The sequence below is a fragment of the Nycticebus coucang genome, chromosome X, assembly GCF_027406575.1.
Source record: "Nycticebus coucang isolate mNycCou1 chromosome X, mNycCou1.pri, whole genome shotgun sequence".
Classification (NCBI taxonomy): domain Eukaryota; kingdom Metazoa; phylum Chordata; class Mammalia; order Primates; family Lorisidae; genus Nycticebus; species Nycticebus coucang.
In genome coordinates this window covers 47,958,616-48,030,704 of record NC_069804.1, presented here as the reverse complement: position 1 = coordinate 48,030,704, position 72,089 = coordinate 47,958,616, and the positions used below count along the sequence as shown (strand labels likewise).

Here is a 72,089-nt window from a genome sequence, read left to right as displayed (position 1 = left end):
AGTCTTCTCCATTTGTGTCTAGATTCCAAGGCTGGATCAGTCTGCATTGGACTTTTTTTTTTGACAGAGTCTCATTTTGTTGCCCAGACTAGAATGCTGCGGCGTCAGCCTAGCTCACTGTAACCTCAAACTACTGGGCTTAAGTGATCCTCCTGCCTCAGCCTCCCCAGTAGCTGGGACTGTAGGCACCCACCGCAATATCCAGCTGATTTTTCTATTTTTAGTAGACATGGGGTCTCGCTCTTGCTCAGGCTGGTCTCCAACTCCTGAGCTCAAGAGATCCTCCTATCTCAGCCTCCCAGAGTACTAGGATTACAGGTATCCACTGAGCTCCATCATGAATGGAACTTTTCTTTTCTTTTTTTTTTTTGACAGCAGAATTCAACTTTTTATTGAACACCTTACAAAAAAGATTTAGTGAAAAAGACCAAACCCCATGTCATCATCAGATTCCTCAGATTCTTCTTTCTTTGTTTCCACTTTCTTCTCAGCTGGGGCAGCAGCAGTGGAGGGGGCAGGACCTCTTGCTGTTGCAGCACCAGCCCCTACATTGCAGATGAGGCTCCCAATGTTGACATTGGCCAGGGCCTTTGCAAACAAGCCGGGCACGGTGCTAGTCGCCGGATGAAGTGAGGGCCTCACCCCAACGCGGCCTTAGCTTCCTCAGAAGAACCAAGCACCTTGAAGGCAGCTGAGGAAAGCATGAATGGAACTTTTCTTTTTTTTTTTTTTTAATTTATTTGTTTTTATTGTTAAATCATAGCTGTGTACATTAGTGCAATCAAGGGGTAATGAATGGAACTTTTCTAACTTGAATTTCTGGTAAGTCTTTGGGGATCTTTCAACATACAGAGAGTGGGAAGGGACTGAGGAACTGTATCTGTTCCACCTGCCATAACAACATACCACAGGCAGTTGGGTTAAACAACAGAAACTTATGCCCTCATGGTTCTAGAGGCTGGAAGTCTGAGATCAGGGTGCCATCAGGGTTGGTTTCTGGTGAATCTACTTATCCTGGCTTGCAGAGGGCTACCTTCTCACTGTGTCCTAACATGACATTTCCTCTGTGCACACATGGAGAGAGGGAGATCTCTTGTGTCTCTTCTTCTTCTAAAGGCATCAGTCCTATCAAATCAGAGCCCCGGCCTTATGACCTCACTTAATTACCTCCTTGAAGGACCTATCTCTAAATATAGTCATATTGGGAATTAGGGCTTCAAGATATAAATTTGTTGCACTTAGTGGGTAGGGCGCTGGCCCCATATACCAAGGGTAGCAGGTTTGAACCTGGCTCTGGCCAAACTGCAACAAAAAAATAGCCAGGAGTTCTGGCAGGTGCCTGTAGTCCCAGCTACTCAGGAGGCTGAGGCAAGAGAATCACCTAAGCCCACGAGTTGGAGGTTGCTGTGAACTGTGTGATGCCATGGCACTCTACCGATGGCAATAAAGTGACACTCTGTCTCTAAAAAAAAAAAAAAGAAAAAAAGAAAAGATATGAATTTGTAGGGTGGAATACAATTCATAATAGTATGAAATTAAATCATATAAACTTAAAATAATTCAAACATAAAGCTGTTGGTGAAAGACTTGGGGCAGAACCCCCCACTCAGCCCAGAGCTCTGACCACCCCAATCAACCGCAAGAGTCGTCTCTTGATGCAAAAACGCAAGAGGATTTTTATTCCTGTATACGGGGACTTGATTCACAACTCTTTTAGGAGCCGAGAAATCAAGTCCCCCACAGCAGTTTTTTACAAGCTTATAAAGGCAAAAACTACAAAGTAGGCGGGAATAGCAGACATGCCAGGGACTCTGATAAAGGAGAAAGAGAGAATACACACACCTGGGATTCTAACTAGATAAGGAGAACTCTACTTCACTATTCAACTGTCTTAAGACAAGACTAACAGTCAAATATTTACTTAAGCTCCTGGGGCTATCTCCTGGAACAGTTACAAAAGGTCACATTCCTATGGTAGGGAGTGAGAAGTGGTCACATTCTCATGGTAATATTTTCTTTCATTGGAACCTTAAACTATTGTGAGCCTTTTGCTGAAGGTGTTTGCTAAAAGAAAAAAGAAAGAAAAGAAAAAGAACTATTCTGAGCCTTGAGAGAAGTAATAATCCTCTTTGGAATGTGGCGATCTGTAACCAATCACTTTACTATAAAGTATGCCCTAGTCTCCTATGGAAAATATAATCCTGCTAAAATTTCTGTACTTCTGCCTATATAAGTGAAACTTATTTCTTTTTTTTTTTTTTTGCAGTTTTTGACTGGGGCTGGGCTTGAACCCACCACCTCCGGCATATGGGGCCAATGCCCTACTCCTTTGAGCCACAGGCACCGCCCATAAGTGAAGCTTAGAACTCTGACCCCATTTGTTTGGAGTCAGTGTCCCTTGGGTGGCTATCCCTAAGCTTTGCTCTCACATAAACACTATACTTAATCATATTTTCTAAATTTCATTTAAGATTGACAATAGGATCCTTTGGAAGGTAGCCTGGATCTCTAGAGTTCTTGCTATCATTGGCAGTTTGGGCAGGACACCAGAGATTACCAAAATTGATGTGGAATATCACACATAGAGTTTGGAGCGAGTTTAGAAATCTAATCCTCATGTTGTAGTTAAGGGAGGCTCAAAGAGTTGAAAAGATTAGTCTAAGTTAAGTGTGGTACTTAATTCATTTTACTCCAACTAGATTATTGATTATATATGTTAGAGCCTTATGCCCTCCACATTTCTTTCTCAGCACTAATTACAATCTGCATTTACCTGTTTCACTTTGTTGCTATAACATCCGGGAAGACCAAAACCTTACCCATACTGTTTACTGATATATCACTGACAGTAACTAGCACATGGCCTAACTCTTTGGAAGTGCTCGATAAATTTTAGGGAAATGAATAAATGACTGAATAATAAAATCTAACCATTAATGAACCATGCTTAAAACTCTTACTGGCTTGGAGCCTGTAGCTCTGTGGTTAGGGCGCCGGCCATATAAACCGGGGCTAGTGGGTTCGAACCCGGCCCGGACCTGCAAAAGAACAATGACAACAACAACAACAACAAAACCCTCTTACATACTTGATTTTACTACCTATTTTTAACCCATCTTTCTAAATTTTGAGAGAAGAAACCTGAAGCTCAGGAAGGCTAATACCTTTTTCAAAGACAAAGTTAGGAAGAATAGAGCTGGAATTAGAATTCAGGTATGGATGACTCTAAATGCTTAATCAAAATGCTAAATTAACCTGCTTCAAATTCAACATGAGAAAGAGGTCTTTGGGGAAAATAGGGAAAAACCATTTTTTTTCTTTTTTTTTTAGAGACAGAGTCTCATGTCATCACCCTTGGTAGAGTGCCATGACGTCACAGCTCACAGCAACCTCCAGCTCTTGAGCTTTGGTGATTCTCTAGCCTCAGCCTCCCAGTAGCTGGGACTACAGACGTCCCCCATAACGCCTGGCTATTTTCTGTTGAAGTTTGGCCGGGGGCCAGGTTTGAACCTGCCACCCTCGGTATATGGGGACTGCGCCCTACTTACTGAGCCACAGGTGCCGCCCTTCAGACTCTGTATTAAAAAATAATAATAATAAATAAATAAATAAATACCTCATAAGTCAGCTTCTTTAGGTTGCCCCATTTGGAAGGTTTAAAAAAATTAAAAAAATAAAATAAAAATAAAAAAACTGACGCAAGGGGATCGCATAAGCCTGAGTTGGAAGTTGCTGTGGTGTGAGCTATGACATTATGGCACTCTATCCAGGGCGACAGCTTGAGACTCTGTCTCAAAACAAAACAAAACACAACACAACAAAAAAACCCCCAAAGAACCTAACAGAATAGGTTGGCTTCATAGGCAGAAAGGACTGAGGAAAGGAGAACCAGAGAACAAATATGTATTAGTAGTTTCAAAGTCACTTTTCTCGTACAGATTAAAGAGGAGACTTCCTTATCCTGCCTGCTAAAACTGGAATGTTTAGGTATTTGGCTATTACTTTTCTCTCTCCTCTGATTCTTCCAAAGATCAGATAAACAACTTATTTTTAGCTGGGTAGAATAGAACTTCATCATGAGTAACTCCATTTTGGTTTGGTCTGTTGGGTATAGGGCATGAGCTCAGTCCAAATCAATAGCCTCCTATAAATTTTATTTAACAGCATTTCAAGGGTAGTGTTATTTTCAATTCTCTCCCTCATTTCTCCATAACCATTTGATTCTAAATACTGAAGGAACGAAGAGGGCGGCGCCTGTGGCTCAAGGAGTAGGGCGTCCGTCCCATATGCCGGAGGTGGCGGGTTCAAACCCAGCCCCCGCCAAAAACCACACACACACACACAAAAAAAGGAACCAAGAAAATTTCACCCCAAAATATAATTCCTTAGTATAGAGATTATTTTGAAAGAAAAAAAGATTATTTTGAATTAAAGGCTATTCATAATCAGGAAACTGAACAAAGACTTTCCTCTGTCTACCTAAAATCTTAAAGGGCTGCTGGACTCCTTATCACATGCTAATAGCCCTGGCCCTAAGGCCATTTGAAGCACAATACCTGTCTCTCAGGTTAATTTACAAATCAATCTGTTTCCCTCCATCTACCCATCCCCCCTTAGCAACCACTTGCTACTTGTATACTTTCCAGTTTCTCTCCCCCCTCCCTTCTAAAAGGCATCTTTAAAAGCCACCATCACTGAGACTTTGGGAAATCATTTTTGTGGTTTCCCCCATGTGCATAGCATTTGGAAATAAACCTTTCTCTTATTAATTTACTATAACTGTGAGTTGATCTTTTCTTTTCTTTTTTTTTGTAGAGACAGAGTCTCACTTTATGGCCCTCCGTAGAGTGCCATGGCCTCACACAGCTCACAGCAACCTCCAACTCCTGGGCTTAAGCGATTCTCTTGCCTCAGCCTCCCGAGTAGCTGGGACTACAGGCGCCCGCCACAACGCCCGGCTATTTTTTGGTTGCAGTTTGGCCGGGCCGGGTTTGAACCCGCCACCCTCACCCTTACCGACTGAGCCACAGGCGAGTCTCACTTTATGGCCCTCCGTAGAGTGCCATGGCCTCACACAGCTCACAGCAACCTCCAACTCCTGGGCTTAAGCGATTCTCTTGCCTCAACCTCCCGAGTAGCTGGGACTACAGGCGCCCGCCACAACGCCCGGCTATTTTTTGGTTGCAGTTTGGCCGGGGCCGGGTTTGAACCCGCCACCCTCACCCTTACTGACTGAGCCACAGGCGCCATCCGTGAGTTGATCTTTTCATCGAACCAACCTAGGGGAAAAGGGCAAGTTTCCCTGAGACTCCCCTTCAATACCATTTCCTTGATAGGTAAGAGGCTTCTGTCTGTAGTTGGCAGACATTGCTAAAAATATGTCATTGTCATTCGGATGTCATTGGCCCCGTCAACCCGTCCAATTTGCTCTTTCAATTTAGAATTTTCCTTTTTTTTTTTGCTTTCTCTTCTTTCAGTAGCCTATCATTTGCCATTTCTCTATTGTTGGCACCTCATTAAAAATGGGCTAGCCATAGAGAAGAAGGAGTGTATGAACCCAAATCTGTAACTTTTCGAAAAATATTTGAGTGAGGAGATCTGAAGTTATGTCTCCTAAAGTCATTTTGTTTCTGAAAAGTGTAGTCTTACACAAAGTAACTGCCCTTTGAGTTTTAAATGAACACCAACATCTCCAGGCAGTCTTTGAATTGCTTTTGGGGGCTACAGACTGAGAAATTTGGAGAGCCAACCCTTGAATTTAAAGTGTCAGGATTTCCTTAAACCACATGCACCTTAACGGCTATTTCCTTGATTCACAAAATTAGCAAACATATTGAAATAATCACTTTAGTTATTCTAAGGGTATGATTTAAAATCTTTTTTTTTTTTTTTTAGAGACAGAGTCTCCCTTTGTTGCCCTCAGTGGAGTCCTCTGTTGTCACAGCTCACAGCAACCTCTAGCTCTTGGGCTTAGGCGATTCTCTTGCCTCAGCCTCCCAAGTAGCTGGGACTACAGGCACCTGCCAGAATGCCCGGCAATTTTTTTGTTGCAGTTTGGCCAGGGCTGGGTTCAAACCCACCAACCTCAGTATACGGGGCCATCATCCTACTCACTGAGCCACAGGCGCCACCCCTGGTTTAAAATCTTGAACAAGGCATCTTTCTTAATCCCATTCTCAATTTAGGTATGAGTTTGGGGAGGTATAGGATGAATGTAGGTTCAGTTATATTAATATTTTTAAAATGTTATCTAGTCATGTGTGGATAAAATGCCATTTCGTCGAGTCAGCAACAAAATTAACTTTAGCCTTAGAACGGGCACATTATTTCAGTGTTTCTGTATTTATTAGACCACACTGTTTTATATCAATGTCCAAATTTTCTATGAATTTCAGCTTCTTTGAATCACTCTCTCATCCTTTTTCTTCTTCTTCTTTTTTTTTTTTTTTTTTGAGGCAGAGCCTCAAGCTTTGCCCTGGGTAGAGTGCTGTGACATCACAGCTCACAGCAACCTCAAACTCCTGGGCTTAAGCGATTCTCTTGCCTCAGCCTCCCAAGTAGCTAGGACTACAGGCACCCGCCACAATGCCCAGCTATTTTTGGTTGCAGCCGTCATTGTTGTTTGGCGAGCCTGAGCTAGATTTGAACCTGCCAGCTCAGGTGTATGTGGCTGGCACCTTAGCCGCTTGAATCACAGGCGCTGAGCCCCTTTTAAAAATTCATAAAAGGCCACAAGGTGGGAATTGTTGTAGGGGCCTGAACTCTGCAAAGGTATAAGCATAGTAAAATATATTTATAAATAGGTGTCTGTAGCACAGTGGTTACGGCATCAGCCACATACACCGAAGTTAGTGGGTTCAAACCTCGCCTGGGTCAGCTAAACAACAATGACAACTGCAACAAAAAAATAGCCAGTGTTGTGGTGGGCGCCTGTAGTCCCAGATACTTGGGAGGCTGAGGCAAGAGAATCGCTTAAGCCCAAGAGTTTGAGGTTGCTATAAGCTGTGACACCATGGCACTCTACCAAGGATGGCATAGTGAGACTCTGTCTCAAAAAGAAAAAAATATATATATATTATATATATGTATATATATTTATAAATATAACCAGCCATTGTTCTCTAGTTTGCTTTCTTATAATTGCTCACTACTCAGGAGTCATGTAGATGATGATGGTCATAAAGATTCTTAGCTTTCTTCATTGTCATCATAAATAACATCAATCTTGTGAAACATAATGATATAGGGTTCCCCTGCTTAGGGCTGGACAGGAACCCTCCATTTTTCTAGGCCTGACTGAGCTTAGAAATCATTCTCATCACAGATCCCATCTCTAGGCATCAGGCCCTTTCCAGGCTGCATTCTCTGGACCCAAAACAAAGCCACAAAAAAACAGCTTGACTGATATCTCATCTGGAGCAGGGAACACACCCACTGCCTCTCCCAGATGCGCCCCAGGCAGGACCGTATTTCCACACAGGAGCAGTTTTGAAATTAATTTCTGCCCATAAGCCCCTGGTGGGCTTCCCATTTGGCTTCCCCTCCTTTGCCAACATGGAGATTTCCTTATCTATTTTTCTATCGGTAAACTCTGTCCTTTCACTTACTCACGTGGTCAGTGGATTCATTCTTGAACCCCAAGGCTAAGGACTCCCCAGAGAGAGAAATTCCAGCACCACTAAGGTTAGTTTCTGAGATACCTTCCAGGCCCTGCATTCCAGTGGAATGGCTGACTCACCCAGACCAGTGGCCCATACCATGGAACTGATTCAATTGGTCTTGCAAGCCTGACCCAAGAACTGACTCAACACAGGAAGACAATTTCTACACCCCTATGACTCCACCCTGAACCCAGCCAATTAGCAGATTCAATTGGCTAGCCCTTTGCCCACCAAACTATCTTTTATTTGTTTATTTATTTTTTTGAGACACAGTCTCACTTTATCACCCTTGGTAGAGTGCCATGGCATTACGGCTCACAGAAATCTCAAACTCTTGGGCTCAAGTAATCCTCTTGTCTCAGTGTCCCGAGTAGCTGGGGCTACAGTAACCTGCCACAAAGCCTGTCTGTTTTCTTTTTCCAGAGACGGCGTCTTGCTCTTGCTTAGGCTGGTCTGAGCTCAAGCAGTCAACATGCCCCGGCTTCCCAGAGTGCTAGGATTATAGGTCAAACTCTCTTTAAAAATCCATTCTTCCAACTTCTCACAGAGAGGGATTTGAAAAGTTCCCTTCATCGCCTCACATGGCTCTTTTCACATGGCACCTGCAATATTAAACTCTCTGTTATAACCCCTGCTGGCTTGTGTATTGGCTTCCTCTTGAGCAGATGCTATGAACCTGGTTGAGCTGTAACAGCTCCTCTACCCCCAACCATACTGTCCATGATCACTAATTTAAATAAAGTGCCAGGATCGTCCTCATGTTCATACTAGGCTTTACAGATTAGTGAAATTATATTGGGTTGTGGCAAAAGAGAATTGGCTTTTTCCAATCAATTTTAAATTAAAAGAAAACACATAGTTGAAGCTAATAGGCTAATTCTTTGTATGGATATTGTAAGAAATAAAGAAACACAAGTTATAATAGTTACTAGAAATTAGTATCATAATACAAATGATAATGAAGGTAAGCCATTCAATTTATAGGGATATTACATGCTCAGGAAAATTACTTTTTCAGCTAACAAAAGACTGAAACATAAACTTGCAAGCTGCATAAATAAGGATATTAAAACATATTAACACTGTAAAAAAAAAAGTGCCAGGGCAAGTCAATATTTTAAATAATCTAATTTATACTAGAATTCCTTGTATTTCCATTAAAACTAATACTTAGAGGATTGTTTTGTTTAATTGCAGAGCAAATGTGGATGCAGTTAAAGTTCAAAACAAGTTTGGGGACTGGTTTATGTAAACTTGTGTTAATTGCTTGTTGTTGTTGTGGGGGTGAAGGAAACTTCCCCTTCACCCTGGAAGAGGTGCTGAAAGAGCAACTCACAATAAGGTGAATAAAAGAAAGAGATTTATTTACCTGTTTTCTATGTGCACAGAGAGAATCACAGAGTGCCTACCCAATTTTGCGATGGGGTTCAGAAGTTTACATACGCTCATTTTATAGGAGAAAGAGTGATGAGGACTATAGGTAATTCCGTGGCAATAGATGATTACTAGAGAGGATGAATAGATACTTGGGAGAATGAATGGATGGAGGCGGGGAACAGATCAACTTGTAAATGATTCTCTTTGGAAAGTAAATTAACCAGAGAGACAGGTATTATCTTAAAATGTTTTGAGCCAGGTCTGGTTATATTCTTGATCATCTTTCCTACAATATATTGAGATAATTGGGAAGGGAAGGAAAGTAAATTATTCTTTTTTTTTTTTTTGAGACAGAGCCTCAAGCTATCGCCCTGGGTAGATTGCCCTGGCATCACAGCTCTCAGCTACCAACTCCTGGGCTTAAGCGATTCTCTTGCCTCAGCCTCCAGAGTATCTGGGACTACAGGCACCCACCACAACTCCCGGCTATTTTTTGGTTGTAGTTGTCATTGTTTGGCAGGCCGGGGCTGTATTCGAACCCGCCAACTCTGGTGTATGTGGCTGGTGCCTTAGCAGCTTAAGCTACAGGCACTGAGCCAGGAAGTCAATTATTCTTTTTGATGAGTCTGGTTTTATGAAGAGTCTGTTTTTTGAAAGCTCCTTTCAATCCTTAAGGACTTTTAATTCTAAATACCCTTTATACAAAATAGCAGAGGACATCAACCAAAGGAAGACTATATAGTGCCCTTGGCTGGGAAGAATCAACATAGTTCAAATGTCTATACTACCCAAAGCAATCTGCAGATTTAATCAATCCCTATTAAAATACCAACATCGTATTTTGAAAATCTCAAAAAAATAGTTCTTCACTTTGTATGGAACCAGAAAAAACCCTGTATAGCCAAGGCAATGCTTAGTAATAAAAACAAATCTGAAGGCATCATTCTGCCAGACTTGAGATTATATTACAAGTCCACAGTGCTCAAAATAGCATGGTATTGTTGCAGGTAGATGAGGCCCAACGGAGAGAAAGAGCACCCAAACACCATGTTTATAAGAGGAAGGGCTTTATTCAATGGCTGGGAGCTTATGGCATAATAGAATTCCAAATGGCAGCATTCCTCGACTGGCTTGGTATTTCCCTTTTTATCTACAGTCAAAAAGTTCCAAGCCAGTTTGAATTAAACGGGACATGCTATTCCAGTCCCCACAGAACTACAGGATTTCACAGATGTGGAAATTTCCAAGTTCCAGGAAGTTAAGTTTACAAATTCCCAAGAGGTGAGTCACCATGGAGAGGACCCTGCAGGTGTATCCTTGTGGTCTCCTTGAGAAGACCTGTTCTCCTAGACCTCACCCTTCTTGGGTATCCTCTCTCAGTATTGGCACAAAAATAGAGACATAGACATATATGGAAGCAAATAGAAAACCTAAAGATATAACCAACCTCTTATCACCACGTGATCTTCAATAAACTAAACAAAAGCATACCCTGGGGAAAAGAATTCTTATTTAATAAACAGTGCTGGGAGAACTGGATAACCACATGTAAAAGACTGAAGCTTGGACCTACACCTTTCACTACTTACAAAAATTGACTCAAGATGGACAAAAGATTTAAATCTAAGATATGAAATGACAAAAATCCTAGAAGAAAGTGTGGGAAAAACTCTTGATGATATTGGCCTGGGGAAAGATTTTATGAAAAAGACTCCATTGGTTGGGCGGCGCCTGTGGCTCAACGGGTAGGGCGCCGGTCCCATATGCCGGAGGTGGCGGGTTCAAGCCCAGCCCCAGCCAAAAATTAAAAAAAAAAAAAAAAAAAAAAAGACTCCATTGGCAATCACAATGACACCAAAAATAAATAAATGGGACTTAATTAAACTAAAAAGTTTCTGCATAGCTAAGGACACAACAATTAAAGCAAATAGACAACCTTCAGAATGGGAAAAGATATTTGCATGTTACAATTCTTTTTTTCTCTTTTATTTAATCATAGCTGTGTGCATTAAAGCAATCATGGGGTACCATACACTGGTTTTATATACAATTTGATATATTTTCATCACACTGGTTAACATAGCCTTCCTGGCATTGTACATTTAGTAAGTTTCACATGTACCCTTGTAAGATGGACCATAGGTGTGGTCCCACCAATTACCCTCCCTCACCCCTCTCCCTTCCCCTCCCTTTCCCCATACTCTTAGGTTATAATTGGGTTATAGCTTTCATATGAAAGCTATAAATTAGTTTCATAGTAGGGCTGAGTACATTGGATACTTCTTCTTCCACTCTTGAGATACTTTGCTATACAATTCTTTTTTTAATTTATATTTTATTTTATTTATTTATTTATTTATTTATTTATTTTTGAGGCAGAATCTCAAGCTGTTGCCCTGGGTAGAGTGCTGTGGCATCACAGCTCACAGCAACCTCAAACTCTTGGGCTTAAGCAATTCTCTTGCCTCAGCCTCCTAAGTAGCTGGGACTACAGGCACCCACCACAATGCCTGGCTATTTTTTGGTTGTAGTTGTCATTGTTTTTTGGCAGGCCGGGGCTGGATTCAAACCCACCAGCTCCGGTGTATGTGGCTGGTGCCCTAGCCGCTGAGCTACAGGTGCCAAGCCAGGCATGTTACAATTCTGACAAAGGGTTGATAAGTAGAATCTTCACACAACTCAAATTAATCAACAAAAAAGAGTAAACAATCGTATCTATCACTGGGCAGGAGACATGTACAGAACCTTCTCTGAAGAAGAGGAATGGCCAATAAACATATGAAAAAATTCTTACTGTCTCTAATCATCAGAGAAATGCAAATCAAAACCACTCTGAGATATTACCCAACCCCATGAGAGTACCTCACATCACAAAGTGCCAAAGCTGGGTGGCGCCTGTGGCTCAAGGAGTAGGGTGCTGGTCCCATATGCCGGAGGTGGCAGGTTCAAACCCAGCCCCCGCTAAAAAAAAAAAAAAAAACAAAGTGCCAAAGCTGCAGATGCTGGCATGTATGTGGAGAGAAGGGAACACTTTTATGCTATTGGTAGGATTGCAAACTAATACAGCCTCTTTGGAAAGAAGAATGGAGAATGCCTCAAAGATCTCAAAACATGGGGGCGGTGCCTGTGGCTCAAAGGAGTAAGGTGCTGGCCCCACATGCCAGAGGTGGTGGGTTCAAACCCAGCCTGGGCCAAAAACTGCAAAATAAATAAATAAATAAAATAATTATATTAAAAAAAATATCTCAAAACAGACCTTCCATTTGATCCCACAATGCCAATGTATCTACCCAGAAGAAAAAAATCATTTTATCATAAGGACATTTGCACTAGATTATTTATCGCAGCTCAATTTACAATCACCAAGATGTGGAATCAACCCAATTGCCCGTCTACCCATGATTGGATTAAGGAACTGTGGTATATGTATACCATGGAATATATTATTCAGCTATAAAAAAGATGGAGACTTTACATCTTTTGTATTAATCTGGATAGAGTTGGAGAACATTCTCTTTAGTAAAGTATAACAAGAATGGAAAAGCAACTATCCAATGTATTCAATAGTAATATGAAGCCAATTTATGAACTCAATTTAAGTTGGAGGGGAAAGGGGAGGAAAGGGGAGAAGTGAAGAGGATTGGTGTGCTCTCGCCTAATAGGCACAATGTAAGGGTATATTGTATACCTCCTGGGATGGGGCACAATTACAACAGGGACCTTATCTAACAAATGAAAATGTTGTAACCTAATAGATTGTTCATATTAAATCTGAAATATTCAGAATTATTCAGAAATATTCAGTTCATATTAATCTTAAATAAAAAAATATACCTTTTATACAAAGCAGTCATATTTGGGGGCAACATTTCCTGAGCTCCTTCAGTGATTGACATGTATTTTCAGTCTACAGAATCCCATGGGGTTTCTAGGTGAAGAACTTAACCTCATTCATCTGTCAGAGTTAAATAATACAAATGATGCTAAAAACTATATCCTCTTGCCAAGGTTGAGAATTACTCAGGAGGTTCCTACACCTGCCTCTACCACCTTTGTGTTCCTGACAGGAAATGTGTGGAAAGGAAGCACATAAACAAGTTCCAATTCTCAGGAGCAGGAAGTAAGAAAAACTGTAGTCCCTTTGTGAACCTTCAACTTCTTAAAAAAGTATGGTCTGATCCAACAGAGACAGGATATTTAAAAAAAAAAAAAAGAAAGAAAAGTATGGTTTGAAACAAGGGTGCTTGAATTATAGTAGTGTTTAAAATAGTTCTAAAAAAATATTCTGACAGTGTACAATGCTGGGCTAGATTGAAAAAAAAATCTGACACTTGTTAAAATGGCATGGAAGGCCCACCCAGTGCAGTGACTCATGCCTGTAATGCCAGCACTTTTAGGAAACTGAGATAGGAGGATTGTTACGGTTGTTTGAAACCAAGAGTTCAGAGTAGGATAGGAGGATTACTTTAAGTAAGGAATTCAAGATTAGCCTAGGTGACATAGCAAGACTATGTCTTTATTAAAAAAAAAAAAATTTAGCTGGGCATGGTGGCCCACTCCTGTAGTCCCAACTACTCAGGAGGCCAGGAATTGGAGGCTGCAGTGAGCTATGGCCACACTCACTACACTTGTTTGGGGGATAGAGCAAGACTGTTTCTCAAAAAGCAAGCAAATAAACAAAATGGTAAGGAAGACTTTACCAGTGATACTGCAATAGTGTCAGGACTCTTCCTGTAGGGCTTACTCTGACTGAATACCACGTATAACAAAGACAGCTAGGGATTTATAGCCAATGATGAGAGTGAGGGGATCAATATGTGGATGATTACCAAGAGGAGATATCGAGGGTAGGGAGATTCTTGCTAAGCCCATTTAACAGGATTCTTGATTATGGCAGGACAGTGTGAGCCATCAAGGCTGGGAGGATGAGGAATTTGGACGGATATTGATGGTAAATAGATATTAAGAGTGAGGGTATTCTCACTAAACTGACTTACAGGATTCTTGCTACAACTGGACTAAACAAGCCAAAGATGGCCGAAGAAGGAGGCTTAGTCAAAAAGAGAGCTCAGAGGAGGCTCCTGACTAAAGTTTAGTCAAGGAGAGTCTGTGTCAATACCAAGCTGGTTTATCCTTTATACCACCAAGCGGCACCCTTCACCCCATTGTTATAGCCTTGAGTCTTTTTTTTTTTTTTTTTTTGTAGAGACAGAGTTTCACTTTATGGGCCTCGGTAGAGTGCCATGGCATTACACAGCTCACAGCAACCTCCAACTCCTGGGCTTTAAGCGATTCTCTTGCCTCAGCCTCCCGAGTAGCTGGGACTACAGGCGCCCGCCACAACGCCCAGCTATTTTTTTTGGTTGCAGTTTGGTTGGGGCCGGGTTTGAACCCGCCACCCTCGGTATATGGGGCCGGTGCCTTACCGACTGAGCCACAGGCGCCACCCTATAGCCTTGAGTCTTTAAAACAAAATAACGGAATTCAATTTATAGAAATTCTAGGTGGAAGGGTTGCCCCTTTCCAGAGATGCAGAAGGCAACGGACTCCAACTCCCATAAACCCTCGCGGGGCTGAGAGCTGACCGCCCCTCTCCCCGCCCCTGAATCTTGTGCCTGCGCAGAAGATCCTCTGCCAAGGGAAGGGGGCGGGGACGGGACTACGCGCCTGGAGAAGGAGGAGGAAAAAAGAAACCATAGACTTTTTATCTGGCCTAGAGCGGCCCTTAAAGTGCGGGGGAGAGGTGGGCGGGTAGGGATCACGCCAGCAAGCCGCCTGCGGTATCATGGCGACCCGGACTCCCCCTCCCCAAGGTGAGCGGCCAGGGTCCAAAGTGGTATTTGGGACGCGGCTCACAGCTTTCGACCTTGCTACCGGGGCGCCTCTTCCTTCCCCTGCCTCAGGATTCCTGGAACTCTATTATTTTCTTTTTTTGAAGCAGCCCCTTTGATCACCCTTTTCGAGCTATACTTCTTCCCTCTCTGCCGAACTCAGGCGGAGAGCGACTCCCAACCCGAACACAGCCCAACCTCCTGTCTTACCTTCACTTCTGGCCCTACATCTCCATCTTCAAATTTATCCATTTATTTATTTTTTTAATACTCGTGACTCTGAGTGACTCTGAAGTGATTTCATCTCGCCTGGCTTCTGACCAGTTCTCTCAGAGGACCCCTCCCTGATAAAAATGGACCCTGCTCTGACCTTGATCTTACTGAGATTTGGGGGATGACCCCGCACTGCTGTTTAAAATCAGGCCTTGCCAAGCCCTTTTACTCTTGAGGCCCTCGTCTAAGGAACGGAGTTTAATAAACTGCATTTTTAGCTGTAGACCAAAAGTAACAATGAGTTGTGACCTATTAAAAAAAAATGTATGGGACATTTATGACTTGATTGACTCTGAATTTATTTTTCCCATTTTGTATTTTGAAGACTATGAAAGTGATGACGACTCTTACGAAGTGTTGGATTTAACTGAGTATGCAAGAAGACACCACTGGTGGAATCGAGTGTTTGGCCACAGTTCCGGACCAATGGTAGAAAAATACTCAGTAGCTACCCAGATAGTAATGGGTGGCGTGACTGGCTGGTGAGAACATTTTTTTCATTAAATTTCATTTGGGGGCCTGACTGCTGTTCTTTTATACATGGGCCAGAGCCTCCATGCACATTCAGAGGGTCTATGTTGTTAATTCCAGAAGAGTGCTACTTTGAGGTGTAATTTACGTTCAAAGGCTCCCCGTTGCGATTTGGTGATCCCCTTCCCCATGCCCACCCACGGTTTGGTTTCATTCCTCTCTTCTCACCCTTCCTTTGATTCTTTATATATTTCCCCCTTTTCTCAAGTTCGGCAAATGTAGTGGATCTGATTCAGTGATAGTAGATAGGAAGAAGTATATGTGCTAATTATATGTAAATTTTTACTTGCTGACAATTGGAAAAACCTGAGAAATTCCCACAGTAGAACTGGCCTCTGTCTAGGATTGTCAGCTCTGTAGGGAGCAGTGTAAAATGCTCAGTAAAAATTATAGTCAGATTATGATACGCTTTTAAGACTAGCTTTAGAAGAACATTGGTTCTATGTTGGAATTAAAGCTCTCATTGCTTACTTTGTACGTTAAGAAGTGGTTAGGGCGGCGCCTGTGGCTCACAGGAGGGCAGGAGTTGGGGGGTTCAAACCCAGCCCCGGCCAAAAACTGCAAAAAAAACAAAAAAAGAATTGGTTAATAAGCATTAGCCTAAACCAGTTACTTTTTCAGACCACGTGATTACAGAATTGCTACAATGGCTCTAATTATGTTATTCTTGGAATAAAAGGCTAGCCAGGTGACAAGGGGCAGGAACAAATTTGACCCTTTATTTTAAAAACGTTCATGAGTCTACAAACTTTTGTTCAGGCGTCCTCAAACTTTTTAAACAGGAGGCCAATTCACTGTCCCTCAGACCGTTGGAGGGCTGGACTATAGTTTAAAAAAAAAAAACTATGAGCAAATTCCTATGCACACTGCACATATCTTATTTTGAAGTAAAAAACAAAACGGGAACAAATACAATTCACACCGCTTCATGTGGCCCACGGGCCGCAGTTTGAGGACGCCTGGTCTAGAGAATTTTTGAAGTTAGGATGCTTAACTTGTGAATGAATAATTATTTTTTCCTGGATTCTAGGTCAAATTTATCTTACATTGATTTAATTTAGATACTTATGTATTTCCACTTGGTAAGTATAAAATTGAAGTCTTCAATTTGTGTTTCACATGCACTTTGGCACAATGACACACACTTTTATGCCTTTTTATAAAGGCCATTTTGTGATAGAAACTCTCGTTGTGAGGATTCTGTGATGCAGAAGTGCAATATTTTTACTCATGTGTGTTTAGTGATGCTGCTGTATGTAATTAGAGAGATGCCTGTCAGGGCCTTGGTCATGCAACTGATTCTCCAGGCTCATTGTACCTCTAACTCCATGATTCAGGGTATGGCCCTCCTCTGCTTAAGCTCAAATTTGGTGCTATAGGTGGTTGGTCAGTGTGAGTCAGAGTCTAATGCCCATTGTTTTTCTTTTTCTTTTTCTTTTTTTTTTTTTTTTTTGAGACAGAGTTTCACTTTGTCGCCCTTGGTAGAGTGCTGTGGCGTCACAGCTCACAGCAACCTCCAGCTCCTGGGCTTAGGTGACTCTTCTGCCTTCAGCCTCCGGAGTAGCTGGGACTACAGGTGCCAGCCACAATGCCCGGCCATTTTTTTTTTTGTTGTTGCAGTTTGGCTGGGGCCAGGTTTGACCCCACCACCCTCGGTATATAGGGCTGGCGCCTTACTGAGCCACAGGTGCCGCCCTCTTTTTTTTTTTTTTTTTAGAGACAGAGTCTTACTTTATCGCTCTGGGTAGAGTGCTCTGGCATCAGAGCTCACAGCAACCTCCAACTCCTGGGCTTAGGCAATTCTCTTGCCTCAGCCTCCCCAGTAGCTGGGACTACAGGCACCTACCACAATGCCCAGCTATTTTTTTTTTTTTTTAAACCAATGTCTCTAATACCACTTTGAAAGGTTTCAACATTGACTAATTCCTGGAGGAAAAGGGATCCTCCTGAGGCTGCCACTCGGCTCTTGCAGCTGCCCTGCTGGTGCAGGTGCGCACTGAGCCTGGGCGCCTGGGCGAATAAGCCACCTGGCTATTTTTTTGTTACAGTTTGGCCAGGACCGGGTTCGAACCCGCCACCCTCAGTATATGGGGCTGGCGCCCTACCCTCTGAGCCACAGGCACCACCCCTAATGCCCATTCTTAAAAGAGACTAAAAGAAAGTTGAGATGGGCTCGGTCCCTGTGGCTCAAGTGGCTAAGGTGCCAGTCACATACACCTGAGCTGGTGGGTTTGAATCCAGCCCAGGCTTGCCAAACAGCAGGGATGGCTGAACCCAAAAAATAGCTGGGCATTATGGCAGGCGCCTGTAGTCCCAGCTACTTGGGAGGCAGAGGCAGGAGAATCGCTTGAGCCTAGGAGTTGGAGGTTGCTGTGAGCTGTGATGCCAGGGCACTCTACCCAGGACGACAGCTCTGTTTCAAAAAAAAAAAATAGGAAATTGAGGAATTACCAATAATTGTGTGTTTTTTCCTTGTAGACCAGACTTGGTGTGAAGCCTGATAATAGGGAGAATTTTGCTTGGAAAGCCTAGAGACAGATCAGCAGGAGTTAGTAGGTTCATATTAGTGACTAATACTATCACGCAGTGCATCCATGTGCTTGTTGAGCACATTCCCAGGAATATTGCAGAAACCTGTTTGCTGCTTGCCCCTGTTTTTCTCTTTTCTGAGCTTTTGTTGCTGACTTCCCTACTGAGGGACATGTCCTTTATAGTAATGCAGCAGGGGACTGGTTTCCAGCACCCATCCCACACACTATCCCCCATAGATACCAAAATCTGGGGATGCTCAAACCCCTGATATAAAGTGGTATAGTATTTGCATATAACCTACACACAGTTCCTGTATATTTTAAATCATTTCTAAATTCCTTATAATACTTAATAGAGTGTAAATATCATATATATAGTTGTTATCCTGAATTTTTTTATTTGTATTATTTTTTATTCTCTCTCTATACACATATATACACACACATATATTTATATATATTTGTATATATTAATATATATGCTAAGGTCTGATCATGCCACTGCCCTTAGGCCCAGGCAACAAAGTAAGATCCTGTCTCAAAAAAAAAAAATATATATATACGCACACATATATAAAAATAAAAAATATATACATATAAATATATATTTATATATAAATAAATATATACACACGTGTGTGTGTATATATATATATATGTGTGTGTGTGTGTGTATTTTTTTTTTGAGACAGGGTCTTGCATTGTTGCTTGGGCCCGAGGGCAGTGGCATGATCGTACCTCATTGCAACCTCAAACTCCTGGGCTCAGGTGATACTCCTGCCACAGCTTTTTGAGTAGCTGGGACTACAGACCTATGCCTGGATAATTTTTCTATTTTTTGTAGAGACAGAGTCTCACTCTTGCTCAGGCTGGTCTCTGAACTCCTGAGCTCAAATTATCCTCCTACCTTGGCCTCCCAAAGTGCTAGGATTACCAGTGTGAGCCACCACACCCAGCCTGTATTATTATTTTTTGTTGTTTTTTTCTCCTGAATATTTTAGGTATCCTCGGTTGAATATGTGTGTGTGAAACCTGTAGATGCAGAGGGCTGACTATATATACATTTGGATTATTACCAGATGTTGGCTCAAGAGCTGTGGCTCTTAATATTATACATGTGATTTGTTACAATGACTAGTTTCAGTATAATAAATTTTAGCCATTTTCTTAGGGTATAAAATTGATGTGATACTTTTGTATATGTTAAGGAGAAACAGTTTAACAGGCATTAACTTAACCAGTTAACAATTCATTCAAGACAGGAATAAGAGGCTGAGGAGATTTTATTTAGCTGTGGATAGTTATAGAGTTTTGATCATGATAAGAAACTAAAACTAAGGCTCGGTGCCTGTAGCACAGTGGTTACAGTGCCAGCAACATACACCGAGGCTGGCAGGTTTGAATCCAGCCTGTCCAGTTAAACAATGACAACTACAAACAAAAATAGCCAGGTGTCGTGGTAGGCGCCTGTAGTCCCAGCTACTTGGGAGGCTGAGGCAAGAGGATTGATTAAGCCCAAGAGTTTGAGGTTGCTGTGAGCAGTGACACCACGGCACTCTACCCAGGGCAACAGCTTGAGACTCTGTCACAAACAAACAAACAAACAAACAAAGAAATTAAAACTAATATCAGTCAGGATGAGTAGTTGCTAGGAGAGATGGGGGTGTGAAGATCAATTAGAGGGCCCTTAGAGTGTTCTGAAAACAAGGTCATTATGGCCTTCACAATGGAAAGAAGACAATAGAGTCAAGTAATCTTTGGGTAGAGTATGTAGAAGTGTGCAATCAGTTGTATCAAGGATAAAGCAGGCACAGTCTGAGATGAATATGAGGTGGCAAGAGTTGGTTTGGCTGGAAAGATTATATTTGCTTCGGAACTTCTTTTTTTGTTTGTTTGTTTTTTGTAGAGACAGAGTCTCACTTTACTGCCCTCGGTAGAGTGCCGTGGCGTCACACGGCTCACAGCAACCTCCAGCTCTTGGGCTTATGTGATTCTCTTGCCTCAGCCTCCCGAGCAGCTGGGACTACAGGCGCCCGCCACAACGCCCGGCTATTTTTTTGTTGTTGCAGTTTGGCCGGGGCTGGGTTTGAACCCACCACCCTCGGCATATGGGGCAGGTGCCCTACTCACTGAGCCACAGGCACCACCCAGAACTTTTTTTTTTTTTGAGACAGAGTCTCACTTTGTCATCCTCATTAGAGTGCCTTGGAGTCATAGCTCACAGCAACCACAAACTCCTGGGCTTAAGCAATTTTCTTGCTTCAGCCTCCCAAGTGGCTGAGACTACAGGTGCCTGCCAGAACACCTGGCTATTTTTAGAGATGGGGAGGTCTCGCCCTGGCTCAGGCTGGTCTTGAACTTGTGAGCTCAGGCAATTCACCCACCTCTGCCTCCCAAGTGCTGGGATTACAGGCATGAGGCACCAGTCTGGATGCTAGAGAAGCCTGTTGTGTGATTTTTAAATGTAAATTTTCCCTTTAGCGAGGTTTATTGGTTTCCTCAGGTTACTGTAAAAAGTACTACAAACTAAGTTGATTAAAATAACAAATTTACTTCCTGGCAATTATGGATGTGAAAGTCTGAAATCAAGATGTCAACAGGGCTGGTTCCTTATTGGAAACTTAAAGGGAGAGAAATCTGTTTTATGTTTCTCTCTTTGCTTCTAAGGGTTGCCAGCAATCCCTGGTATTCTTTGGTTTGTAGACATCTCTGTCCAGTCTCTGCCTCTGTTGTTGTCACATGGTTATCTTCCCTCTGTGAGTCTGTGTGTCATTTTAGATTAAGGGCCTGCCCTGCTCTAGTCTGATCTCATCTTACCTAATTCCCTCTGCAGTGACCCTGCTTCCAAAGAAGGTCACATTTTTCTTTGTTTTTGAGACAGAGCCTAAAGCTGTCGCCCTGGGTAGAGTGCTGTGGCATCACAGCTCACAGCAACCTCCAACTCCTGGGCTCAAGTGAGTCTCCTGCCTCCGCCTCCCAAGTAGCTGGGACTATAGGTGCCCGCCACAACACCTGGCTATTTTTTGGGTGCAGCCGTCATTATTGTTTGGCGGGCCCGGGCTGGATTCGAACCTGCCAGCTCAGGTGTATGTGGCTGGCACCTTAGCTGCTTGAGCCACAGGCACTGAGTCAAGGTCACATTTTGAACTTCTGGGAAGGACATTAATTTTGGGGGTAGGGGAAACATTCCACCCAGTGCAGAGGGCTAGAGTTAGAAATCTGGTCTTCTTTTGCATGGTATGGATGTGGAATACTGAAGGGAATGTGAGTTCTCTTAAGGAGAGAATTAATCCTAAAAATGTAGGCCGATACTCTTACAGGATAGATGAGACACAAAACAGTTTTAATAAAAAACAGATACATGTAAGGAGGCCATGAGAAATGTGTGCTAAACTATGGTCTTTTTTTTTTTTGAGACAAAGTCTCACTATGTCACCCTTGGTAGAGTGCTGTGGTGTTGCAGCTCACAGCAACCTCAAACTCTTGGGCTTAAGTGATTCTCTTGCCTCAGCCTCCCAAGTAGCTGGGGCTACAGGCACCCACCACAATGCCTGGCTATTTTTTAGTTGTAGTTGTCATTGTTGTTTGGCAGATCCGGGCTGGGCTTGAACCTGCCAGCTCCGGAAGTTATGTGGCTGGTGCCCTAGCTGATGAGCCACAGTCACTGAGCCTGAACTATGGTCTTTTTTTTTTTTTTTTTTTTTTTGTAGAGACAGAGTCTTACTGTACCGCCCTCGGGTAGAGTGCCGTGGGGTTACACGGCTCACAGCAACCTCTAACTCTTGGGCTTACATGATTGTCTTGCCTCAGCCTCCCGAGCAGCTGGGACTACTGAACTATGGTCTTTAAGGTGAAACTGCAGCTGGACCTTAAAGAGTAGGAAAGGTTTTGATAGGCAGAAACACCTAGAAGCAGGGAGATTAATAGCTTGAGCAAAGGTAATAACCTATTTGGAAACTAATTGTGTTGGAGCAAAAGGTTTGGGTAGAGTTGGGGTCAGCCAGGTGTATGAAACATCTTGACTGTTAAGCAAAACAAATCAACTTCCTTAATACAAAAGTAGGAGTATAATGAACCCCTGAGTACTCATCATTTTGTTTTAGTAGCCTCTCTTTTTTTCCTATAAAGTCCCTTCCTCTTCTTTCCATCCTTTATTTTGAAGCAAATCTCAGGTATTTTAGATTGTACATTTTTCACTCTCCAGTATAATTGAAGGGAAATATTAAAGGTTTCTGGGCAGGTAAGGGACATGATCAAAAGAAATGGGAAGACATTCAAATTTTGTTTGGAAACCAATGAAAAGTAGAAGAGGTAGAGGGTTTAGCATATCATTGATTATTCTCATCTTTTGTTATTTCTTTCATTAAAGGTGTGCAGGATTTTTGTTCCAGAAAGTTGGAAAGCTTGCAGCAACTGCAGTAGGTGGTGGTTTTCTCCTCCTTCAGGTATGTCAGAGCTTTAGGCACTTGCCTCTGCTTACATAGGTGGCCCTTGGGAACTGAAGAAGTCAAGTTTAACTATTTCACTACTGTCCATTAAAAAATTTGTTTTGTTTTTAGAGATGGGGTCTTGCTGTGTTGCCCAGGCTGATATTGAACTCCTGGCCTCAAGTGATCTTCCTGCCTCAGCCTCTCAAAATACTGGGATTACAGGCATGAAACACTATGCCCAGCTACTCTTGTTCATTTTAATAAAAAGTGGAATTTTTCTCTTAGGTATAAATTTATGGAAAAACTATGAGTTTTGGAAGCCAGCAGGTCATGAAAGACAATTTAAATACTTCTAAGTTCTTTAAACATGGTTTGATTCCAGCTGTTAAAAAGACAGCTGTTGGCGGCGCCTGTGGCTCAGTCGGTAAGGCGCTGGCCCCATATACCGAGGGTGGCGGGTTCAAACCCGGCCCCGGCCAAACTGCAACCAAAAAATAGCCGGGCGTTGTGGCAAGCACCTGTAGTCCCAGCTACTTGGGAGGCTGAGGCAAGAGAATCGCTTAAGCCCAGGAGTTGGAGGTTGCTGTGAGCTGTGTGAGGCCACAGCACTCTACCGAGGGCCATAAAGTGAGACTCTGTCTCTACAAAAAAAAAAAAAAAAAAAAAAAGACAGCTGTTAAAAATTGAAGTACCTAATTTTTTTATTTACCCAAATTTCCCTTCTACCATCTCCCTAGGAGAATAAATATTTCAACACGTAGTATATAAAATGCAAAAGGTCGTTTTTCTGTTTTCTTTTTTTTTTGGTTTTTGGCCAGGGCTAGGTTTGAACCCGCCACCTCTGGCATATGGGACCAGCGCCCCACTCCTTGAGCCACAGGCGCCGCCCCGTTTTTCTGTTTTCTATCCATGCAGTTTTTCTCTGCAGCGGAAACTGCTGCTAGCAATTTCTAACATTTTTTTCTTTTAAACTAGAGAATAATAATAATACAGAAAGTGGAAAATTGGCTTTAAAAACATCATCCGTAATCCTGTTTCTGAGGCAGGTAGATTTGAAATTTTAGTTTTGTTCATGTTCCTCTAAGTGTAAGGTCTAAAAATGCTTTGTCATTAGAGGATGTTTATCAGGATATTATTATCTGGCATTCATGTCTATTTGGCATATATTTTTCCAAAAATATCATTCTCTGAAGATTAAATATAGTAAATCCAAAAATTGAATATCTCTGGGAATGAATGTTAGCAACAATTTTAAAGATACAAAGAACTGTCAGTTGTACCAGATTTTAAAAATGATTGATGTTTCATAGCAACTAAAGTCTGACATTAGTGCCTAAGCCATTGATCATGTAATAAGCAGTAGTTGCCTTCAGTACAAGGGGACTGGATTTGTATGTGTTAAGCACAGATATTTGAGTTGTTTACTAAATAGCCTTTTAATATATGTGTGTTTGTATATATTTTTTTCTTTGTGACATTATTGGGAATAATTGCTTATTAATTGTGATAAGAGGTGAAAAAGAGGGTGGCGCCTGTGGCTCAGTAGGGTGCCGGCCCCATATACCGAGGGTGGTGGGTTCAAACCTAGCCCCCGCCAAACTGCAACAAAAAAATAGCCGGGTGTTGTGGCAGGCGCCTGTAGTCCCAGCTACGCGGGAGGCTGAGGCAAGAGAATCGCCTAAACCCAGGAGTTGGAGGTTATTGTGAGCTGTGACGCCACGGCACTCTACTGAGTGTAATAAACTGAGACTGTCTCTAAAAAAAAAAAGAGAGATGAAAAAGAATATGATTAATATCTAAATTTAGTACTCTGGATGAATATGACAGCATTTGTACAGAGGAGAATTTTACTTTAGCTGATATTGACTTTTATATAGAATCAAGAACATATTTAATTCTATAACTTTTGAAAATTCACTTGTCGTGTGGCGCCTGTGGCTCAGTGGGTAGGGCGCCAGCCCCATATACCGAGGGTGGCTGGTTCAAACCTGGCCTCGGCCAAACTGCAACAAAAAAATAGCTGGGCGTTGTGGTGGGCACCTATCGTCCCAGCTACTCTGGAGGCTGAGGCAAGAGAATCGCCTAAGCCCAGGAGTTGGAGGTTGCTGTGAGCTGATGCCACAGCACTCTACCAAGGGCAATAAAGTGAAACTCTGTCTCCACAAAAAAAAAGAAAGGAGAAGAAAATTCACTTGTTATTTCTGTTTAGTGCAATAGGGTACAAGACTGAAGCAGAGTTTCCTAAAATGTTCACAGGATAGCGAGAATTGCATATTATAATCTACTCTGCATGTCATTTTTTCGGAAGTCCATTTCAGTCCACTTAATATGCATCACTCAAATCCACATTTTGCCATTGACACTTTCTACTTTTCTGTGCTTAGTCCACATATTTTTTGAAGTTTCTAAGGCAAAAGAACACAGGACCTATCTGTATCAAACCAATTTTTCCCACAAATATAACTAGCCTTGAAACTTCAGTAGAAGGAAAGTGAAAGAGGAGATAGAGTAACAAATGGTTTTTAAGCTAGTTGCCTTTTGTATTTTTATGACCTTTACTTACATTTTAAGATAAATGTTAGTTTATTTAAAGCTTACAGCTTTTCTAGTAACAATATTTTTTCCAGTAGACATTTATCATTTAAATACCATATTAAGATAGACACTGGTATATAAATCTTTTAGTTTTTATTTTTTTGAAGTTATACATGCACAGAATTCAAAGGGTCAAATACTTGTAGAGGCTTATTACAGATTAATGTAATCCCCTCCCTTGCTACCCTCATTTTTCTTTTTCTTTTTTTTGAGACAGAGTTTCATTTTGTCACCCTCGGTAGAGTGCTATTGTGTCATAGCTCACAGCAACCTCAAACTCTTGGGTTCAAGATATTCTCTTGCCTGAGAATACTACTATAGCTGGGACAAGTAGCTGGGACTACAGGTGCCCACCACAACACCTGGTTATTTTTAGAGACGGGGTCTCCCTTTTGCTCAGGCTGGTCTCAGAACCTGTGAGCTCACGCAATCTACAAATCTTGGCCTCCCCAGAGTCCTAAGATTACAGGCCTACCCCTGTTTTTCTTTCCCTTGAGGTAACTACTTTGAATTGTTAATTGATTCTTAAGGTATTTATTTCCTTTTCCTTAAACAAGTTGATTGGACATTTCTTGATCTTTGAGTTTTAAGTATTAACTATAGGCTTCCTATTATGGAATATGAGAATTTATCATTTATTGAATTACTCTCTGAACACATGTGAATGCTTTCTGCCTCCTCCCTCCACATTATCTTAGTACTCTTATTTCATAATTGTGTTAGATCATTACTTGAAATTCATTAAAATTCTTGAATTTTTAATTTTTAAAAAAATTTATTTATGGGCAGCGCCTGTGGCTCAAGGAGTAGGGCGCCGGTCCCATATGCTGGAGGTGGTGGGTTCAAATACAGCCCCGGCCAAAAACCACAAAAAAATAAAAAAAAAAAAAAAAATTATTTATTTTGAGATAGAGTCTCAAGCTGTTGCCCTGAGTAGAGTGCCGTGGTGTCACAGCTCACAGCAATCTCCAACTCTCCGGCTTAAATGATTCTCTTGCCTCAGCCTCCCAAGTAGCTGGGACTACAGGTGCTGGCCAGAACGCCCGGGTATTTTTTTTGTTGCAGTTGTCATTGTTTTAGCTTGCCCAGGGCCACGTTCAAACCTGCCAGCCTCAGTGTATGTGGCCAGCGCCCTACCCACTGATCTATGGGCGCTGCCAAAATTCTTGGAATTTTTAAATTTATGTCTTTGACCATCTTTGGAAAGGGTTTACCTGTTATTTCTACTAGAGAGAGAGTTTGGGATCATTTCTTTAGGTGGCTCCTAGTTGTCTAAATCTTTTCATTGTTGTCATACCCATCAAATAGTTTGTCAGTTTGATCTTCTGGACTAACTTGGTTCCACTGTCCTCTGTCCTGCTTGCTTTCTAGGCCTGGCATACAGCTCTTACCCTGGGATCTCCCTTCAGTACAATTCTGGATATTCCCTTTGTTTTTGTTTTGGGTTGTTTTCTATATCTTATGTCTTCTTGCTATATTCTCTTGTTTTGGTGAGACACATTGTGCAGTAATGTTTGGAGAAAATGAGCATAGGCGGTTCAGTTCTTGAGACTTTGCATGTCTGAAAATTTCTTCATGCTAACATTTCATTGATAATTTAGCTGGGTTTGCTTCATTGTCTTCTGACTTTAACAGTGTTACCGTTAAAATCTAAACTAATTGTAATTCCTGAACCTTTGTGTGTGTTTTTTGTTTTACTCCTCAGTAAATGCTTATAGGATTTTCTCTTTGTGTCCAATGTTCTGATGATTTATAGTGATATGCCTGGCTATGGACCTACTTCTCAATTTAGGGAAATTTTCTTTCCTTCTTAATTTCTTTCCTTTTTTTTTTTTTTTTTTTTTTCCAGTTTTTGGCTGGGGCTGGGCTTGAACCCACCACCCCCGGTATATGGGGCCAGTGCCCTACTCTGTGAGCCACAGGCGCTGCCCTCTTTCCTTTCTTGAAAGAATTTTACTCTGTCGCCTGCACTGGAATGGAGTGGCGCAATCATAGCTCACTGTAGCCTTGACCTCCGTGGGGCTTAATGATCCTTCTGCCTCAGGGCCCCAGGGGAAATTTTCTTGGTATTTATTTAGTTAATGATTTCCTGTCCTTTTTTATTTTTTTCATCTTTTTTCTCCCCTGTAGTTTCTGTTATATGGATCTCCTGGATTGGTTGTCTAATTTTTTCTTTTCCAGTTTTCCAGTTCTATCTTTTTGGTCTACTTTTTGGGAGATTTTTTCAACTTTATCTTATAACTATCTTACTGAGTTTTAATTTCTGCTCTCATATTTTTAATTTCTGTTAGGTTTTTGGTTGTTTCTTTTCTTGATAGGACTTTAGCATCTTGTTTCTTGTTCTTCCTTCATGGATGCAGTACTTTTTTTTTTTTTCTTTAAGGGATTAGAAAGGTGGAATCTATTTATTATATGTGATTTGACCTCTCCCAACCCATTGCTTCAACCAATGCAGTGGTTAGAAGACAGGCCCTTCATCAACACCTTTAGAAATACATTAGCTGGACACAGTGGCTCACACCTATAATCCTAGCAGTCTGGGAGGTGGAGGATGGTGGATCACTTGAGCCCAGGAGTTTAAGACCAGTCAATCTGAGCAAGATAGAGTTTAAGATCAGTCAATCTGAGCAAGACCATCTCTACTAAAAATAGGGGAAAAAAAACTAGCTGCCATTTGTTGTTGGTGCCTGTAGTCCTAGTTACTCAGGAGGCTGAGGCAAGAGGAGCTCTTTTATTTTATATTTTGAGATGCCCTTCGTAGAGTGCTGTGACATCACAGATCACAGCAACCTCCAACTCTTGGGCTTAAGCAGTTCTCTTGCCTCAGCCTCCCAAGTAGCGGGGACTACAGGTACCTGCCACAACGCCCAGCTATTTTTTTTTTTTGTAGTTGTCATTGTTTAGCAGGCCCAGGCCAGGTTCGAACCCACCAGCCCTGGTGTATGTGGCTGGTCCCCTAACCACTGAGCTATGGGCACTAAGCCCCAAGTGGAGCTGCCTTTTTTTTTTTTTTTTTTGTAGAGACAGAGTCTCACTTTATTGCCCTTGGTAAAGTGCCGTGGCATCACACAGCTCACAGCAACATCCAACTCCTGGGCTTAGGTGATTCTCTTGCCTCAGCTTCCTGAGTAGTTGGGACTACAGGCACCTGCCATAACACCTGGCTTTTTTTTTTTTTTGCAATTTGGCCAGGGGCCGGGTTTGAACCCTCCACCCTCGGTATATGGGGCCAGTGCCCTACCCACTGAGCCACAGGTGCCACCCACAAGAGGAGCTCTTGAGCTCAACAGTTTGAGGTTGCTGTGAGCCCAGGACACTCTACCCAGGGTGACAGAGTGAGACTTCATCTCAAAAAGAAAAAGAAATACATCATATCCTGGAGCTGAATGTCTTCTCTGATTTGAATTGAAGATAGAGGATTCTTAGAGCCTGAAAGTTTCTCTTAAAATCATCAGATGCTATTTTAAGTGATTGCCTTAATAGACTTCAGGTTCAGAGTATTGATCCAAATGGTCTGTTCTGCATGGAATCCTTAGCATCTACACAGAATATTCATCTAGCAATTTATTTTTTTTCAATTTTACAAACTATGCTGCATTTATATACATCTTTGCACACTTGTGTAAGACAAAGCCAATATACATATGTAAGCCTTTTGATTATCAAGTGGCTTATAAAGTATGCATCCATTACCTGTTCACCAACCCTGTATACAAATATCCACTAGCTTTACCCCCTTTCCATACTGTACAGTATTCTTTAGAAGGAAGCCACTATGTACAGCTCACATGTAGTGGGAGTTATTTAGAAGTTTTCTGCTGGAAGATTTTTCTCTTCTCCATTTATTTATTCAATCATTAATTTATATTGATGTGGACTCATAGATACTTATTTTATACTTTGGGTCATAATCTATTACTGTTTTATTGCTCTAATTGTTCCATCTTTGGCCATTGAGAGCTCTTTTAGTTGTACGTTATCTTTTTACATCTCTCTGAGGATGTAAATGATTTTTTTTAAGCTTCTTTCTGTAAAGTCTATATTCCTCTAAGGTTTTTTTTTTTTCAACCCCCTTTTCTTTGCTTGTTTATTTTGGTCTCTAGTTTTCTTTTTTTTTTTTTTTATTAAATCATAACTGTATACAATGATATGATTATGGGGCATCATACACTCACTTCATAAACCATTTGACACATTTTTATCACAGTGGTTAACATAGCCTTTCCGGCGTTATCTCAGTTACTGTGCCAAAACATTTACATTCTACATTTACCAAGTTTCGCAAATACCCCTGTAATATGCACCACAGTTGTGATCCCAACGATTCCCCTCCCTCTACCCACCCCCCCCCCGCCTTTCCCACTTCCCCCTATTGTTAAGTTGTAGCTGGGTTATAGCTTTCATGTGAGAGTCCCAAATTAGTTTCATAGTGGGGCTGTGTACATTGGGTATTTTTTCTTCCATTCTTGGGATACTTTACTAAGAAGAATATGTTCCAGCTCCATCCATGTAAACATGAAAGAGGTAAAGTCTCCATCTTTCTTTAAGGCTGCATAGTATTCCATGGTATACATATACCACAATTTATTAATCCATTCGTGGATCGATGGGCACTTGGGCTTTTTCCATGACTTAGCTATTATGAATTGGGCTGCAATAAACATTCTGGTACAAATATCTTTGTTATGTTGTGATTTTTGGTCTTCTGGGTATATGCCCAGCAGAGGAATTACAGGATTGAATGGCAGATCTATTTTTAGATCTCTGAGTGTTCTCCATATATCTTTCGAAAAGGAATGTATTAATTTGCATTCCCACCAGCAGTGCGGAAGTGTTCCCTTTTCTCAGCATCCACGCCAACATCTCTGGTCTTGAGATTTTGTGATATAGGCTAGTCTCATTGGAGTTAGATGATATCTCAAAGTAGTTTTGATTTGCATTTCTCTGATGATCAAAGATGATGAGCATTTTTTCATATGTCTGAAGGCCGTGCGCCTGTCTTCTTCAGAGAAGTTTCTCTTCAAATCCCTTGCCCAGCCTGCGATGGGATCCCTTGTTTTTTTCTTGCTGATGCGTTTGAGTTCTCTGTGGATTCTGGTTATTAAACCTTTGTCAGAGATATACCCTGCAAATATCTTCTCCCATTCTGAGGGCTGTCTGCTTGCTCTGCTTACTGTGTTCTTAGCTGTGCAGAAGCTTTTTAGTTTGATCAAGTCCCAGTAGTGTATTTTTGAAGCTGCTTCAATCGCCCGGGGGGTTCTCCTCATGAAATACTCACCCAGACCAATTTCTTCAAGGGTTTTACCTGCATTCTCCTCTAGTATTTTTATAGTTTCATGTCTTAAGTTTAAATCTTTAATCCAATGAGAGTCTATCTTAGTTAATGGTGAAAGGTGTGGGTCCAATTTCAGTCTTCTGCAGGTTGCCAGCCAGTTCACCCAGCACCATTTGTTAAATAGGGAATCTTTTCCCCACTGAATGTTTTTAATTGGCTTGTCAAAAATCAAATAGCGGTAAGTAGCTGGATTCATCTCTTGGTTCTCTATTCTGTTCCAGATATCTACTTCTCTGTTTTTGTGCCAATACCATCCTGTTTTGATCACTATCGATTTGTAGTAAAGTCTGAGGTCTGGTAGTGTGATTCCTCCTGTTTTGTTTTTATTTCTGAGTAATGTCTTGGCTATTCGAGGTTTTTTCTGATTCCATATAAAACGAAGTAATGTTTTTTCAAGATCTTTAAAATATGACAGTGGAGCTTTAATAGGGAGTGCGTTGAAATTATATATTGCTTTGGGTAGTATGGACATTTTGATAATATTGATTCTTCCTAGCCATGAGCATGGTATGTTTTTCCATTTGTTAACATTTTCAGCTATTTCTTTTCTTAGAGATTCATAGTTCTCTTTATAGAGATCTTTCACGTCTTTTGTTAGGTAAATTCCCAAATATTTCATCTTCTTTGGCACTACTGTGAATGGGATAGAGTCCTTAACTGCTTTTTCAATTTGACTGTTGTTGGTGTATATAAAGGCTACCGATTTATGAATGTTCATTTTGTAACCTGAGACGGTGCTGTATTCCTTGATCACTTCTAGGAGTTTTGTAGAGAGTCCCTAGTGTTTTCCAGATACACAATCATATCATCTGCGAAGAGCGAGAGTTTGATCTCTTCTGACCCTATATGGATACCCTTGATCGCCTTTTCTTCCCTAATTGCGGTGGCTAAAACTTCCATTACAATGTTGAAAAGCAATGGAGACAATGGGCAGCCTTGTCTGGTTCCTGATCTGAGTGGAAATGATTCCAATTTAACTCCATTCAATATGATATTGGCTGTGGGTTTGCTGTAGATAGCCTCTATCAGTTTAAGAAAAGTCCCTTCTAGACCAATTTTCTTGAGTGTTCTGATCATGAAGGGATGCTGGATATTATCAAAAGCTTTTTCTGCATCAATTGAGAGAATCATATGGTCTTTGTTTTTTAATTTGTTTATGTGCTGAATTACATTTATAGATTTACGTATATTGAACTGGCCTTGAGACCCTGGGATAACACCAACTTGGTCATGATGTATAATTTGTTTGATGTGTTGCTGGATTCTGTTTGTTAGGATCTTGTTGAATATTTTTGCATCTATATTCAGTAGTGATATTGGTCTATAATTTTCTTTTCTTGTTGGGTCTTTTCCTGGTTTGGGGATCAGGGTGATGTTTGCTTCATAGAACGTGTTGGGTAGTCTTCCTTCTTTTTCTACGTTTTGGAACAGGTTGAGTAATATAGGTACTAATTCATCTTTAAAGGTTTGGTAGAATTCTGACGTGAAACCATCTGGTCCCGGGCTTTTCTTTTTAGGGAGGTTTTGTATAGTTGATGCTATTTCTGAACTTGATATGGGTCTGTTCAACATTTCCACTTGATTCTGGTTAAGTCTTGGAAGGTGGCGTGCTTCCAAGTATCGGTCTATTTCCTTCAGATTTTCATATTTCTGAGAATAAAGTTTCTTGTAACATTCATTAAGGATTTTTTGGATTTCTGATGAGTCTGTGGTTATTTCGTCTTTGTTGTTTCTGATTGATGATATTAGAGATTTTACTCTTTTTTTCCTGATTAGGTTGGCCAGAGGTTTATCTATTTTATTGACCTTTTCAAAAAACCAGCTTTTTGATTTATTGATCTGTTGTATTATTCTTTTGTTTTCAATTTCATTTAATTCTGCTCTAATTTTGGTTATTTCTTTTCTTCTACTGGGTTTGGGGTTGGAATGTTCTTCCTTTTCCAGTTGCGTGAGATGTCCCATTAAGTTGTTAACTTCCTCTCTTTCCGTTCTCTTGAGGAAGGCTTGCAGTGCTATAAATTTCCCTCTTAGAACTGCCTTTGCGGTGTCCCAGAGGTTCTGATAGTTTGTGTCTTCATTGTCATTTTGTTCCAAAAAATTGGTGATTTCTTTCTTAATCTCATCTCTGACCCAGCTATCATTCAGCATAAGGTTATTTAACTTCCATGTTTTTGTATGGGTATGCAGATTCCTGTTGTTACTGAATTCAAGTTTTATTCCATGATGGTCCGAGAAGATGCATGGAATAATTTCTATTCCTTTAAATTTACTGAGGTTAGACTTGTGACCTAAAATGTGATCAATTTTGGAGTAAGTTCCGTGGGCTGATGAGAAGTATGTGTATTCAGTTTTGTTGGGATGAAATGTTCTGTAGATGTCTGCTAAATCTAAATATTGGATGGTTAGGTTTAAATCTAAGATTTCTTTGCTCAGCTTCTTTCTGGAGGATCGATCCAACACTGCCAAGGGAGTGTTGAAATCTCCAACGATTATGGAGCTGGAGGAAATCAAGTTACTCATGTCTGTTAGAGTTTCTCTTATAAATTGAGGTGCATTCTGGTTGGGTGCATAGATATTAATAATTGAGATCTCGTCATATTGAGTATTACCCTTAACAAATATGAAGTGACCATTCTTGTCCTTCCTTACTTTTGATGGTTTAAAGCCTACTGTATCTGCAAATAAAATTGCAACACCTGCTTTTTTATGATTACCATTTGCCTGAAATATGGATGACCATCCTTTCACCCTGAGTCTGTATTTGTCTTTTAAGTTGAGATGTGACTCTTGTATGCAACAAATATCTGGCTTGAGTTTTTGTATCCAGTCAGCTAACCTATGCCTCTTTAGAGGACAGTTTAAGCCATTCACATTGATGGAGAGTATTGATAAGTCTGGTGGAATTTTGGGTATCGAGTTTTTCAAAGGTCCAGTGGACATTTTTAATCCTTTCACCAGTGTGGAAGTTGGAGTTTGATCCGAAGTTTCTGAGTGAGTTTACTTTTGTGGTATAGGATTGGGTTGGTCATTGTGGAGGATAGGTCTGAGAACATCCTGAAGAGCTGGTTTACTTATGGCAAATTTTTTCAACATATGAATGTCATTGAAGTATTTAATTTCTCCATCATAGATGAAACTCAGTTTAGCTGGATACAAGATCCTGGGTTGAAAGTTTTTTTGCTTTAGGAGATTAAAAGTTGATGACCAGCTTCTTCTTGCTTGAAAAGTTTCAGCAGAGAGATCTGCAGTTATTCTAATATTCTTACCTTTGTACGTTATAGTTTTCTTTCGCCGGGCTGCTTTGAGAATCTTCTCTTTCATGTTAACTTTAGTGAAGCTAAGTATGATATGTCTGGGAGATGGCTTATTGGGGTTGAATCGTGCTGGGGTTCTGAAGCTGTCTGCTATCTGAATTTCAGATTCTCTAGGCATGTCTGGAAAATTTTCTTTCATAATTTCATGTAGAAGGGCCTCTGTGCCCTTGGCGGCCACTTCATCATTCTCCGAAATTCCTATAACCCTTATGTTGTTTGTTTTCGAATTATCTGAGAGCTCTCTGAGTGAGTGATCCGTTTTTGCTCTCCATTTCTCTTCCTCTTTGAGAGATTGGGAGCGTTCGAAGACTTTATCTTCAATGTCAGAAATCCTTTCTTCTGCTTGCTCCATTCTGTTACTGAGGGATTCTACTGTATTTTTCATATCTTTGAGGGCTGTAAGTTCTTGTTTCAGTGTGTCTAAGTCTTTGGTGGTTTTGTCTTTAAATTCGTTAAATTCTTGAGACAGTTTTTGAATTTCTCCTCGAATTGCTAATTCCATTTTATTAATCTTGTCTGCAAACCAAATTCTGAATTCGACTTCTGACATCTCAGCCAGTTGTTTATGAATGGAATCTTCAATCACATCTGCCGTATCTTTTCTTTGGGGGGTTGATCTATTCTGGTTATTCATGTTACCAGAGTTTTTCCGCTGATTCCGCCCCATGGTTTACTCCCTTTGGTTTTTCCCCTGGGGTTTTATCGAGGGCCCGTACAGTGTTGTGGCCTGAGAAACTGGGGCCCTGTCTGGTGTGGTGGAGCAAAGTGGTTCTGTCTTGTTTTCAGCTGGTTTCTGTTCGATCCTATTGCAACTTCTACTCTGGCTTGAAGTCTCAGCTGTGTGGAAAAATCAGCAATTAAGTCACCCCGCCTGCCCACCTCTGGCCCCAGTTGGAAAAGGAGAATCAAACCTTCCTACAATCGCACACCCAGGGCACCGCCTGAAAAGTCCTCAGTCTATTAGCCCAGTTCAAAAGGTCCGAATCAACTGTCTCAATCGGCACTTGTCTCGGGTGGAAGGGTTCAAGGGTTCAAGAGGTCTCTGGGAACTGGATCACAGGGGCCTGGTGACTCCTCTGACACAGCTCACCCCAGTGCAGCGTGGAGTCAGGAGGAGCCACCCAGCAAACAGAGCAGTCTGGGAAGGTTGACGTCTCCTTCCCCACTTTGCCCCTCCGTCGGACCCAGTCACTGGTATCTCTGCAGATGGCTAACCCAGTTGCCTGCAGTGAACAGACACTCCAGGGATTTGCACCTGCCTGAATCGCAAGGAAGTCTGCCAGGCCCCCGCAGACTGCCGCTATCTAGCAGGAGGAGATGGGCCTGACATCTTTGAGTGTTTGATGCAGGTGATGGGAAGGAGGTGTTCACTCAGGCTTAGCCCCGTCCCTGATGGATGCTGTTAACAGAACAGAACAGAACAGACAACTTTGTGAGGTTCTGTCTCTGTTCGTGTCGTCGCCTACAGAAGACGGGCTGTTTTGAGTTCAAACGTCTTTGCTGTTGGAGAATTGCGTCTGAACACCTCTCTGGGTCGGCCCCGCCCTGGAAGCTTCCCGGGTTTGTGAGCCGTGTCGCCCGTGGCATCCTCTGGTTGCCCAGGGAGACAGGGGGTGTGGCCTCAGAATATCCAGAAATGAGCGTTCTGCCCTTGAAGAAAAAACGGCTGTTGATCTACCTCCAGGGAACTGCTGCTCTGGTGTGGGCACTCAGGCGACCCTTTTCTCCTCTGTCCCGCGCCCCAGAGTCAGCACTGAGCGGCCGCAGTTTGTGCTGGGTCCACACCCCTTAAGAGATCCCCCAAGAATCAGAACTCTTGGGGGATGGGCCCCCAGACCCCGATTGGGAGTGGAGGGGGGAAGCTAGAGTTTCATTCAGTTTCATGCAATACTACGGTCCGGGGAGGGCTCCTGCACTGCATCGTAGGGAAGTGCCGCCCAGGCTTGATTTCCCCTCAGCAGAGTGCCCTCTCCTCGCTCACGTGGACGCAGCTCAGGCACTGTGCACTCCCCTCGAGAAATCACCCAAGGAGCCGAACTCCTGGGGCATAGGCCCTCAGACCCCGAGTGAGAGTAGGGGCTCTCAGCTCTCAGCAGGGAGACCAGAGTCTTATTCAGTCTTGGGCCCTGTATGCCAGTGGAGGGTTGGTGCACTGCACCGCAGGGAAGTGCCGCGAGGCGTGACTCCCCCTCAGCCCGGTGCCCTCTCCTCACTCGGCGCGCCTCAGAGTCAATGCTGACCAGTCCCAACTCGGGGACTGTCCACTCCCCTTGAGAAATCACCCAAGGATCCGAAGTCCTGGGGGACAGGCCTCCAGACCTCAGTGGGCGGGAGGGGAGCGCCGGGGATTCAGGGTTGCCGGCAAAGGATTCCCAAAGTTTTATTCAGCCCTATGTCCGGCAGGAGAACGCCACTGCACCCCAGTAGGGGAGGTAGGTCCAGTTTCTAGAAGGTCTCTCCCGTGGAGTGTAGTGGGAGGGCCTTTAATTTCTGCCCGCTTGTTCAATTGTGGGGCTCTAGAGCAGGTCTCATGGGGGAGGGGGACTCCCGTCCGCTTGGTGGTGGATTTTGTACCTTTTGTTTGCGTCCTTGTGATCACAACTTGCCTCAGTGGTGTTGATGTGTGTTCTTCAGCCTTCTCTCTTGGTGAGGCTCAAGTCCACCAGGATACTTACTAAATTCCTGTCCCTTAACTCTCCTTCTGGACGGGAGCCTTTGTTGAAAGCTGGCTTCCGTCCGCCATCTTGTCTCGACCCTCTCTTGGGGGATCTCTTAAGGGGTGTGGACCCAGCACAAACTGCGGCCGCTCAGTGCTGACTCTGGGGCGCGGGACAGAGGAGAAAAGGGTCGCCTGAGTGCCCACACCAGAGCAGCAGTTCCCTGGAGGTAGATCAACAGCCGTTTTTTCTTCAAGGGCAGAACGCTCATTTCTGGATATTCTGAGGCCACACCCCCTGTCTCCCTGGGCAACCAGAGGATGCCACGGGCGACACGGCTCACAAACCCGGGAAGCTTCCAGGGCGGGGCCGACCCAGAGAGGTGTTCAGACGCAATTCTCCAACAGCAAAGACGTTTGAACTCAAAACAGCCCGTCTTCTGTAGGCGACGACACGAACAGAGACAGAACCTCACAAAGTTGTCTGTTCTGTTCTGTTCTGTTAACAGCATCCATCAGGGACGGGGCTAAGCCTGAGTGAACACCTCCTTCCCATCACCTGCATGAAACACTGAAAGATGTCAGGCCCCATCTCCTCCTGCTAGATAGCGGCAGTCTGCGGGGGCCTGGCAGACTTCCTTGCGATTCAGGCAGGTGCAAACCCCTGGAGTGTCTGTTCACTGCAGGCAACTGGGTTAGCCATCTGCAGAGATACCAGTGACTGGGTCCGACGGAGGGGCAAAGTGGGGAAGGAGACGTCAACCTTCCCAGACTGCTCTGTTTGCTGGGTGGCTCCTCCTGACTCCACGCTGCACTGGGGTGAGCTGTGTCAGAGGAGTCACCAGGCCCCTGTGATCCAGTTCCCAGAGACCTCTTGAACCCTTGAACCCTTCCACCCGAGACAAGTGCCGATTGAGACAGTTGATTCGGACCTTTTGAACTGGGCTAATAGACTGAGGACTTTTCAGGCGGTGCCCTGGGTGTGCGATTGTAGGAAGGTTTGATTCTCCTTTTCCAACTGGGGCCAGAGGTGGGCAGGCGGGGTGACTTAATTGCTGATTTTTCCACACAGCTGAGACTTCAAGCCAGAGTAGAAGTTGCAATAGGATCGAACAGAAACCAGCTGAAAACAAGACAGAACCACTTTGCTCCACCGCACCAGACAGGGCCCCAGTTTCTCAGGCCACAACACTGTACGGGCCCTCGATAAAACCCCAGGGGAGAAACCAAAGGGAGTAAACCATGGGGCGGAATAAGCGGAAAAACTCTGGTAACATGAATAACCAGAATAGATCAACCCCCCAAAGAAAAGATACGGCAGATGTGATTGAAGATTCCATTCATAAACAACTGGCTGAGATGTCAGAAGTCGAATTCAGAATTTGGTTTGCAGACAAGATTAATAAAATGGAATTAGCAATTCGAGGAGAAATTCAAAAACTGTCTCAAGAATTTAACGAATTTAAAGACAAAACCACCAAAGACTTAGACACACTGAAACAAGAACTTACAGCCCTCAAAGATATGAAAAATACAGTAGAATCCCTCAGTAACAGAATGGAGCAAGCAGAAGAAAGGATTTCTGACATTGAAGATAAAGTCTTCGAACGCTCCCAATCTCTCAAAGAGGAAGAGAAATGGAGAGCAAAAACGGATCACTCACTCAGAGAGCTCTCAGATAATTCGAAAACAAACAACATAAGGGTTATAGGAATTTCGGAGAATGATGAAGTGGCCGCCAAGGGCACAGAGGCCCTTCTACATGAAATTATGAAAGAAAATTTTCCAGACATGCCTAGAGAATCTGAAATTCAGATAGCAGACAGCTTCAGAACCCCAGCACGATTCAACCCCAATAAGCCATCTCCCAGACATATCATAATTAGCTTCACTAAAGTTAACATGAAAGAGAAGATTCTCAAAGCAGCCCGGCGAAAGAAAACTATAACGTACAAAGGTAAGAATATTAGAATAACTGCAGATCTCTCTGCTGAAACTTTTCAAGCAAGAAGAGGCTGGTCATCAACTTTTAATCTCCTAAAGCAAAAAAACTTTCAACCCAGGATCTTGTATCCAGCTAAACTGAGTTTCATCTATGATGGAGAAATTAAATACTTCAATGACATTCATATGTTGAAAAAATTTGCCATAAGTAAACCAGCTCTTCAGGATGTTCTCAGACCTATCCTCCACAATGACCAACCCAATCCTATACCACAAAAGTAAACTCACTCAGAAACTTCGGATCAAACTCCAACTTCCACACTGGTGAAAGGATTAAAAATGTCCACTGGACCTTTGAAAAACTCGATACCCAAAATTCCACCAGACTTATCAATACTCTCCATCAATGTGAATGGCTTAAACTGTCCTCTAAAGAGGCATAGGTTAGCTGACTGGATACAAAAACTCAAGCCAGATATTTGTTGCATACAAGAGTCACATCTCAACTTAAAAGACAAATACAGACTCAGGGTGAAAGGATGGTCATCCATATTTCAGGCAAATGGTAATCATAAAAAAGCAGGTGTTGCAATTTTATTTGCAGATACAGTAGGCTTTAAACCATCAAAAGTAAGGAAGGACAAGAATGGTCACTTCATATTTGTTAAGGGTAATACTCAATATGACGAGATCTCAATTATTAATATCTATGCACCCAACCAGAATGCACCTCAATTTATAAGAGAAACTCTAACAGACATGAGTAACTTGATTTCCTCCAGCTCCATAATCGTTGGAGATTTCAACACTCCCTTGGCAGTGTTGGATCGATCCTCCAGAAAGAAGCTGAGCAAAGAAATCTTAGATTTAAACCTAACCATCCAATATTTAGATTTAGCAGACATCTACAGAACATTTCATCCCAACAAAACTGAATACACATAGTTCTCATCAGCCCACGGAACTTACTCCAAAATTGATCACATTTTAGGTCACAAGTCCTAACCTCAGTAAATTTAAAGGAATAGAAATTATTCCATGCATCTTCTCGGACCATCATGGAATAAAACTTGAATTCAGTAACAACAGGAATCTGCATACCCATACAAAAACATGGAAGTTAAATAACCTTATGCTGAATGATAGCTGGGTCAGAGATGAGATTAAGAAAGAAATCACCAATTTTTTGGAACAAAATGACAATGAAGACACAAACTATCAGAACCCCTGGGACACTGCAAAGGCAGTTCTAAGAGGGAAATTTATAGCACTGCAAGCCTTCCTCAAGAGAACGGAAAGAGAGGAAGTTAACAGCTTAATGGGACATCTCACGCAACTGGAAAAGGAAGAACATTCCAACCCCAAACCCAGTAGAAGAAAAGAAATAACCAAAATTAGAGCAGAATTAAATGAAATTGAAAACAAAAGAATAATACAACAGATCAATAAATCAAAAAGCTGGTTTTTTGAAAAGGTCAATAAAATAGATAAACCTCTGGCCAACCTAATCAGGAAAAAAAGAGTAAAATCTCTAATATCATCAATCAGAAACAACAAAGACGAAATAACCACAGACTCATCAGAAATCCAAAAAATCCTTAATGAATGTTACAAGAAACTTTATTCTCAGAAATATGAAAATCTGAAGGAAATAGACCGATACTTGGAAGCACGCCACCTTCCAAGACTTAACCAGAATCAAGTGGAAATGTTGAACAGACCCATAACAAGTTCAGAAATAGCATCAACTATACAAAATCTCCCTAAAAAGAAAAGCCCGGGACCAGATGGTTTCACGTCAGAGTTCTACCAAACCTTTAAAGAGGAATTAGTACCTATATTACTCAACCTGTTCCAAAATGTAGAAAAAGAAGGAAGACTACCCAACACGTTCTATGAAGGAAATATCACCCTGATCCCCAAACCAGGAAAAGACCCAACAAGAAAAGAAAATTATAGACCAATATCACTAATGAATATAGATGCAAAAATATTCAACAAGATCCTAACAAATAGAATCCAGCAACACATCAAACAAATTATACATCATGACCAAGTTGGTTTTATCCCAGGGTCTCAAGGCTAGTTGAATATACGTAAATCTATAAATGTAATTCAGCACATAAACAAATTAAAAAACAAAGAGCATATGATTCTCTCAATTGATGCAGAAAAAGCTTTTGATAATATCCAGCATCCCTTCATGATCAGAACACTCAAGAAAATTGGTCTAGAAGGGACTTTTCTTAAACTGATAGAGGCTATCTACAGCAAACCCACAGCCAATATCATATTGAATGGAGTTAAATTGGAATCATTTCCACTCAGATCAGGAACCAGACAAGGCTGCCCATTGTCTCCATTGCTTTTCAACATTGTAATGGAAGATTTAGCCACCGCAATTAGGGAAGAAAAGGCGATCAAGGGTATCCATATAGGGTCAGAAGAGATCAAACTCTCGCTCTTTGCAGATGATATGATTGTGTATCTGGAAAACACTAGGGACTCTACTACAAAACTCCTAGAAGTGATCAAGGAATACAGCAGCGTCTCAGGTTACAAAATGAACATTCATAAATCGGTAGCCTTTATATACACCAACAACAGTCAAATTGAAAAAACAGTTAAGGACTCTATCCCATTCACAGTAGTGCCAAAGAAGATGAAATATTTGGGAATTTACCTAACAAAAGACGTGAAAGATCTCTATAAAGAGAACTATGAAACTCTAAGAAAAGAAATAGCTGAAAATGTTAACAATTGGAAAAACATACCATGCTCATGGCTAGGAAGAATCAACATTATGAAAATGTCCATACTACCCAAAGCAATATATAATTTCAACGCACTCCCTATTAAAGTTCCAGTGTCATATTTTCTTTTCTTTTTTTTTTTTTTTTTTGTTTTTGGCCAGGGCTAGGTTTGAACCCGCCACCTCTGGCATATGGGACCAGCGCCCTACTCCTTGAGCCACAGGCGCTGCCCCCAGTGTCATATTTTAAAGATCTTAAAAAAACATTACTTCATTTTATATGGAATTAGAAAAAACCTCGAATAGCCAAGACATTACTCAGAAATAAAAACAAAACAGGAGGAATCACACTACCAGACCTCAGACTTTACTACAAATCGATAGTGATCAAAACAGGATGGTATTGGCACAAAAACAGAGAAGTAGATATCTGGAACAGAATAGAGAACCAAGAGATGAATCCAGCTACTTACCGCTATTTGATTTTTGACAAGCCAATTAAAAACATTCAGTGGGGAAAAGATACCCTATTTAACAAATGGTGCTGGGCGAACTGGCTGGCAACCTGCAGAAGACTGAAATTGGACCCACACCTTTCACCATTAACTAAGATAGACTCTCATTGGATTAAAGATTTAAACTTAAGACATGAAACTATAAAAATACTAGAGGAGAATGCAGGTAAAACCCTTGAAGAAATTGGTCTGGGTGAGTATTTCATGAGGAGAACCCCCCGGGTAATTGAAGCAGCTTCAAAAATACACTACTGTTACTTGATCAAACTAAAAAGCTTCTGCACAGCTAAGAACACAGTAAGCAGTGCAAGCAGACAGCCCTCAGAATGGGAGAAGATATTTGCAGGTTATAACTCTGACAAAGGTTTAATAACCAGAATCCACAGAGAACTCAAACGCATCAGAACGAGAAAAACAAGGGATCCCATCGCAGGCTGGGCAAGGGATTTGAAAAGAAACTTCTCTGAAGAAGACAGGCGCACGGCGCTGAGACATATGAAAAAATGCTCATCATCTTTAATCATTAGAGAAATGCAAATCAAAACTACTTTGAGATATCATCTAACTCCAATGAGACTAGCCCATATCACAAAATCTGAAGACCAGAGATGTTGGCGTGGATGCGGAGAAAAGGGAACACTTCTGCCCTGCTGGTGGGAATGCAAATTAATACATTCCTTTTGGAAAGATATATGGAGAACACTCAGAGATCTAAAAATAGATCTGCCATTCAATCCTGTAATTCCTCTGCTGGGCATATACCCAGAAGACCAAAAATCACAACATAACAAAGATATTTGTACCAGAATGTTTATTGCAGCCCAATTCATAATAGCTAAGTCATGGAAAAAGCCCAAGTGCCCATCGATCCACGAATGGATTAATAAATTGTGGTATATGTATACCATGGAATACTATGCAGCCTTAAAGAAAGATGGAGACTTTACCTCTTTCATGTTTACATGGATTGAGCTGGAACATATTCTTCTTAGTAAAGTATCCCTAGAATGGAAGAAAAAATACCCAATGTACACAGCCCTACTATGAAACTAATTTGGGACTCTCACATGAAAGCTATAACCCAGCTACAACTTAACAATAGGGGGAAGTGGGAAAGAGGGGGGTGGGTAGAGGGAGGGGAATCGGTGGGATCACACATGTGGTGCATATTACAGGGGTATTTGCGAAACTTGTTAAATGTAGAATGTAAATGTTTTGGCACAGTAACTGAGATAACGCCGGAAAGGCTATGTTAACCACTGTGATAAAAATGTGTCAAATGGTTTATGAAGTGAGTGTATGATGCCCCATAATCATATCATTGTATACAGTTATGATTTAATAAAAAAATTAAAAAAAAAAAAAAAAAGGAGATCCCCCAAGAATCAGAACTCTTGATGGATGGGCCCCCAGACCCCGATTGGGAGTGGGGGGGGGAAGCTAGAGTTTCTTTCAGTTTTACGCAATACTACAGTCCGGGGAGGGCTCCTGCACTGCACCTCAGGGAAGTGCCGCCAAGGCTTGATTTCCCCTCAGCAGAGTGCCCTCTCCTCGCTCACGTATCCCAGAGTCAGCACTGACCTGACGCAGCTCAGGCACTGTGCACTCCCCTCGAGAAATCACCCAAGGAGCCGAACTCCTGGGGGATAGGCCCTCAGACCCCGAGTGAGAGTAGGGGTTCTCAGCTCTCAGCGGGGAGGCCAGTGTCTTATTCAGTCTTGGGCCCCGTATGCCCGGGGAGGGTTGCTGCACTGCACCGCAGGGAAGTGCCGTGAGGCGTGACTCCCCCTCAGCCCGGTGCCCTCTCCTCACTCGCGCGCCTCAGAGTCAATGCTGACCAGTCCCAACTCGGGGACTATCCACTCCCCTTGAGAAATCACCCAAGGATCCGAAGTCCTGGGGGACAGGCCTCCAGACCTCAGTGGGCGGGAGGGGAGCGCCGGGGATTCAGGGTTGCCGGCAAAGGATTCCCAAAGTTTTATTCAGCCCTATGTCCGGCAGGAGAATGCCACGGCACCCCAATAGGGGAGGTAGGTCCAGTTTTTAGAAGGTCTCTCCCGTGGAGTGTAGTGGGAGGGCCTTTAATTTCTGCCCGCTTGTTCAATTGTGGGGCTCTAGAGCAGGTCTCATGGGGGAGGGGGACTGCCGTCCGCTTGGTGGTGGATTTTGTACCTTTTGTTTGCGTCCTTGTGATCACAACTTGCCTCAGTGGTGTTCATGTGCGTTCTTCAGCCTTCTCTCTTGGTGAGGCTCAAGTCCACCAGGATACTTACTAAATTCCTGTCCCTTAACTCTCCTTCTGGTCGGGAGCCTTTGTTGAAAGCTGGCTTCAGTCCGCCATCTTGTCTCCCCTCCCGTCTCTAGTTTTCATGTTAGAAGCCTTCCCCGGGTGGAGCCTGTGGCTCAGTCGGTAAGGTGCTGGCGAGGGTAGGGGGGTTGAAACCTGGCCCCGGCCGAACTTCAACAAAAAAATAGCTGGCATTGTAACAGGCGCTTGTAGTCCCAACTATTCCAGAGGCCGAGGCAAGAGAATCGCTTAAGCCCAGGAGTTGGAGGTTGCTGTGAACTGTGTGATGCCACGGCAGTCTACCGAGGGCCATAAAGTGAGACTCTGTCTCTACCAGAGAAAAAAAAAAAAAAAAAAAAAAGCCTTCCTCCATGCCTGATGATCCTTGGTTGTCTGTTCATATTTAAGAATTGAGACAAGGCAATATTTAAGCTGCCGGAAAGTTCTAAATGTGTGGATGGGGCTTTCCCTTCTCTGGGAAATCTGATCAGACCAAGAAAAATAATCTAAAGATACAGAATTGGAGGTGGGGGGACTTCCCTCCTATGAAACAGCCTGGTTTGATCACCATATGGGGAGGTTCACAAACAAAAGGCCAATCTATTTATTTAGAGCTTTCAGGCAGACATGAATCTTTACCTGCAAGCTTGGCATTATTTTTAGCTTAGAAGCTTTTACTCTAATGAAGCCACTTTACCTAATTCCATTACATATTTCAGTGTTCTAGGATAGTCAAATGTTGTTCATAAGGCAATCATCATTCCCCTTCTCCTCCCTAATGTGGGCTAGTATTTCCCTGTAATTGCTCAGATGAGTTCTGGGTGGACAGAAGTAAATTGGGTCCTGTATGGTCGGTCAATTCTTAGAAGGTATTTGTTAATTAGGTCCCACTAGCGGCAGATTGCTTGTCCTTCCTTGGTCATCTTTTTTTTTGAAGTTTGCTGTTCAGTTTGTATTGGTATGCTTCAGTTTGATCAGATTTGCCTCCAAGAAGTGAACTCCTCAAAGAAATCCATTCAACAATAGTAGATTACTTCAGCATCAGAGATTGAGTCTTCCTGCCTTTTATTATCATTCATTTAATTTGTCTCATTCATCTGTTTGTCTAGCATTCGGGGGATGCTAGGAACATAAAGATTCATAATCCACTAGAAGAGCTAGGTATTGACAAACAAATTTAATGATCTGATGAGTGCACAGCTAGAAAGGTGTCTGTCTGATGGTGTTGTTCAGGAAGGTGAACCCAGAGAGGCCTAAGTACCTTCAACATCTCAGGTTTTTCATTTTCCCTATAGCTGTTTGACATTTCCCCCCAAACACTGAGGATTCCTTAAACCATGAACAATGTTTATCTCATATATCTTCAGATTTATACATTTTCAGTGACAAATGGCTATGTAAAAATGTTTTTATGTATTATATATAGAATGCTGTTTGTGAGAATTCATTTAATCTATCTGATTAAATAACTGCTTTTATTCAGTTGCTGGGGACGGAGGTCAGGTACAGAATAGCCCAGGGAATATTGTTGAGGGTTTTTTTTTTTTGGTTATTTTGCCACCAGTATAACTCATAGGATGAAGATGAACTTTTGTGTTTTTTTGCAGTTTTTGGCCGGGACTGGATTTGAACCCTCCACCTCTGGCATGTGGGACCGGTGCACTACTCGTTTGAGGCACAGGCGCCACCCTGAAGATTAACTTTTTTTTTTTTTTATTGTTAAATCATAGCTGTGTACATTAGTGCAATCAAGGGGTACAATGTGCTGGTTTCATATACAATCTGAAATATTCTCATCAAACTGTTCTACGTAGCCTTCATGGCATTTTCTTAGTTATTGTATGTAGACATTTGTATTCTGCCTTTAATAAGTTTCGTCTGTACCCATTCTAAGATGCACCGTAGGTGTGGCCCCACCCATTACCCTCCCCCCACCCTTCCCCTTCCTTGGCCCTTTCCTCATAGTCTTGTGCTATAGTTGGGTTATAGCCTTCATGTGAAAGCTATAATTTAGCTTCATAGTAGAGCTGAGTACATTGGATACTTTTTCTTCCATTCCTGAGATGCTCTGCTAAGAAGAATATGTTCTAGCTTCATCCATGTAAAGATGAAAGAGGTAAAGTCTCCATCTTTCTTTAAGGCTACATAATATTCCATAGTATACATGTACCACAATTTGCTAGTTCATTCGTGGGTCGATGGGCACCTGGGCTTCTTCCATGACTTAGCAATTATGAATTGGGCTGCAGTAAACATTCTGGTACGGACGTCTTTGTTATATTGTGATTTTTGGTCTTCTGGGTATAAACCTAGTAAAGGAATTATAGGATCGAATGGCAGGTCTATTTTTAGGTCTCTAAGTATTCTCCAAACATCCTTCCAGAAGGAACGTATTAGTGTGCATTCCCACCAGCAGTGTAGAAGTGTGCCTTTTTCTCCACATCCACGCCAATATCTCTGGTTTTGGGATTTTGTTATGTGGGCTACTCTTACCGGGGTTAGGTGATATTTCAAAGTAGTTTTGATTTGCATTTCTCTGATGATTAAGGATGATGAGCTTTTTTTCATGTGTTTGTAGATTGTGCATCTGTCTTCTTTAGAGAAGTTTCTCTTCAAGTCCCTTTCCCACCCTGAGATGGGATCATGTGTTCTTTTCTTGCTAATACGTTTGAGTTCTCTGTGGATTCTAGTTATTAGACCTTTATCTGAGGTATAACCTGCAAATACTTTCTCCCATTCTGAGGGCTGTCTGCTTGCTTTACTTACTATGTTTAAATCTTTTATCCAGTGAGAGTCTGTCTTAGTTAATGGTGAACGGTGTGGGTCCAGTTTCAATCTTCTACAGGTTGCCAGCTAGTTCACCCAGCACCATTTGTTAAATAGGGAATCTTTTCCCCACTGAATGTTTTTTTTTTTTTTGTAGAGACAGAGTTTTCACTTTATTGCCCTCAGTAGAGTGCCGTCGCCTCACACAGGTCACAGCAACCTCCAACTCCTGGGCTTAGGCAATTCTCCTGCCTCAGCCTCCCTAGTAGCTGGGAATACAGGCGCCCGCCACAACACCTGGCTATTTTTTTGTTGCAGTTTGGCTGGGGCTGGGTTTGAACCTGCCACCCTTGGTATATGGGGCCGGCGCCCTGCTCACTGAGCCACAGGCGCTGCCCCCCACTGAATGTTTTTAATTGGGTTGTCAAAGATCAAATAACGGTAAGTGGCTGGATTCATCTCTTGGTTCTCTATTCTGTTCCAGACATCTACTTCTCTGTTTTTGTGCCAATACTATGCTGTTTTGATCACTATCGGATTATAGGATAGTCTCAGGTCTGGTGGCATGATTCCTCCTGCTGTGTTTTTATTTCTGAGTAATGTTTTGGCTAGTCAGGGTTTTTTCTGATTCCACATAAAACAAAGTATTATTTTTTCAAGATGTTTAAAATATGACAATGAAGCTTTAATAGGAATTGCATTAAAATTATATATTGCTTTGGGTTGTATAGACATTTTAACAGTGTTGATTCTTCCTAGCCATGAGCATGGTATGTTTTTTCATTTGTGAACATCTTTAGCTATTTCTTTTCTTAAAGTTTCATAGTTCTCTTTATAGGGATCTTTCATGTCCTTTGTTAGGTATACTCCCAAATATTTCATCTTCTTTGCCACTACTGTGAAAGGAATAGAGTCCTTGACTGTTTTTTCGGCTTGGTTATTGTTGATATATATAATTATAAATAAATCTACATATATATAGATGTATGGGTGTTGATTTTGTAGCCTGAGACATTGCTGTATTCCTTGATCACTTCTAAAAGTTTTGTAGTAGAATCCCTAGTGTTTTTCAGATATACGATCATGTCATCTGTGAAGAGTGAAAGTTTGTGGATACCCTTGATCCCCTTTTCTTCCCTAATTGCAATGGCTGAAACTTCCATGACAATGTTAAAGAGCAATGGAGACAATGGGCAACCTTGCCTGGTTCCTGATCTAAGTGGAAATGATTTCAATTTAACTCCATTCAGTACGATATTGGCTGTGGGTTTGATGTGGATGGCCTGTATTAGTTTAAGAAATGTTCCTTGTATACCAATTTTCTTAAGTGTTCTGATCATGAAGGGATGCTGCATATTATCAAAAGCTTTTTCTGCATCAATTGAAAGAATCATATGGTCCTTATTTTTTAGTTTGTTTATGTGCTGAATTACATTTGTAGATTTACGTATATTGAACCAGCCTTGAGACCCTGGGATAAATCCCACTTGGTCGTGGTGAATAATTTTTTGGATGTGTTGTTGGATTCTATTTGTTAGGATCTTATTGAGTATTTTAGCATCAATATTCATTAGTGATATTGGTCTATAATTTTCTTGTCTTGTTGGGTCTTCCACTGGTTTGGGGATGAAGGTGATGTTTGCTTCGTAGAATGTGTTGGGTAATATTACTTCTTTTTCTATATTTTGGAAGAGGTTTAGTAATATAGGTACTAGTTCTTCTTTAAAGGTTTGGTAGAATTCTGAAGTAAAGCCATCTGGTCCGGGGCTTTTTTTTTTTAGGGAGATTTTGTATAGTTGATGCTATTTCAGAACTTGACATAGGCCTGTTCAACATTTCCATTTCATTCTGGCTAAGTCTTGGTAGGTGGCGTACTTCCAGGTATGGGTCGATTTCTTTCAGATTTTCATATTTCTGAGAGTAGAGTTTCTTGTAGTATTTGTTAAGGATTTTTCGAATTTCTGAGGGATATGTTATTTCATCGTTACCATTTTTGATTCGTGAAATTAGAGATTTTACTCTTTTTTTTCCTGGTTAGGTTGGCCAAAGATTTATATACTTTATTGATCTTTTCAATAAACCCAACTTTTGGATTTATTGATCTGTTGTATAATTCTTTTGTTTTCAATTTCATTTAATTCTGCTCTGATTTTGGTTATTTCTTTTCTTCTGCTGGGTTTGGGGTTGGAGTTCTTCCTTCACCAGTTGCTTGAGATATCACATCAAGTTATTAACTTCCTCTCTTTCTGTTTTCTTGAGGAAGGCTTGCAGTGCTATAAATTTCCCTCTTAGGACTGGCTTTGCAGTATCCTAGAGGTTCTGGTAATTTGTGTGTTGATTGTTTTTGTTCCAAAAATTTGGTGATTTCCTTCTTAATCTTGTCTATAACCCATCTATCCTTCAGCATAAGGTTGTTTAACTTCCATGTTTTTGTATGGGTATGCAGGTTCCTGTTGTTATTGAGTTCAACTTTTATTCCATGATGGTCTGAGAAGATGCAAGGAATAACTTCTGTTTTTTAAAATTTGCTTAGGTTAGATTCATGGCCTATGATGTGGTCGAATTTGGAGTATGTTCTGTGGGCTGATGAGAAGAATGTGTATTCAGTTTTGTTGGGATGAAATGTTCAGTGTATGTGTGTTAAGTCCAGATGTTGAATTTAAATCTAAAATTTCTTTGCTTAGCTTCTTTTTGGAGGATCTATCCAGCACTGCCAAAGGGGTGTTAAAAACTATGGAACTAGAGGAAATCAAGTTGCTCATGTCTGTTAGAGTTTCTCTTATAAATTGAGGTGCGTTCTGGTTGGGTGCAGAAATATTAATTTTAATTATAAATATTAATAATTGAAATCTCATATTGAGTATTACCTTTGACAAATACGAAGTGTCCATCCATATCCTTCCTTATTTCGATTGGTTTAAGGCCTGTTGCATCTGCAAATAGGATTGCAACACCTGCTTTTTTCTGCTTTCCATTTGCCTGGAGTATAGATGACCATCCCTTCACCTTGAGTTTATATTTGTCTTTTAATGTAAGATGCGATTCTTGTATGCAGCAGATAACCTGGCTTGAGTTTTTGTATCGAGTCAGCCAGCGTACGCCTCTTTAGTGGACAATTTAAACCATTCACATTAATTGAAGTATTGATAAGCTTTTTGAGAGTCCAGTGAACATTTTTTTTTTTTTTTTGTGGTTTTTGGCCAGGGCTGGGTTTGAACCCGCCACCTCCGGCATATTGGACCAGCGCCCTACTCCTTGAGCCACAGGCGCTGCCCCCGGTGAACATTTTTAATCCTTTTGCGACTGTGTAAGTTGGAATTTGATCAAAATTTTCTGGGTAGGTTTACTTTTGTGGTGGAGGATTACGCTGGTTTTTTTTTTTTTTTTTTTGTTCTTTGAGATAGAGCCTCAAGCTGTCACCCTGGGTAGAGTACTGTGACATCACAGCTCATAGCAACCTCCAACTCCTGGGTTTAAGTGATTTTCTTGCCTCAGCCTCCCACGTAGCTGGGACCGCAGTCGCCCGCTACAATGCCCGGCTATTTTTTTGGTTGTAACCATCATTGTTGTTTGGCGGGCCTGGTCTGGATTCAAACCTGTATGTGGCTGGTGCCTTCGCCACTTGAGCCACAGGCACCGAGCCGATTATGCTGGTCTTTATAGAGGATAGGTCTGAGAATGTCCTGGTGAGATGGTTTAGTTATGACAAATTTCTTAAACATGTGAATGTCATTGAAGTATTTAATTTCTCCATCATAAATGAAACTTAGTTTAGGTGGGTACAGGATCCTGGGTTGAAAGTTATTTTGTTTTAGGAGATTAAAAAAGTCAATGACCATCCTCTTCTAGCTTGAAAGGTTTCAGCAGAGAGTTCTGCAATTATTCTAATATTCTTGCCCTTGTAGGTGATGGTTTTCTTTCATCTGGCTGCTTTCAGAATTTTCTCCTTCATATTAACTTTAGTGAAATTGATTATGATGTGTCTGGAAGATGTCTTATTTGGGTTTAGTCGTCCTGGAGTTCTGAAACTGTCTGCTATCTGACTTTCAGAATCTCTTGGCATGTCTGGAAAGTTCTCCTTCATAATCTCATGGAGAAGAGACTCTGCCTTGTGAAGCCACTTCGTTGCTTTTGGGGACGAATATCCATATAAGACGAATATTAGTTCTCTTCGAATTATCCCAGAGCTCTCTGAGAGAGTGGTCTGTTTTTGCCCTCCATTTCTCTTCCTCTTTGAGAGTTTGGGAGTTTTCGCAAGCTTTGTCTTCAGTGTCAGAAATCCTTTCTTCTGCTTGCTCCATTCTGTTACTGAGGGATTCTACTGTGTTTCTCAGATCTTTGAGGGCTGCCACTTCTTGTCTCAATGTGTCAAAATCTTTGTTCATTTGGTCTTTGAATTCGTTGAATTCTTGAGATATCTTTTGGGTTACTGCTTGGAATTCTAATTCGATCTTATTTGCTATCCAGATTCTGAATTCGATTTCTGACATCTCAGCTATTTGTGCATGAGATCTTGTGCTGTGTCTGCCCCACTGAACCTTAGGGGAGTTGATCTACTCTGATTATTCATATTGCCAGAATTTTTCGTCTCATGATTGTGTTTCACCGTTGCCTCTGGCCGTCCTCAGAATTGGGGAGGTGTCTCTCCAAGATTAGACCCCAGCGGGATCACTCTATTGTTGCTGGATCTTTGTAGGGAGTGACCCTGTGTAGTTCCTCTGGGTCTGCCCCAGCCAGGGAGTTCTAGTTGTGGAAGCAGCTCTGGAGTTTGACACACCCGGATCCAGCAACAGGCGGAAGGTGGTGTGCATGGTTCTGGGAGTGACTGGCACCCAATGACTTTGGCACAGAGAGCCCAAGGCTCCAGCAGTCTCTGGCCGGGAGAACGGCTCTGCATGGAGGCAGGGAGGGCTCTGGAGGGCATGCAACTACCAGAGTCCTGGGCAGGCGAGAGGGCAGGTGTGGAGCCAGGGATGGTACAGGAGGGAGGACGCAGCATTGTGCGGCTTCCGCAGATCCTGGTCAGGGCATGCGGAGGTCCGGCGGGCATGGTTCGCCATTCAGGGGTCTCGGTGCAGCTCTTATGGAAGTCTGGGTGGTGCCAAGCCCAGGAGTTTGAGGTTGCTATGAGCTGTGATGCCACAGCACTCTAACCAGGGCAACACCCGAGGCTCCAGTGTGCCAAAACCTGTTTTACTCTGCCTCTGAGGGTTAAGGCTGTAAGGCAGCTCAGTCCCCACCTTTAGGCTTCTTAATCACTAGGTTACTAGCTTCTGCCCGATCCTTGCTCTGTGACCCTGAGGTCAGAGCTTGCCGGGGCAGTTCTCTCACAATGGCTCCCTGTGGCCCACAGCTGAACATTATTAGTTCTGTCCGGCTCAGCAGCTCAGTCTGGGGCCCTAGATGCTGCCCAAAGTTCTCTGCACTCCTGCTCAAGCTCTCCCCAAGGCAGTTCAACTGAGTGCCAAGTCCAGAACCACTGAAACAGTTTATAGGTAAGGCCTTTCTGGTTTGCAGTCTCAGTGCTGCTTGCATTTATGGCTGCCGGCATGATTAGGTCGATCGAACACACTCAAGGACTTGTCAGTTTTCCACTGTTTATGTCTTCCTCTTGGGGTCCAGAAGTCCCTTGCTGACTCCCTTTATCCTTAAAGGAATGATTATAGGCAGATCCCACCAGCCAGAGATGCCTAGAGTCTTACCTCCCCAGACTCACCGTGCCCTGTTGCAGGGAAGCTGTTACTTGGCTGCTATCTTGGATTGTTCTCTGATTAACTTTTTTTTTTTTTTTTTTCTGTAGAGACAGAGTCTCACTGTATCGCCCTTGGGTAGAGTGCCATGAGGTCACACGGCTCACAGCAACATCAAACTCTTGGGCTTATGCGATTCTCTTGCCTCAGCCTCCCAAGCAGCTGGGACTACAGGTGCCCACCACAACACCTGGCTATTTTTTGGTTGCAGTTTGGCCGGGGCTGGGTTTGAACCCGCCACCCTCGGCATATGGGGCTGGTGCCCCCGATTAACTTTTTAAAAGACTTTGTAACTTCAGTTTGAACATGAGAGCTGTATTGGGGACTGCCTATGAGTGGTTGCATAGATAATAATTTTGGTTTGTTATAATCAAAAAATAAAGTCATATACATAAATTTATTTATTTTATTTTTTTGAGACAGAGCCTCAAACTGTCGCCCTGGGTAGAGTGCTGTGACATCACAGCTCACAGCAACCTCTAACTCCTGGGCTCAAGCGATTCTCCTGCCTTAGCCTCCCAAGTAGGTGGGACTACAGGTGCCCACCACAACGCCCGGCTATTTTTTGGTTGCAGCCATCATTGTTGTTTGGCGGGCCCAGGCTGGATTCGGGCTCAGGCTGGATTCAAACCCAGCTCAGGTGTATGTGGCTGGCACCTTTGCCCCTTGAGCCACAGGCACCGAGCCATTTGTTTTTGTTTTTGTTTTTTTTTTTGAGACAGAGTCTCACTATGTCACCCTCAGTAGAGTGCTGTCACGTCTCAGCTCACAGCAACCTCAACTCTTGGGCTTAAGCTATTCTCTTGCTTCAGTCTCCCGAGTAGCTGGGATTACCCGTGCCTGCCACAACTCCTGGCTATTTTTTGTTTGCATTTGTTGTTTAGCAGGCCCGGGCCGGGCTTGAACCCACCAGCTTCAGTGTATGTGGCTGGTGCCTTACTCATTGAGTTACAGGAGCCAAGCCCCTATACATAAAATTTTTGTAGTTCCGTATAATTCGAGTATGAAGATTCAGCAAAAAGTTAAATTCTGCAAAAGCTTCAAAGTAATCAATTAATTTGATTACTTAGTGCAAGTAAGTCTTTTAAATTTACATGCAGAAAAGGCTTCTTTCCTTAAGGCTCATCATCACTTCTATGTTTGTAACTCACATTGCTGTGTCAAATACTACCAGAAAAAGCTTTCACTTGTCATTTGATTTGATCTCCAGCTGAGGCTGGCGATTGAAGTGCTAGTAGGTGAATAAATACAGAAAGAATTGAAGATAAATTCTTCTATGGAATTATTCACAGAGAAAATAGAATCTATGATTTCTAGTCAACCTTTTTATATAAAATCAGATATTTTTATTATTTAAAGTATTTTATGTGTCGTTAAAAGTCAAAGTGATGCATTAAAAGATCACAAAGAAAGTGTAAGGTTGATAAAAGTGATTTATAATGGTATGTTGGCTTAATTATTTACTACTCGTGTGACTATATATATATATATATATATTTTTTTTTTTGTAGAGACAGAGTCTCACTTTATGGCCCTCGGTAGAGTGCTATGGCATCACAGCTCACAGCAATCTCCATCTCTTGGGCTTAGGTGATTCTCTTGCCTCAGCCTCCTGAGTAGCTGGGACCACAGGCGCCCGCTACAACGCCCGGCTGTTTTTTGGTTGCAGTTTGGCTGGGGCCGGGTTTGAACTCACCACCCTCGGTATATGGGGCTGGCGCCTTACCGACTGAGCCACAGGCGCCGTCTATTTTGATTTTATTTGGCGGCACTGACTTGCTGTACTGACTCACACATGCTATTGTTTGTGTTTAGATTTTGCAGTTTCTCAGTAGCACCACATGAGGGTTTTTTTTGAGACGGAGTCTCACTATGTCACAGCTCACAGCAACTTCAAACCATTGGGCTTACCAGGGGTCTTCAAACTACGGCCCGTGGGCCACATGCCGCGGTGTGATTGTATTTGTTCCGGTTTTGTTTTTTTTTACTTCAAAATAAGATATGTGCAGCGTGCATAGGAATTTGTTCATAGTTTTTTTTTTTTTAAACTATAGTTCGGCCCTCCAATGGCCTGAGGGACAGTAAACTGGCCCCCGTTTAAAAAGTTTGAGGACCCCTGGTTAAGTGATTCTCTTGCCTCACCCTCCCAAGTAGCTGGGACTGTAAGCACCTGCTACAGTGCCTGGCTATTTTTATTTATTTATTTATTTTTTTTTGTGGTTTTTGGCCGGGGCTGGGTTTGAACCCGCCACCTCTGGCATATGGGACCGGCGCCCTACTCCTTGAGCCACAGGCGCTGCCCTGCCTGGCTATTTTTTGATTGTAGTTGTCATTGTTGTTTGGCAGGCCTGAGCTGGGTTTGAACCTTCCAGCTCCTATGTATGTGGCTGGCGCCCTAGCCGCTGAGCTACAGGCGCCAAGCCGAGGGTTTTTCTTAATAGGCAGTTAGCTATAGTTTTATTGAAATGATTTATGGTATGAAACTTGTGTAGAGCATATTTCTTATATATTTTACTTGGAAAAGCAATTACTAGAAAGTATTCTTTTTTTTTTTTTTTTGAGACAGAGCCTCAAAGCTATTGCCCTGGGTAGAGTGCCGTAGCATCACAGCTCACAGCAACCTCCAACTCCTGGGCTCAAGCAATTATCCTGCCTCCACCTCCCAAGTAGCTGGATCACAGGCGCCCGCCACAATGCCTGGCTATTTTTTGGTTGTAGCCGTCATTGTTGATTGGCCGGCACAGGCTGGATTCAAACCCGCCAGCTCAGGTGTATGTGCCTGGCGCCTTAGCCGCTTGAGCCACAGGCACCGAGCCAGAAAGTATTCTTAATTTAAGAGTCAGGCTACTTAAATTTCTTTAGTGACCTAGTATCTGGTTTACAATCCCTTATAATTAACCATCTATTTAATTAAAAGGTATTTTTTATTAACTATATAATCTAGATAGTTTTGTATCTTTTTATCTAATTCTCTATTTCATAAAGTTTGATAGATGATAGTATAGTTATGGTACAACTTTTGGAATCTGTGTTCCTTACTGTATTTAACAGTGTTCATCACATGTAAGTAATTAGTTACTCATGCTTAATGTCTGTTTTCCTTTACAGACCTGAAACTCTTAAGTGTGGAAACTTATGTCTCCTATGTTTAGTGCTTGACATAGAGTAGATAAGCACTCAGTATCTGTTAAATGAATAGATTGATGAATTAAAAGAATTTGTTGCCTGTAAATTTCATAAATTTCTTGAAATCTAATTATTCATATATTCTTGAGTAATTGACTAGTCAGCAATGTAGCTGGTTTAGAATTAACCATTTTTATTACATTTTGCAGATTGCCAGTCACAGTGGCTATGTTCAGATTGACTGGAAAAGAGTTGAAAAAGATGTAAACAAAGCAAAAAGACAGATTAAGAAACGAGCTAATAAAGCAGCACCTGAAATCAACAATATAATTGAAGAAGTAAGATGATATAATTTTGGCTCCTTTTATTTTTTTGGTTAATGAACTCACTTAGCAAGAAAATGTGACTGGGATTACCTTTTCTTTCTTTCTTTTTTTTTTTTAAAGTGATATATTCAGAGCATATTAAGTACACGTGGGAATTAAGCCACTATTTAAATCAGTCTTTTTTTTTTTCTGAGACAGAGTCTTACTATGTTGCTCTCAGTAGAGTGCAGTGGAATCACAGCTTACAGCAACCTCAAACTCTTGGGTTTAAGTGATTCTCTTGCCTCAGCCTCCCAAGTAGTTGGGACTACAGGCACCCGCCACAATGCCAAGCTATTTTTTTGTTGTAGTTGTCATTGTTTAGCAGGCCTGAGCCGGGTTCGAACCTGCCAGCCCTGGTGTATGTGGCCAGCACCCTAACCACTGAGCTACGGGCACCAAGCCATCAGTCATTTTTTTTTTGTTTTGAGCCAGAGCCTCAAGCTGTTGCCCTGGGTAGAGTGCTGTGGCATCACAGCTTACAGCAACCTCCAACTCCTGGGCTCAAGCGATTCTCCTGCCTCCGCCTCCTGAGTAGCTGGGACTACAGGTGCCTGCCACAACGCCCGGCTATTTTTTGGTTGCAGCTGTCGTTGTTTGGCATGCCTGGATGGATTTAAACTTCACAGCTCAGGTGTATGTGGCTGGCGCCTTAGCCACTTGACCCACAGTTACTGAGGTGTTTTTTTTTTTTTTTTTTTATTCTGCCCATCTCCCACCCACTTAGATCTGCATGTAAAGCTGAAAACATCATTCTCTTCCACATTTTTACCATGTTTTCTTTTTTTTGTTTTTGAGACAGAGTCTCACTTTATTGTCCTCAGTAGAGTGCCATTGCGTCACAGCTCACAGCAACCTCATACTCTTGGGCTTAAAGGATTCTCTTGCTTCATCCTCCCAAGTAGCTGGGACTGTAGGTGCCCGCCATAATGTCCGGCTATTTTTTGGTTAGAGTTGTCATTGTTGTTGGGCAGGCCTGGGCTGGATTCAAACCCAGTAGCTCTGGTGTATGTGGCTGATGCCCTAGCTGCTTGAGCTATAGGTGCTGAGCCCAAATTTTTACTCTGTTTTTATAAATTAGTACATGTGTAGTACATACAGGTATAGTAAAATTTTTTTTTTGAGACAGTCTCACTATGTCACTCTCTGTAGAGTGAGTGCTCTGGCATCACAACTTACAGGAACCTCAACCTGTTGGGCTTAAGCAATTCTCTTGCCTCGGCCTCACAAGTAGCTGGGACTACAGGTTCCCACCACAATGCCTGGATATTTTTTGTTGTAGTTGTCATTGTTGTCTAGCTGGCCCAGGCTGGGTTTAAACCAGCTAGCTTTGGTGTATGTGGCTAACGTCATAACCCCTGTGCTCTGGGTGCTGAGCCAATGTGTATATTTTATTTCAATGTGATTACTATATTAGTTTTCTTTATATTTTTATATATATATATACTTTTTTTTTTCTTTTTGAGACAGAGTCTCACTATGTCACCCTCAGTAGAGTACTGTAGTATCACAGCTCACAGCAACTTTTAAACTCTTGGACTTCAGCAATTCACCTGTCTTAGCCTCCCAAGTAGCTTGCGCTTCAGGCGCCTGGCAGAATGCCCAGCTATTTTCTTTGTTGCAGTTGTCATTGTTGTTTTTGCTGGCAGGGGCGGGTTTAAACTCTCCAGCCCTGGTGTATGTGGAGGGCGCCCTACCCTCTGAGCTATGGGCGCTGTCCTTTGTCTTTTTTTGATACTCTGTTTAAAATTGAATTGAATACTTGCCTTTGTTTTTGTTTTATCCTTGTATGTCCCTCAACTTTTTAGTTCAAGAATTTCAAACCAGTTGAAAGGCAAATACAGTGAATACCAAAATACCCTTCATTTATTCACCAAACTGTTCACATTTTGCCATATTCACTTTATCTGTGTGTAGATGAGATTTACATTTTTTTTTTTAATGAACTATTTAAGATGTCATGACTTTTCATTCCTAAATATTTCCTGGCTCGGCACCTGTGGCTCAAGCTGCTAAGGCGCCAGCCACCTACACCTGAGCTGCTGGGTTTGAATCTAGCCTGGGCCCACCAAACAATGATGGCTGCAACCAAAAAGTAGCTGGGCGTCGTGGCAGGCGCCTGTAGTCCCAGCTACTTGGGAGGTGGAGGCAGGAGAATCGCTTAAGCCCAGGAGTTTGAGGTTGCTGTGAGCTGTGATGCCACAGTACTCTACCCAGGACAACAGCTTGAGGCTCTGTCTATAAAGAAAAAAATATATATATACTTCTATATATATATTATATCTTCGTTTTTTTTTTTTTTTTTTTTTTGAGACAGTCTCAAGCTGTCTCTCTGGGTAGAGTGCTGTGGTGTTACAGCCCAAATCAACCTTAAACTCTTGGGCTTAAGCGAATCTCTTGCCTCTGTCTCCCAAGTAGCTAGGACTACAGGCGCTTGCCACAACACCTGGCTGTTTTTTGGTTGTAGTTGTCATTATTGTTTGGCAGGCCTGGGCTGGGTTAGAACCCTCCAGCTCTGGTGTATGTGGCTGTCACCCTAGCTGCTAAGCTGTAGGCGCCTAGTCCATGTTTATCTTCTAAGAATATTCTCCTACATAAACTCAAATACATAGTACCATTATTAATCCAAAATAACTGAGCATGCTCTGGATGTATCACCATTTTAAATATGAGATAATATTTTTTAATGTATAGTTCATATTAAAATTTTTCCACAAAATACCTTTTGTGGCTTTTTTTCCCAACTAAGAATTATGTGTTGCATTTGGTTGTCATATATTCAAAGTTTCCTCTAGTCTTAAACAGTCTTTTCATCTCATTTTTTCCCCCTCATCTTTAATGGGATTGACCTTTTTAAAGCCTCTAGGCACAGAATATTTTGGGCGGTGCCTGTGGCTCAAGGAGTAGGGCACCAGTCCCATATGCTGGAGGTGGCGGGTTCAAACCCAGCCCCGGCCAAAAATCACAAAAAAAAAAAGAAAAGCCTCTAGGCACAGAATATTTCATAGTGAAGCTTTGTCTAATGGCTTCCTCATGGGTTTTTTGGGGTTAAACATTTTTTTTTTTTTTGTAGAGACAGAGTCTCACTTTATGGCCCTCGGTAGAGTGCCGTGGCCTCACATAGCTCACAGCAACCTCCAACTCTTGGGCTTAAGCGATTCTCTTGCCTCAGCCTCCTGAGCAGCTGGGACTACAGGCACCCGCCACAATGCCCGGCTATTTTTGGTTGCAGTTTGGCTGGGGCTGGGTTTGAACCCGCCACCCTCGGTATATGGGGCCGGTGCCCTACTGACTGAGCCACAGGCGCCGCCCTGGGTTAAACATTTTATCAAAGTGATTTTTTTTTTCTTTTTTGTGATTTATTTATCCTGTACATTTTTTCATAATGGCTAAATGAACTAATAATAAATAACATTGTATCTGCTGTGACAATTTATTAAGTAATCTATGTTAATAAGTTGGTCATGGGCCATTTATATCTGTCCTATAGATAGACATTTTACCTGTGAAATTGTTGCTGCCTGTATACTTAGAGCCTGGCTATATTCTCTAGGCTCCTTCAGTTTATTTATTTATTTATTTATTTATTGAGACAGAGTCTCACTATGTCACCCTTGGTACAGTGCCATGGCATCACAGCTCATAGCAACCTCAAACAATTTTTTTTTTTTTGAGACAGAGTCTCACTATGTTGCCCTTGGTGTAGAGTGCTGTGGCGTCACAGCAACCTCAAACTCTTGGGCTTAAGTGATTCCCCTGCCTCAGCCTCCCAAGTCGTTGGGACTATAGGCGCCCACCACAATGTCTGGCCATTTTTTTTGTTGTTGTTGCAGTTGTCGTCGTTTAGCTGACCAGGGCCAGGTTCGAACCCTCCAGCCTGGGTGTATGTGGCCTGCGCCCTGCCCACTGAGCTATGCCACCTAACCTCAAACTCTTGGGCTACAGCAGTTCTCTTGCCTTAGCCTCCCAAGTATGTGTGACTACAGGCGCCCACCACACTATGTTTTGTTGCAGTTGTCATTGTTGTTTAGCTGGCCTGGGCCAGGTTCGAACCCGCCACCCTCGGTGTATGTGGCTGGCACTGTAACCACTGTGCTACAGGCACAGAGCTTCTCCTTCAGTTTCTAATGGACATTTCTGAGATACTGTGTGGTGTTTGGCACTTGCAGTAGTGGGTACGCAGGGATTTTTGTTGAGTATTTATTGAATTGAAGAAAATGGCTGAAATTGTTACTTAGCTTAGATTCAGTAATTAAGGAGGGTTCTTATAAAAATTGCATGGTTTTTATTGTGGTAAGATATATATATAAAACATAAAATTTATGATTTTAACCATTTTTACGTACAGTTCAGTGGCATCAAGTATAGTCACACTTTTGTGCAATCATTACCCCTGTCCATTTCCAGAACTTTCATCATCCTGAACTCTGTGCCTGTTAAAAATGGTAATTCCTACAATTTTCCCCTCTCCCTGGTCCTTAGTAATCTTTCTCTCTCTCTCTCTCTTTTTTTTTTTAATAATCTCTATTCTACTTTTTAATTTTGTGAATTTGACTATTCATATAAGTGGGATGATACATTTGACCTTTTTTGTCTTACTTCATTCTGCATAATGTTTTCAAGGTTCATCCATGTTGTAGCATAATTAAAAGTATTTTTTTTAAAATTTGTTTCAGGCCACAGAATTTATGAAACAGAACATCGTGATATCCAGTGGATTTGTAGGAGGCTTTTTGCTAGGCCTTGCATCTTAAGGACATAAATGTTCTACTGCAGTGGATTTGATAATGAAAAGAGAAGTGGTGGCAGCAAGGTGTTCTCTCAACAGTATGTGCTGCCAAAGTCTGCAGGGCAAGGAGAAACCAACTAGCTGGACAATACTAAACTTACTACTTAGCATTTCACCATCTGAAGCTTGGCAAACTTGTACCTGCTTTTAAATAACCTGTATGTTATGTGAAAATAGTATTCCTGAGTAAAACATAGCTTTCATCAGTTTTTAAAAATTTGTTTAGAAATTAACCTATAAAATATCACCATTGGGTATAGATGTGAAGAGAAAAAAGTCTGTTGGATTGAAATATGATTCTCTTTTTATTTAAATAACATGTTCTTTATTGTGATTTATGGTATAGTGCTGACTTTTTGTATTAGAAGGTATGTTTGTAATAAATTGAAGAACTATGATGACCTTTTGTGGAACGCTTTAGAAATAATTATTAAAAAATTAAACAGAATCTGCTGACGTAACTTAATGCCAATTTTTTTTTCCCTGCAGTTCTTACTTTTCTCATATCATAACTATACATTTCAAAAAAGGCTCTTCTAAAGAAATACTACATGTATAAAGTTCTTTTTCCTTTTTTGGTATCTGTAGTTTTAAACTTATCTTCTTATATGTAAGCTTATGATTCTTTTGTTTGTTTATCCTGCAGCCTGGGCAGAGCTAATTATTTTGGGGGCACATATAGTTGGATCACTGATTCATTTTAGTAACCTTGAATGCATCTCCTTTTTTCTTTCTAAAAATTCTATTTATCTCTTCTTCACTAAGAGGTAAAGATCACTTTAACATACATAGGAGTATAGTGTGAATTTGCTGTCTGAAGAACAGTGATTTTCTATGTAATGAAATTATAGCTGAAAGTGAATTGTCTCTTTGATCTAGTTGAGAGATCAAGGCTTTCAGGCTTTTGCTAGTATTATGTTGGTTGAACACTAGTCCAGTTTACTTGTTTCTCAGGGCCAATATCCCACTCCCCAAAGGCTCATTTGCCCAGAGAAGCTTTCTGTATCATTATTTTGTCTATAGAGCTCTATGTTAGAATTGGGAAAAACAGCAGAACATGTATTAGAGTGTTCAGATTGGAAAGACTTTGCAGATAATCAGACTATTTTCTTTCTTTTTCTTTTGAGACAGTTTCACTATGTTGCCCTCGGTAGAGTGCTGTGGCATCACAGCAACCTCATACTCTTGGGCTTAAGCAATTCTCTTGCCTCAGCCTCCCAAGTAGCTGGGACTACAGGCGCCTGCCGCAATGCCTGGATGTTATTTTTTGTTGTTGTTGTAGTTGTCATTGTTGTTTTTTTTTTGTGATTTTTGGCCGGGGCTGGGTTTGAACCCGCCACCTCCGGCATACGGGACCAGCGCCCTACTCCTTGAGCCACAGGCGCCGCCCAGTTGTCATTGTTGTTTAGCAGGCCTGCCCCTATGTACATGGGGCATCCTAACCATGGAGCTATGGGCACCGAGCCAGACCATTTTCTTTTGATAGGAAGTTCCCATAGTTTGTTTTGTGTATGGTAAACGTATGACATTTTATACTTTCAAAATTGGTTACAGGCTGCGTGCTTTCATTATCGTGAGACTCCTTAAAATCAAATGTGGGATTGATCTTTAGTTGCTTCCTTTATTATTGTTAGTGCCTCAGATATAATGCTAAATAAAATTCCGACTTTCTTAATATAAAGTGATTTTGCTTATAAATACTTGTTTTTTCTTCTTTGAGCTTTTCTCTGTTTCTGCCTTGCTGAGCTTTTCATTGCTGTGGAACTAAAAGGGACAAATATTCATAAGTATGATCAGGTCATGTTAGGTAGAGCCTTGCCTATGCCTCTGTGTGCCTCTTACACTACTGCGTGACACTCTGATACAGTGAGGTAGGCTACTGTAGGGAGCTCTAGCAGCTGGTTCAGTTTTGTTCATTTTGAAAATATTTTTAGTGTCAGTTTTGTGCATGATGTGCTAAAAAAATTGGGGCACAAAAATGTCTGCCCTTGAGCTTTTACTTGAATAGACGCTTAAGTAATACACTCTATAGGGGAACCTGACATATGACCTAGTGGCAAATGAAGAGTAGGGATAACTACTTAGAGAGTGCAAACAAAAATGAAAATTGAAAAAGGTAGCACTTTATTTATTTATTTATTTATTTTGAGACAGTCTCACTATGTCGCCCTCGGTAAAGTGCTGTGCCGTCACAGCTCACAGTAACCTCAAACTCTTGGTCTTCAGCAGTTCTCTTACATCAGCCTTCCAGGCATCTAGGACTACGGGCACCTGCCACAACACCCAGCTACTTTTTGTTGCTGTTGTTGTTTAGCTGGCCTGGGCCAGGTTCGAACCTTCTAGCCTTGGTGCAGGTGGCTGGTGCCCTAACCACTGAGCTATGGGCACCAAGCCAGTAACACTTTATTTTTGTCTATACGTTTCTCTATTGTAATATTTGAAAATTATTGTATGCAAGTGCAAAGTATTACCAGTACTTTCCAGACTGTCCCATCTCTGTTTACATTCCCTGTTCTGCCTCCTGTCTATGCTGTTTCTTTGTGTGGCAATCCAGTGCATCAGGCTCCATCACAAAGACTTTGTGGGTTTGCTTGGATTGAAATGCCTATATATATAGCCTGCCTTTGTCTAAAGTGGAGATTTTTATGTTTGATGGCATAAAGGCTGTTTGCAAGATTTATTAAAACTTTAGTATATGGAATATATCTATTCTGAGGCCTAAGCTTTGAACGAAATATAGAGACTTATTGTCTGATTTTTTTTTTATTCTTACAGCCCTTCCTATTTCCCATTACAAAATAGATGATTTATTTTTTATTAAATCATAGCTGTGTACATTAATGCAATCATGGGGCACCATATAAAATAGATGATTTTTTTTTTTTTTTTTATTGTTGGGGATTCATTGAGGGTACAATAAGCCAGGTTACATTGATTGCAATTGTTAGGTAAAGTCCCTCTTGATTTTTAATAGGCTTTCTTCAAATATAATGTGAATGAAATGTTCATTGTAGAGTAATTAATCAGCATAAAGAATATTGGGTGGTGCCAGTGAGTGGTGTGTCAGTGAGTGAGGCGCTGGCCCTATATACGGAGGGTGGCGGGTTCGAACCCGACCCTGGCCAAATTGCAACAAAAAAATAGCTGGACATCGTGGTTGGTGCCTGTGGTCCCAGCTGCTTGAGAGGCTGAGGCAAGAGAGTTGCCTGGGGCCAAGAGCTGGAGGTTGCTGTGGTCTATGATGCTATGACACCCTAGTGAGGTCAACAAAGTGAAACTGTCTCTTAAAAAAAAAAAAAAAAATATATATATATATATAGAACGTTTATAATATGATGTACTTAGGGATAAGTATTTTTCGTATCTTGGTGTGTGGTCTTTGGAGTCTTTTTTATCTTTGTATAAGCACATATATGTGTATATTGAATAAAAATTGAGTCATAGTTTATGTACTATTTTTTCCACCTACCTCTTACATAGAAAAGTACTGTTTCACAAGCAAGCTGCTTTCAGTGATATATTAATGATTATCTTTTTTATAACGGTACCTTTATGATTACAGAAAGGTATGACAGAAGTGCCCACCCTCATCCCCTTTCTGGAACAACCATTATTAAAAGATATTTTGAAGTATATCTTTTTTTTTTTTTTTTTTTTAGTTAAATCATAGCTGTGTACATTAATGCAATCATGGGGCACCATACACTGGTTTTATAGACCATTTGACACATTTTCATCACACTGGTTAACATAGCCTTCCTGGCATTTTCTTAGTTATTGTGTTAAGACATTTATATTCTGCATTTACTAAGTTTCACATGTACCCTTGTAAGATGCACCGCAGGTGTAATCCCACCAATCACCCTCCCTCCGCCCATCCTTCCCCCTCCCCCTTCCCCATATTCTTAGGTTATAACTGGGTTATAGCTTTCATGTGAAAGCCATAAATTAGTTTCATAGTAGGGCTGAGTACATTGGATACTTTTTCTTCCATTCTTGAGATACTTTACTAAGAAGAATATGTTCCATCTCCATTCATGTAAACATGAAAGAGGTAAAGTCTCCATCTTTCTTTAATGCTACATAATATTCCATGGTGTACATATACCACAATTTATTATTATGAAGTATATCTTAATATACTTATTTTTATTGTCAAAGTTTGGATAGTATATAATGAATGTCCACTCTGAAAGGTGAAAAATTTTGAGTACACACATGCTAGACTTGTTTTGATTGCTAATATATTTTATGTTTTTCTAGTGGTTGCCTTTATTACTTTAAATATTATACTTTAATTTTTCAGTCTTTATTTACCAACTTTAGGTATATCTGCTTACTCCTGTAATGAAAGATGAAGACAAATAGAGCTCTTTCCTCCTGGTTTTTATTATTACTAAATTATATAGAATCCTATATAATTTTTTTGAAGAGGTGAGATCTCACTGTGTTGCTCAGGCTGAAGTGTAATGGGGTGAACATAGCAATTACATCCTTGAACTCTTGGGCTCAAACAATTCTCCCACCTACCTGAGGCCTCCCAAGTAGCTAAGTGCCACCACACCTGGCTCTATACAATTATTAAGAGCAATGTAGAGCTATATATATTGATCCACATGTTAGTGATTAAATCAGGTTACAAAGAGTGTGACTCCACTTTTTGGGGAAAAAAATAACCATGTGAGCATAAGTATGCACATATATGTTCATAGTGGTTATCATTAAGTGGTTGGTATGCAGAATTTTTATCTTTTTTCAGTAGTTTTTTTTTTTTTTTTTGTAGAGACAGAGTCTCACTTTATGGCTCTCAGTAGAGTGCCATGGCCTCACACAGCTTACAGCAACCTCCAACTCCTGGGCTTAGGCGATTCTCTTGCCTCAGCCTCCCGAGTAGCTGGGACTACAGGCGCCCACCACACTACCCGGCTATTCTTTTGGTTGCAGTTTGGCCAGGGCCGGGCTTGAACCCACCACCCTCGGTATATGGGGCCGGTGCCCTACCGACTGAGCCACAGGCACCGCCCTCTTTTTTCAGTAGTTTTATATTGAGTTCATGTTACCTTATAGTTAGAAAAAATTATTTTTTTTGAATCATGGATAGGAATTTAAAATTACTAGGTTATTGATATTTCGGGAGGAGGTTATTCAACTTTTCTGCTTTATTTGCTGAATTTCTTAAGTTTTAAAATACTTTAAATTATTTGTTTAATTTTTTAGAGACAGGATCTTACTATGTTGCCCAGTCTGATCTTGAATGCCTGCCTCAGCCTCCTGTGTAGAGCTGGGATTACCCGTGTAAGCCACTGTGCCCAGCTATTTTTTTTAAATTAAAAAAATTTTTTTTTTTTTTTTTTAGAGACAGAGTCTCACTTTGTCACTCTCGGTAGAGTGCCGAGGTGTCACAGCACAGCAATCTCCAGCTCTTGGGCTTAGGTGATTCTCTTGCCTCAGCCTCCCAAGTAGCTAGGACTACAGGTGCCCGCCACAATGGCCGGCTATTTTTTTGTTGCAGTTTGGCCGGTGCGGAGTTTGAACCCACCACCCTCAGTATATGGGGCCGGCACCCTACTCACTGAGCCACAGTACCCAGATATTTTTAAAGTTAATTTTATCAAGATATTGTGCATAGTTTAAAAATCAAATAGTGTTATATTGCTTCTAAGGAAAAGGAATACTTCTCTGCTCCACCTGTCTCTAACTTACTGTTTTTTTTTTTTTTACCCCAGAGAAGTTTCAACTATATTAATTGTTTCTCTTGCTAATTTCTACAACCATATTTTATAGACTTTCTATTATGATAAATGAGTTTACCTTTCTATTTTGGTAGTTTTTCTTTCTTTCTTTTTTTTTTTTGTAGAGACAGAGTTTCACTTTATGGCCCTCGGTAGAGTGCCGTGGCCTCACACAGCTCACAGCAACCTCCAACTCCTGGGCTTAAGCGATTCTCTTGCCTCAGCCTCCCAAGTAGCTGGGATTACAGGCGCCTGCCACAACACCCGGCTATTTTTTTTGTTGTTGTTGTTGCAGTTCGGCCGGGGCCGGGTTTGAACCCGCCACCCTCGGTATATGGGGCCGGCACCCTACTGACTGAGCCACAGGTGCCGCCCTATTTTGGTAGTTTTTCATTTCCTTGTAGTAACTATTTAATTTCTATAAAGTTTTATACATTATTACAACAAATATTGTTTACTGTTGAATAAGGACACAATTACCTGTAGGTCCCTTTATGTAGGTTCAGCTGGAATATAGACTTAGCCTGATCCTACAGGTAGCTCTGGAGCATGGAAAGCACTGTGGTTGGCAGAATGATGGCTCTGAAAGATGTCCACATTCTATTTATTTATTTTTGTGTGTGTGTGTGTGTGTGTGCGCGCGTGTGTTTTTTGGCCGGGGCTAGGTTTGAACCTGCCACCTCCGGCATATGGGACCGGCGCCCCACTCCTTGAGCCACAGGCACCACCCAGATGTCCACATTCTAATGCTCTGAACCTGTGAATATGTTAGATTGCATAGCAAAGGAGAATTAAGGTTGCTGATGAAATATGATTACTAATCAACTGGCCTGAAATAGATTATTTTGGATTATCTAGGTGGGCCCAGTGTAATCATAAAGGTCCTTAAAAGAGGAAGAGGGAGGCAGAAGAGAGTCCAGGAAAGATATGACTATGGAAGAATGGTCAGACAGATGTTATCTTACTGGCCTTGAAGATGGAGGAAAGGTGACAAAAGCCGAGTGGCCTCTGACCTGGGAAAGGCAAGAAAACATAATCTTTCCAGAAAGAAATACAGCTCTGCTGATACCTTGATTTTAGCCTGGTAAGACCCATGCTAGACTTCTTACCTCCAGGCCTATAAGATGATAAATTTGTGTTGCTTTTTTTGTAGAGACAGAGTCTCACTGTACCGCCCTCGGGTAGAGTGCCGTGGCGTTACACAGCTCACAGCAACCTCTAACTCTTGGGCTTACGCGATTCTCTTGCCTCAGCCTCCCGAGCAGCTGGGACTACAGGCGCCTGCCACAACGCCCGGCTATTTTTTGTTGCAGTTTGGCCAGGGCTGGGTTTGAACCCGCCACCCTCGGCATATGGGGCCGGCGCCCTACTCACTGAGCCACAGGTGCCGCCCAAATTTGTGTTGCTTTAAGATATTAAATTTGTGGTAATTGTTACAGCTGCAATAGACAACTAATAGAGGCACCATGGAGGTATTCCCACTGTGGCAAGGGAGACTGGCTTTTGTTATCTCCTGATTTGCTCTAGCTGCAGGGTGTCCTCAGGGACTGGGGTGAGTAACTTCCAACTAAGGAGGCCTTGTCCTGAAGGGAGCAATTCTCGGAAAATGGTATAACTGTCAGCTGATAACTAGAGCTGGCCAGTAGTTAGTGTACTGTCCCAATAAAAGGGATCTGAATGGGGCACCAACAGTCTCCATTATAGCAGGCAAATCTAAGCCAATACTGCATGGGTAAAGCAATAATTCTGTCTACTCACTTGGCAGGGGAGGGGAAGGACAATAAAACCAGTGTAGAACTGAAATATTTGAAGTTATGGTGTAAAGTCCTTGTGTTCCAAAACATTGATTAACCTTACACTCTGAGCATGCACGCATGTTAAAAATTTAAGAGCAGTCCCTAAGTGCATTACTATTAGTTATGAACAAATACATTTCAAACATATAAACAAGCAGTCCAATCTAAATGAAGGCAGGACAGAAAGAAGAAAGAAGCATAGAGAAAGTAAGATAAAGAAGTCTAAAATAAGTTGGCAAAAGTAAATCCAAATATAGCAGCGATCACAGTTCAAAAGAAAAAAGTGAACAATTTGAAGTGTGATTTTTTTGTCTTTTTTAAAACCATATATGAATTAGTTGGAACACAATGATTTTATATAAACATTCTGTGTAGAATCAAGAAATGACTTGAGCTCCATAGAAAAGGAAATGTTTATAAAACTTTACCATTTAATGGAGAATGCTCTAGGCATGAAGATGTAAAAAATCCTCTCAATGTTTTTAACATATAAATTTGTTGATTTTGACATTTTTTATTTTTTAAAACTTTTATTTATTTACTTTATTTCCCTTAGAATTTTGAAGACATTGATTGCTCCATTATTCTAGTATATTTTAGTATTGTAGTATCTAATGGTACATTATGTCAGTACATAGTTTCTGAGTAACGTTTTATTTATTTTTTGAGACAGAGTTTCACTTTGGTGCTCTCTGTAGAGTGCTGTGGAGGCACAGCTCATAGCAACCTCCAGCTCTCGGGCTTAGGTGATTCTCTTGCTGCAGCCTCCCCAGTAGCTGGGACTACAGGTGCCCACCACAATGCCCAGCTATTTTTTGTTGCAGTTTGGCTGGGGCCAGGTTTGAACCCACCACCTTTGGTATATGAGACAGAGCCTTAAGCTGTCGCCCTGGGTAGAGTGCTGTTGCATCACAGCTCACAGCAACCTCCAACTTCTGGGCTTAAGCGATTCTCTTGCCTCAGCCTCCCAAGTAGCTGGGACTACAGGCGCCTGCCACAATGCCCTGCTATTTTTGGTTATAGTTGTCATTGTTGTTTGGCAGACCCCGGGCTGGATTCAAACCTGCCAGCTCTGGTATATGGGGCTGGCGCCTTAGCCATTTGAGCTATAGGCACTGAGCCTGAATTAGAAAACTTTTAAAATGCATGTAGTGTTCTTTCACTGTGCACCCTTATCATCACAAAGAAGATACACATAGCTAGCATTTAAAAACATTTAGAGGCTGGCACCTGTGGCTCAGTGGGTAGGGCTCTGGCTCCATATACCAAGGGTGGTGGGTTTGAACTCGGCCCCGGCCAAACTGCAACAAAAAATAGCTGGGTGTTGTGGCAGGTGCCTGTGGTCCCAGCTATTTGGGAGGCTGAAGCAAGAGAATCGCCTGGGCCCCGGAGTTGGAGGTTGCTGTGAGCTGTGATGACACAGCACTCTACCAAGGGCGACATAATGAGACTCTGTCTCAAAAAAAAAAAAAAAAACATTTAGAAATCAAGGCCAGATGGGAGGAACAAGATGGTGGCTGAGTAACAGCTTCCTTGCAACTGGGCATGGTGAACCTGGGGAGAGAAGACTCCAGGCATCTTTGGTTGGTGGGACCTGCCCATAAACATCCCTTTGGGGACACAGGGAGTCAGCGTGAGACTTCTGGACCCCATGAGGAGGACAAAAGCAGTGGAGAACTGGCAAGTGTTTGCATGTATTCGTTTGGTCTAATCCCCCTGGCAGCTGTAAGTACAGCAGCAGTGAGGTTGCAAACTAGAAAGGCCTTACCTATGAGCTGGTTTGGTTTTTTTGGACTTGGCATCAGTTGAACTACCTTGGGAGAACTTGGGCAAGAGTTCAGAGGACTTTAAGCATTGTCTAGGGCCCCAGACTGAGCCGGTGAGCTGGACGGAGCTAATAGTGTTCAGCTGTGAGTTGTGCCGAGCCATTGTGGGAGAACTGCCCTGGCAAGCTCCTCCCTCAGGGACCCAGAGCAAAGATCAGGTGGGAGCAAGTAATCTGGTGACTAAGTAGCCTAAAGGCGGGGACTGAAATGCCTTACAGCCTTAGCCCTCGGGCATAGAGTGAGACCGGTTTTGGCACACTGGGTAAGTGGATAGCCACTTCAGGAGTGAACCCAGTGACAAGTGCTTTCCTGGAAAGCTTCTGCTTAGCCAAGGTTAGCAGTTTTAAGTGCCTTTTAAGCAGGCTGAGGAGAGATTTCAGCTCTCCACCCTACCAGGTTTGAGAAATCATCAGAGGCCTCCTATCTCCATCTCGTACAGCATTGTGATTAGCATCTCATAGCCCAGAAGATCACCTGTTGCCCAGACAATATCAAGCAAGAGATATATACTGCTTTGTTTTTGGTTTTGTTTTTTGCTTTTTTTTTTTAATGTCAACATTTTCCATATAGATTTTTCTTTTCTTTTTTCTTCATTTTTCTAGTTTAAATACAATTTTCCATTGTTGCCCTTTTCAACAATTAGAACTTCATTTTTGCTAGTGTTTTTACCGCTATTATTTGGTTTTCCCCCCAATTTTATCCCGTAAAGTTTTCTGTTTGCTTGTTTTGGTTTGATTTATAGCGTTTTTGCCTTTCCTCTCTACTTTGTGGAGGTGGGGTATTGTGTCTGAACAGGCTAGCAAAGGGAACCACCAGGTCTGCCTCAAGGGAACCACTGAACCTGGCATCCCCAGAGGTTGGGGGTTTTTAAGGTTGGGCCAAAGTACCTTCCTCTACACCTATATTGTTCTTGTCTCCCTCTTTCTGTGCCTCTCGTATTTTTGTCAATATTTCCTTTTACCCACCCCCTCTGTCCTCTCTTTTTTCTTTTTTTCTTTCTTTTTTTCCTCTTCTTGCTCTTCAATCTTCTCATCCTTCTGGTCCTGTACCAAAAGAACTCATCGAAACCCTAGTCCAGAGGCATGGCAACTTAAAGATCAAGAGGAAGTGAAAGGAAAATTAGGGCAAGGAAACAGATAAAAGAAATCACTCATGAGGAGGAATCAGCAGAAAACTGGCAACATGAAAAACCAGTACACAGCAACCTCACCAAGGGACCGTGAGGTAGCCACTGCAGAGGATTCCACCTATAAAGAAATTTTAGAAATGACAGAAAGGGAATTTAGAATAAACATGATGAAAACAATGAAGGAAATGATGGAAACAATGAGGGAAACTGCTGATAAAGTGAAAAATAACCCAAAGGAAATCCAAAAACAGAATCAAATAAGAGATGAACGATACGAAGAATATAGAAAGGATATAGTAGAGCTGAAGGAACTGAAGCAGTCAATTAGGAAACTTAAAGATGCAACAGAAAATAGCAACAGGTTAGACCATGCAGAAGAAAGAATTTTGGAGGTAGAGGACAAAGTTCTTGAGATAACTCAGATAGTTAAAGAGGCAGAAAAGAAGAGAGAGAAAGCAGAACGTTCACTGACAGAATTATGGAGCAAATCCATCAGGGTGACTGCAGGACAATTTTTCAGGCAAATGGAATTCAGACGAAAAGAGGAGTTGTATTCTTATTTTCAGATACATGTGGATTTAAAGTAACTAAAGTCAAAAAAGACAAAGATGGTCACTTTATATTGGTCAAGGGAAAAATACAAGAAGAAGACATATCAATTCTAAATATCCACCAAATTTAAATGCTCCCAGATTCTTGAAACAGACCTTACTCAGTCTGAGTAAGTAAATTGTTTTCTAACCCTTAACTCTGAGTTTTAATTTGTCTTTTGAAGCTG

At 41.7% G+C, this 72,089-nt stretch overlaps 1 protein-coding gene across 1 annotated transcript; it reads left to right on the top strand.

Annotated features, from left to right (window-relative positions):
- Nucleotides 1-14,692: 14,692 nt before the first annotated feature.
- FUNDC1 (FUN14 domain containing 1) lies at nucleotides 14,693-64,347 on the top strand. The gene is made up of 5 exons (XM_053580845.1): nucleotides 14,693-14,851; nucleotides 15,468-15,624; nucleotides 22,574-22,649; nucleotides 55,884-56,012; nucleotides 60,716-64,347. Exons 1-5 carry the CDS (start codon nucleotides 14,824-14,826, stop codon nucleotides 60,791-60,793), a joined length of 468 nt encoding a protein of 155 aa, XP_053436820.1. The 5' UTR covers nucleotides 14,693-14,823; the 3' UTR covers nucleotides 60,794-64,347.
- The last annotated feature ends 7,742 nt before the right edge of the window (nucleotides 64,348-72,089 follow it).

Coding starts and splice junctions, on each gene's coding strand:
- FUNDC1 (XM_053580845.1), top strand. CDS start 14,824: ATGGCGACCCGGACTCCCCCTCCCCAAG. Junction 15,625..22,573: donor ATGGGTGGCGTGACTGGCTG/GTGAGAACATTT, acceptor CTTTCATTAAAG/GTGTGCAGGATTTTTGTTCC. Junction 56,013..60,715: donor TCAACAATATAATTGAAGAA/GTAAGATGATAT, acceptor AATTTGTTTCAG/GCCACAGAATTTATGAAACA.